Source organism: Hemicordylus capensis, chromosome 4 (assembly GCF_027244095.1).
Source record: "Hemicordylus capensis ecotype Gifberg chromosome 4, rHemCap1.1.pri, whole genome shotgun sequence".
NCBI classification, from domain to species: Eukaryota; Metazoa; Chordata; class Lepidosauria; order Squamata; family Cordylidae; genus Hemicordylus; species Hemicordylus capensis.
In genome coordinates, this window is record NC_069660.1 from 223,417,415 (window position 1) to 223,489,503 (window position 72,089).

Here is a 72,089-nt window from a genome sequence, read left to right on the forward strand (position 1 = left end):
ACTCCTGCCATCTGCTGTATGCACCTGGTGTTTCCTGTCATGTACCTATAGTGTAGCATGACCACTGAGAAGAGGAGTATCTTTGGATGAATATGACATATAAGTGCAAATTGTTATTCTCTAATGATGACTGTTCATTGTTATTACTATTATACAAACAATGGAATTGTACCTGTACAGTTGTCTTCATTGAGCCACACTGAAGTTAAAGCTGTGGAATTTGCTCTGATTTTGACAAAGCAAAATCATTACCTCTTTTGAGACATGTTGAAAATGATGTATTCAGAGAAAGATTTATGGCTGAATAAGATTTATTCTATGACACAAAATCACCTTTGGGACATTAAGAACTGGTCTTTTTGGATGCTTGTGATCATATTGCCCAGCCTTTGAGTCACTGCAGACAAACAGTTCATCACACACTAGCAGCCAAAACATGGATAAATTGACCATATGGTGGCTGTGGTGTGTAACCAGGTCCTGAAATGGAGACTGTAGCTGAATTCAGACAAATTCCAGACATTCCATTGGTGTGTCTGGTTCTGTAACTGAGCCTGGGACATCAAGCATATTCTACAACTGTGATGTCCATCTTTGGCCATCCAGCTTTTCTTGGACTTCGACTCCCATCATCCCTAGCCACTGTGACCAATAGTTAGGGATGATGGGAGTTGTAGCTTAAGAACATCTGGTGGGCAAACAACAGCTTGGGCACCCTTGCCCTACGAAATCCACTCTGTGTAGATGCCATAACTCTGGAGTGGATTGGTATGTGCTGGTCCACAGGTGTTCTGGATTAATCTTTAGAAGCTTGTGCGGGCTCATATTCTGAAAGGAGTTACTCTTGTGGAGCATATTACATTGCTATTGAATAGTCCGTATTTACCCGTCATGCCCTTCTAAGCAAAACTAAAAGTGTTATTTGGACCAGTAACACCCCAAAAGTGAGGGTGTTCTACCTTTGGGAAACTATCTGTGTTTCAATTTAATATAAACCAGCTTTATCTTGATAGATTATGTGACAGGACCATGCAATAAATACGTATAGGGAGGTGTTTTCAATATCCTGCTCTTGGAGGCTCACCAGAATTTTAGTTTGAGCATCTTCCAGAAGTAGATTTCAGTGATCAGCCAGTACTTAATAAATGTAGTCTTTAATATTCCACACATTACCAGGGTTGGTCCTTACTGAATCTGGCAAGAGGCCCCACCAACAAATCTGGAATTCTTGGTAACATAAAACGGGCATATTTGAAGTCAGGGGAGTAGCAAAATTGAAGTGGGCCCTGGGACAAGAAATGAAGATAGGCCCCCAGGCTCCCTGCTTTCTTCTCCCCGGCCCCTACTCACCTCCCCACCCCACCCCCGGTGTATTTGTTGCAGAATAACTGTATGGACATAATGGAAAACAAAACATTCATGGCATGCCCTTTTGCTCACTCTTGTGCAAATAGTATCTATCACACGTTCCCCACATGATGATCAGGAGCCAGCAGCTTGCCAACCAATCAGGGAGATGGAAGAGTAGAGTTTAGAGTGGATTGTTTGGTAGTCAGCAGATCCCTGTCCATCATGGGCTCAGGGACATTTTCTGTCTCCCCATCCAGTTTGATTACTGTTCGGATGGTAATTTCCCCCTACTTGTGGATTTTAAAAGATATGATATGCTGAAGAGTTTTGAAAAGTAGATGAAGGCTTTACACCTTTCAAGAATATATACAGTTCTGGAAAGGACCTTGTGAAACTGTCTCCATCTAAAACATGCTTTATGACCAGTAGTGGCATTACAAAGAAGGAATATAAAGGGCCAATAAAATCAATTTCTTGGTGTCAAGCATTTCATTGAAATGGAAGTGAAATGCAGGCAAAAGATGACATTTCTGTCCCATGCAACTGGAGATGCATCTTACTGTTACGATGACTGCTCTTCTGACAGGAATTCCCATAAGCTGGATAAACTGGGACATTCTAAGCTTCAAGTGACTGTTAAAAGATCCTGCTCCAGTGTATGTTCTTATATTGTGCAATCCACTGGAAAGATAAACATATCACTATCGCTAGAGAGTTGTCAAAGTAGAAAAATATACATTTTCTTTTAAAAGAGATTAAGCACAATGTCTATGCTTGAAAAAGATTAATCTTGAGCAAAGCCACTGTGCTTTTGAAGGATAGATATGCTGGGTAGAAAGTATATGATAAAATCCATTGGGAACATTTCCATTGCAAGTTGTGCTTTACATGCTAGTTTTGTATGTATAAGGATTTTTAAAAAAGGAAAAGCATTAAAAATTGATTTATTATTATTTTATTTTATTTTATTTTATTTTATTTTAAGTTTTCTATCTTGCCTTTCAGGCCACGTGACTTCCCCAAGGGGGAAAAGACAATGCAAAAAACAAACAAGGATAGATAATAAAGATAAACGCCAATTTAAAACAGCAGCTTAAAGCATCATTATAACAGCAACCAACAAAGATTTAAAAGAGCATAAGCCACTAATAGGGGTGTGCATAAACTGTTTGATTCCATACCATTTGCCTCAAACGGGGATGGTTCGACAGTTCAGTCATGAACAGGACCAGAGACAGTCCAGTCCGTGACAGAACTGAAGCAAGCCCGGTCCATGGTGGACTGGTTCAGGATCAAAGGGCAATGCTTATAAACAGGAATCCGATGGAGTGCACATAGGCCACACAAATGCCCTCCATGCATCTGCGGAGGCTGAAAATGTACCGCCACCATGTGGGTGGGTTGCTGGAGGCAGTGCCGTGCACTTGGGCTGCACCAGAGGGCTTCGAGAAGAGGTAGTGGTGGCCGCTGGGCAAGTAAGAAACTTAATCTACGATTAAAGGTGCCCTCTTGCTGCCCCCTGCCAGCAACCCTTTAGAAGACTTTTAAAGGATTCCCCCACCTGGTTGCTTGTAAAGCCTCACCAGATTCCCATTTACAAACATAGCCCCTCGAACTGCCAAACTGGTTCAGTTGACTGGACCAGACTGGCTGGTTGGTTCGACCAAAGTGGTTCATGGACCAGTGGCTCCTCTGTTGATCTAAACAGGCTGGCAAGTTCATATGGGAGAAGGCAGTCCTTTGGCTATCCTGGCCCAAGGAGCTTGTTTAGGCTCCTTAGGATAAGAAAGAGCAGTCCCAATGAATAAACTGGGACTTTATTCATTTATTCAGTTTGCAACAAGCTCTTAAGAAGACAAGGCTCAGACCAAGGGAGGCAAGAAACTTTTTTTATTTCCTAAAGAAGACAGCAAGCAAGCAAGCAAATTAATAAATCAACAAGAAAACAAGGGGGAAATGACAAGCTAAGTTTGTTAGGACTAGTCTTTTTGGGGGGTTGATTTCAGTCTGGCTAGAGGTTTTTTTTAAACAGGTCAGTTTATTTCAATTGTCACTTGAGAGATGGTGGGACACTAGCAGGTGAGTCACACAGCTTGTGGGTGGACCCACATTCCTGAGGTGGCTCAGTTTCAAATGAGCTCTTGAGAAGACAAGGCTCAGCTACTTGGAGCTCTGTGAACAGAAGATTGCAAACCAATATCAAAGGCATTTTGCGTGGAGTTTAGCGAGAAAGTGTGCAGGGTAGAGGTGTGCACAGAACTGTCTGGCATGGTACGGTTCGGCAGGTCCGCAAACTTTTTTTTTTAAAAAAACAACAACACTTTTTAATGAAAAGTAGCTACCTGTAGCCCTTTTGGGGGGCTTGCTGTAGCCGTGTGGGGGGGACACAGGGGTCCCCCCCGCCGGCCTCCCTCATCTTCTCCACAGAAACAACAAAACCCACTACCCCATGTGTTAGCAACCCATGGGGGTGATTAGCACCCTTGCTCTGGGCCACCCCAGCACCCCCCAAGTGCAATTATGGGGCTGCTGAAACTGCCATTCTTCCCTATGGAGAAAAACCTTAAAGCCACTTGTGGGGTGCTGGGGTGGCCTGGAGTAAGTGGTGGTGTAGTGCACAGAGGGTGCCAACCACCCCCATGGGTTGCTAACCCATGGGGTACTGGGTTTTGTTGTTTCTGAGGTGTTCTGAGTGTAGATTCTTTGGTAGCATATAAGATTTTCAATGACAAACCATGAATCCACTCTCATCTGCTAACCTTAAAGACACATAAACTTCAAAAATCACTTAAAAATCAGCCCTTTGCCCAATTCCTTTCAAATAATTATGATAGCTTCCTTGCTCCCCTTGGGCACTACCACCCACCACACTCTGCTCTAGGCCACCCATTTGCCCCTGACGTGAAGTTATACATTTGCTGACAACTCCATGCTTCTTTATGGAGAAAAACCTTAAAGACGCGTAAACTTCAAAAATCACTTAAAAACCAGCCTTTTGCCCAATTCCTTTCAAATAATTCTGGTAGCTTCCTTGCCCACCTTGGGAACTACCACCCACCACACTCTGCTCTAGGACACTCCTTTCCCCCCTGACGTGAAGCTATACATTTGCTGCAATCCTCATTATTCCCTATGAGGAATTCAAAAATACTTTAAAAATTCACCAATAATCGGAGGAGTGTCCGATTGCCTTGGGGTTTTTTGGGTGGTAGGCACCCCTGAGTGCCTACTATCCACCCCACTTTTTTGCCCCTAGGTGCTCCACAATAGGGGATAATGGGCTGGTTTGGGTCCCATTATACCCAATGAGAAAAATAATTAAAAATATTTCAAATATTCATTAAAAAATTGTAGGGGTGTCCGATTGCTTTGGGGTTTGGGTGGTTGTTGGCACCCATGGGTGATCCACAATAGGGAATAATGGGCTGGTTAAAGTCCCATTATACCCTATCAGAAAAAAATAAATATATATTTCAAAACATCATTAAAAAATCATACGAGTATCCAATTGCTTTAGGGTTTGGGTGCCATGGGTGCCCATGGGTGCCAGCTAACACCCCACCCACTTTTTGAGGTTCAAACCGGTTCAAAGCAAGTTTGAATTCGAACCGAACCAGAGGGTGGTTCGAGCAAAACCAAAACCAAACCACCCCCTCCTGGTTCGAACCCAGTTCGCATTCGAACCAAACCGGGCAAACTGGTTTTATGCACATCCCTATCCTTCAGTCTTCATATCATCACCCATAATGATTCTGTAGAAGACTCCGTTCCTCCTAGTTATTCTAGCTTGTTGGATTCTATACCTTCTTTAATATACAGTGCTACTCCACTCCCAATCTGCCCCTCCTTGTCCTTTCTGTAGAGTTGGTACCCAGGAATAACAGTGTATCACCGGTTCTCTCCCTCTTTCTTTCTTTCTTTCTTTCTTTCTTTCTTTCTTTCTTTCTTTATCTATCACATTTATATACCACTCAAACCTTCGTCTCCACCAGGTTTCTATTATGCCCACTATATCTATGTTTTTATTACCACCTTGCCCATCTTGACTTGAAGGCTTCTGTCACTGGTATATAAACACCTATATGGTGTGTGCTATCCCCCTTACTGTCATTTGAACTTGTCATTTTGGACTAGCTGTTGTGTGTTTCCATCTGCTGTACTCCTGGTTCTGCTCTGCCCCCTTCTAGTTTATCTGAAATATTTTCACCTTCACACCTTAGGGGATTTTGCTTGCTAAACCAGATACCACCCAGTTTCTGTCTGCAACCCCCCAGGCTTCATTTTAAAAGTTGCTCTGAGACCGTTTTTAAGCACCACAATCTGGTTCCATCTTAGCTTTGTACTGGCTTGGTTTGCCCCAAAATGTATTCTAGTGCCTAACAAATCTAAACCCCGCCTCCCAGCACCACCATGCATTGAGACCACTCAGATCTGCCTTTCTCACTGGCCCTGCACATGGAACAGGTAGCACTTCAGAAAATGCTACTCTGGTGGTTCTGGCCTCAGTATACTACCTAGCAGCCTAAATTTGGCTTCCAGGACTTCCTTCCTGCATTTCCCAACATTGGTGCTGACATTCACCATCCTCCCCTGCACTGCCTAACAGTCTATCTAGACACTGCGTAATGTCTGCAACCTTTCCACGAGGCTTGCAAGTCACCATACGATCTACACATGGGTAACAAACCCATCTCCCTATGCCCCTAATGACTGAATCACCCACTACTAGGCGGCCCTGAACCACTGGAGGAGAATCTGTGCAAGAGGATATGGGTGCATAACCCAAGAAAGGGGTCCTTCTAAGGGAGCATTCCCCTCTTCCTCAGACTGATGTCCTCCTTCCTTGAGACTTCCATGATGGCAGAGGAGCTCTCAGCCTGGGAGTGGGATGCCTCTATCACATCCCTGAGGGTCTCACACACACACACCTCTGCCTAGCTGAGCTTCTCCAGGACAGCCACCTTAGCTTTGAAGGAACTAACTTGTTCCCTGAGCCAGGAGCTCTTTGCACCGAGTACACACCCACAACTTCTGCCCCTCAGGAAGATATTCATACATGCCAACACTTTGTGCAATACACTGGGGAGCACACCCTTCTCTGCCGGCATTCTACCTTCCTAATTGGTTTTATTGGCTATTAAGAATATATAGAGTAGGGCTGCTCAGTTTCAGCCCTACTGCACATGTTGGCCTACAACTCCCATAATCCCTGGCTATTGACATAGTGGCTGGGGATTATACGAGTTGTAGTCCAAAAACAGCTGGGGAGCAGGCCTTATACAGAGCTTCTTTACTACTAGGTTTTAGCTGCAGTTATCAGCTAATTAAAGGTTTTAAGCTCTGTCTTCCAAAAAGAATTACAAAAGTGGTGTAGTACTCACTTTCTACTTGCGCTGTATTTCAAACCAGTTTGAATCGAACCACCCCTTGTTTGGTTCGAATTTGAACCTGCAGCTCAAACCTGATGGCTGGTTTGGTTTGAATTCGAACCTTCAAACCACCCCAGTTCGAATTCGAACTGGTTCGAATTCAAACCGGTTCACACATCCCTACTGAAGGGTGTGCTATTGCCCTTTGAATCAAATGCTGAGAGTGGCCTGGAGCTGGAGAAGCAAATCAAATAGGTGTCAAAAAGAGACAGAGCTGTAATAATGGGAGACTTCAATTACCCTCACATAGACTGGACAAATTCATGTGCAAATTCAAAGAGAGGCCAGATTTCTAGACATGCTAAATGACAATGCTTTAGAACAGTTGGTTGCAAAACCAACCAGAGAGAAGGCGACCATGGACTTAATCCTGAGTGGTGCCCAGATATCAGAGTTATAGAACTATTGGGGAATAATGACCATAGTGTGATCCAATACAGCTTATATGCAAATGGAGCACTGCCAAGGGAGACCAACACAGATGTGTTGGATTTTTGAAGAGGAAACTTCTGAATTGGGACTGGTAAAAAGGAAGCAGAAAGGGAAAGTCAGGATGGTCAAATCACTCCAGAAAGCATGGAGCTTATTTAAACCACAATAATAGAGGCTCAGTTGGAATGTATACTAAGTAGGAGGAAAGGTACTACCAAGTTCAGGGGGACACCAGTGTGGCTATTAAGTAGAGTCAGGGAAGTGATAAAAGAGAAGAAGACTTCTTTCAGAAAATGGAAGTCCTGCCCAAATGAAGAGAACAGAAAGGAACATAAAGCCTGGCAAAAGAAATGCAAGGGGAGAATAAGAGATGCAGAAAGAGTTGGAGGAGCACATCGCGAGAAATGACAAGGTTTAATATCTTTAAACATATCAGAAGCAGAAAACCTGCCATGGAGACAGATGACGAGGGCATGAAAAGGATGGTTACATCTGGCTTCATGGCAGAGGATACTGACCATATACCCACTCCAGAACTGAGCTTCTCAGGTTTGGATGCTGAAGAACTGGGCCAATTTGAGGTGAGGAGAGTCTCGGAAGCCAGGAAGCCAGTTTGAGATGGGACTAGATAATCAGTTTCCTCCAAGACTGCCTGGAGCTGGGAGGTCCCCACCCTCTCAATTAGCTTGCCCAGCCACAGAAGGTTGGAGGCAGCCCTATAGTTGCTTAATTCCAAGGTATCCAATGCAGGCTTCTTCAGTCAAGGTCTTATAATTGCCTCTTTATGAGAAGCATTTATAATATCTACCACGCCTTCTACAACAACCCCCCTGCCTGATAGTATAAGCCATGTTGGACAAAGGTCATGAGAATAGAGTAGGTAGGCCACACCATTCCAAGCAGCTTGTTCACATCCTCAGGAGTCAGAAACTGAAACTGATCCAGTCTAAGCACAAAAGAGGAGTCGTTGGACATCTCCATATCAGACACTGCAGTAATTCTGGGATCTGAATCCAAGTTGGCACAAATATGAGAGATTTTATCAGAAAAAAACCTCATTAAAAACGTCCCAGCAGGTAACTGATGCTTCCAAATACTGATTCAAGGGAGGAGAGACATGTACTAGCCCCCTCTCACAACCCTGAACAACTCTGCTGGGCGTGAGCTTGCAGACACAATATGGGCAGAAAATAGTTGCTTCTTTGCCGCACATATTGCCTGAATATAGATCTTCAAATGCATTCTATGTTGTAATCCGTCAGATTTGAGTAGAGTCTTTCTCCATTAGTGCTCCAGGCGTCCACCTCACTGCTTCAGTCCCCGTAGTGCTTCCATATACCAAAGGACTAGTTTTGAAGTGGGTTGAAGAGGACACTTAGGAGTGATCATGTCTACCGCCCTGATGAGTTTACTGTTCCAATTCTCCACCTGGGCATCAATAGGACCACTGGCAGAGCCAACACTAAATCCTTCCAAGGCTTCTTGGAATCCTATTGGGTCCAATAGTCTTCTTGGGTAGACCATCGTAATAGGCCCCTTACCCCTGAGGATTTGGGACGTGATTGTGAGTTCAACCTTAACCAGATGGTAGTCTGTCCCTGGAGACATCTCATTATCCGTGGTGGTCTATTTTCTTTCATTTCACATTCAATCTGCCCTTCCTCCAAGGAGATCAGGGCAATGTACCAGGTTCTCTCCCTCCTATGTTATTCTCACAACAACCCTATGAGGTAGGTTAGGCTGAGAGTGACTCACATGCAGCTGTGAACTGGCCAAATAATTGAGTTGCATCAAGAGAACTAGTGCTTTCTTGATTGATTGATTGATTGATTATGTGCCATTAGGTTGGTGTTGACTCTTAGAGACCACATAGATAGATTCTCTCCAGGATGATCTGTATGCAACTTGGCCTTTAAGGTCTCTCAGTGGTGCATTCATTGCTGTTGTAATAGAATCTGCCCACCTTGCTGCTGGTTGTCCTCTTTTTCTCTTTTCTTCAACTTTCCCCAGCATTATAGACTTCTCAAGGGAGCTGGATCTTCGCATAATGTGTCCAAAGTATGATAGTTTGAGCCAGATCATTTGTGCTTCGAGTAAAATTCTGGATTGATTGGCTCTATGATCCATTCGTTTGTTTTCCTGGCTGTCCATGGTATCCTCAAAAGTCTTCTCCAACACCAAAGTTCAAAAGCATCAATGCTTTTTTAAAATCTTGCTTCTTCAAAGTCCAGCTTTCACATCCATAAAGTGTCACGGGAAAAACCATTGTCTGAACTATTCTAATCCTTGTAGGTGTAGACACGTCAGAGCATCTAAATATCCTTTCTAAGGCCTTCATTGCAACCCTATCAAGTCCTAATCTGCAGCGTATTTTTTGTCTGCTGGATCCTTTACTGTTGACGGCCTATCCTAAAAGGCAAAAACTATCCACCATTTCAATGTCTTCATTGTCAGTTCTGAGGCTGCTTGCTGTATCTGTTGTCATTAGTTTAGTCTTCTTTACATTTAATTGTAGTCCCATTTTTTCAAGCTTGCAGATCATCCGCATTCTCAGCGATCAGAGTGGTGTCATTAGTGTAGGACAGGTTATTGATGTTTCTCCCTCCAACTTTAAAACCACGTTCATCTTCATCCAATCCAACTTCTCTCAGTATATGTTCAGCATATAAATTGAATAAAGAAGGAGAAAGTATACGGCCTTGTCTTACTCCGTTGCTGATCTGGAAGCAGTCTGTTTCACCATGTTCTGTCTGGACTGTGGCTTCCTGTACTATGTATAGGTTTCTCATGAGAACAATGAGATGTTCTGGGATGCCCATTTTCCTAAGGATATTCCACAACTTGATATGGTTGATGCAATCAAAGGCTTTTCTGTAGTCAATAAAGCACATATTGACTTCTTTCTGGTATACTTTGGCTTTTTCAATTATCCAGCGTGCATCATCAATGATGTCTCTTGTTCCTCAGCCTTTTCTGAAACCAGCTTGAATATCCGGCAGTTCCCTTTCCATATAGAGCTCTAATCTGCATTGGATGATCCTGAGCATTATTTTGCTAGCATGTGAAATTAAGAATATTGTGCAATGGTTTGCGCAATCTGTTAAGTCTCCTTTTCTTTGTTATGGGTATGTAGACTGACCTGTTCCAATCTGTTGGCCACTGTGTTGTTCTCCAAATTTGCTGGCATAGTTTGGTTAGAGCCTTGACTGATTTTTCAGTTGCCTGCCATATTTCTGTAGCTATTCCATCAATTCCTGTAGCCTTCCAACTTGGTAATGACCAGAGTGCTGATCTAACTTCATCTTCCCGTACTAGAGGTTCTTGCAAGTAGGGAATATCTTCTAGAGTATTTTGGATGTTGACGTTCCTGCTGTACAGATTTTCAGTATACTCCTGCCATCTCTGTTTGATCTTCTTTGAATCAGTTATTATCTATCCTTTGGCATCCCTTAACATACCAATTTGAGGTTGGAACCTCCCTCTGAGTTCAGAGATCTTTTGGAAAACTTGCCTTGTTTTTCTGTGTCTATTTCCATTCTCAAGGTCTTTACAGATGTCATTGTAGTGCTGCTCCTTGACTTCTAACAGCTTTCTGAAATTCCCTATTAAGTTCCTTCCTGAGGTCTTTATCTTTCTTGACTTTGGCTTCTCTCATCTTCTGGGCAATTTCCACCATCTGTTCTGACATCCATTTTGTTTTCTTCTGTTTCTTGGTCTTTGGCAGTCTCTTTTCACATTCATCCTTTAACAACTTCTTTGATTTCATTCCAGAGTTCCTCTGGTTCCCAGTCAATGAGGTTCAGAACTTCAAAGCGGTTTCTGATGTTCTTCTTGGAAGTGGTGGGAACATTCTCAAGATCATATCATGGAAGCTGAATAGCTTTGTTTTCCCGCTTTAGCTTGACTTGGAACTTGCACATGAGCAGTTCGTGATCTGTTCCACAGTCGGGCCCTGCCATGTCTTTGCTGTTATAACTGAGCTCTTCCACCTCGTTGCACCAATAATGTAATCAATTTGATTTCTGTGTACTCCATCTGGTGATGTCCATGTGTATAAGTGCCACTTGGGTTGTTTGAAGAATGTGTTAGCAATGAAGAGGTCATTGGCTTGGCAGAAACTAATAAGCTATTTTCTTGCTTTGTTTCTGTTTCCTAGGCCATATAGGCCGACTGTGTTTTCCTCTTTACCTTTTCCAGCTTTGGCATTCCAGTCTCCAGCCACCAGCATCACATCTTGCTTGCATGTTCTATCAATTTCAGACTGAACTTGAGCATAAAACTCATCAACTTCCTCTTCTTCTGCATCAGTTGCTGGGGCATAGACTTGAAGAACTGTCATGTTAAAGGGTTGTCCACGAAATGTAATTGATATTAGCCGGTCACTGACGCATTGTACCCAAGTACTGTCATTGCTATATCCTTCCTGAATATAAAAGCAACACTGTTCCTCCTTTCGTTTTTATGTCCTGACTAGTAAACAGTATGATCTACTACTACTACTACTACTACTACTACTACTACTACTACTACTCAGGTTAGGCTGAGAGTGACTCATATGTAGCTGTGAACAGGCCCAATAATTGAGTTGCATCAAGAGAACTATTAGCCTCTCCCTGTCAGTCCCTATAGTCCCTTCTAACTTGGCAAAGAGGAACCTTTTAATTTGGTGATTCTCTTTATTTCGCAGGGGGAGAGTAACTGGCCCTATCCACCCCCAGCACAAGTACCTTCAGTGACTGTTGCTGGTGTCTATCTTATGTTTCTTTTTATATTGTGAGCCCTTTGGGGACAGGGATCCATCTTATTTATTAATTATTCTCTGTGTTAACCTCTGTGAGCCATTTTTGGAAAGGCAGTATAGACATCTAATAAATAATAAATAAATAATAACATCAGATATTTGATCTACAGTATTAAAGCCAGCATAGTGTAGTGGTTGTTGGATTAGGACTGGGAATACCCGAGTTCAAATCCCCATTCAACTATGAAACTCAATGGGTGATTCTGGGCCAGTCATGTATAATCAGTCAGCCTAACCTACATCACAGGGTTGTTGTGAGGATAAAAATAACCATGTTCACCGTTCTGAGATCCTCAGAGGAAGAGCAGGATATAAGTGTAAAACATTTCCAATGATTGTTCATGACTGAATTAGTGTCACAAAGCCATACCGGGCATTTCTAATCTCCATCTTCTAAGTATATTCTAAAGCTTCTATGAGACATCAGTCATGTTTTGGGCAGGACAAAAAAACTGAGACTCAGGGAGGTAAACCAGACTTTACTTTTGAATTTCATTCTTCTTTACCACTTGCTTAATGATAATTGGGATGGTATGTGTGATATTTTGGGTTGCTACTTTAGCTTGTTTTCATAACCTGCTAATGCTCAGACAAAGGAGGAGGAATAATATTATACTATTTATTCAAAGACAATATGCAATCATTGTTGGGCTGGAGGAAGTCATGCTATGTTTACCTTCATGGATTTAGTCAGCTGGGAGATTAATAAGAGTCTAACTTGAACAAGCAAACATTTGCCTTCTTTTCCACCATTGAAGTTATTTCGCATTGCATGGCTGAAGACATAAATCTTTCTCAAGCGGCAAGCAAACAGCTTCAGATACATGGCACCAGCTAGGCTTCACAGGGTATCAGCAGCATGCCTGTGACCTTGAATGCCCAAGAAAATAACTACAATACAACTTCAAACAAGAAATGGTAGCCGCCTTTCGTACGTCAGTGACAAACAATAAAGCTGTAATTCCTTCTGTGAACTGGCCTCAGAATAAACATCAGCTGTAAAAATGACAGCCTAGGTATTCTGCTCATTGATGGAATTGTAGCAGCCAGCCATTGTTGTGGAAACAGAGTCCAGGAATTGGACTTTTGAGGATGTTTTTAGCAGATCACATTTTAGCAAGGAGAGGGAATCCTCACTGCCACACACTAGCTCTAAGAAGCCTCTCTTTGGATTATGTTGACAGATATATTCTGGGTCTCCTCTATATCAATCTGCCTGATTTGGTGTTTGATTTCTGCACTATAGGAAAGACTTCACATGCAAATAGAGTGCTATGGAAACTGTCTGAAAGGCATAACATAACCAAGGGATTCTGGCAATGGTCCCCTGCACTTTGTAGACAGCTATCAGTTTAGCTTGCGGCATGCAGTCTGCATATGAGTGACATGCCCACAGTAAGATGAAATAGTAGAGGTCAACATGGTATATTGGAGCAGGTTTTGTGGGTCTTCTATTGGACCAGTTCACTCACTTGAAAAATGCCCCATGTCAGTGGACATAGTCACCACCCTACTACATGTCTCATGTGACATGTGATAGAAAGGATGAGCATGTATTCCCTTTTTTGGAAATAGAAGTATTGTGGGCCTCAGGCATTTGCTAACACATGCAGTCTGTGACATGAGAAGAATCTACATTAACTTTTTCAGAAATGAGAGACTAAACCACTGAGCAGCTTATTATCAGCAGGCATAATGTTTTCCATCAATTCAAAGGCCATCATCCAGGCTAAGGAAATACTAATGCTACATTAGAAGCAGCAACACTCCTGATGGCTTTGATTCAGTGGCAATCACACATGGAGGAAGGCATTTTGATGACTACCCCTTTCCCCTGATATACTCTGTCCCACGTGAAACTATGTTGTTGTATATTTATGTAATGATTATGCAGCCTTCAGGGACATATTTCTGTGTGGCACAGAGAACTTCTGGGGGAGGTGAAGTTTTCAGCCTTTATCTCCTTCCATGCCAGCATGGACCTCACCAGGAACATGGCCACTTCTCATGTAGCACCAATGATTCCTTAGTCTGGATGTTAGATATGATGTGTGGATGAGAGCCTGGCTGCCCTAGTGCTTCATTCAGCTAAAGTTTAAACAGAAAGGGTGCAGATAATATTTTTATATGTATTAGTATTGCTAATCACACACATATATTTATCTATGGAGACAAGGATGGGATATATGGAGATTTCTTATTTTATTCTCAAATGAAGGATAACTTATGAAGTAGATTAGACTGGGGAATATCCAGCCCAACATCATCCCAATGTCAAGGATGGCCCATGCACAGCCACAGCAGGATAATTCAGAAGCCAAAGTCTGGACTAGAAGAACCAAGCCAGGAGCCAGGAATGGAGAAGGCAGACCAGAAACCAGCATTAGGAAGCAAGCCTAGAGTCAAAGCCAAACCAAGGGGTTGAAGCTGAGCAAACCAGGAGTAGCAGGCAACAACATACCACAACCAAAAAGACCAAGACCCCTGTAGGGTCCTGTTTAGACCCTGCAGTAAGTCCAAACAGGAGGCATATATAGCTTTTCTGTTCTAGAAGGATCCAGTGGTCAGTCTTGCTTGGTGGGAGCAGTTCATGGCCTAAAAGCTCTATGGTGGCCAGCTTGAGGGTCTCCAGTTGTTGCTGTTGTGCTACAACTCCCATAATTCCTTGGTGCAACAAACTATAGCTGGAGATGATGGGAATTGTGGTCCAACAACAGTTGGAGAGATTGGCCACTCCTGCTAGATGTCCAGGCGGGACTGTTGCAGTTCAGCAGTCTGTCAGATGGGGCACCTGCATATAAAGTCTATGGCACCATTCTTACGTGATGCCAAACTGGAGTTGAATAGGGCAGAAGTTGGAATTCATGTACATCCAAATGTGTGAAACTTTTGTGGCAAAAGTGATCTGCAGTTTTCCTCGCCAAACTCCAATTTGAACCTTCTGTTTGTAGTGAGTTTTGCTGCTCTAACCCGAGGTTTGAAGGCAGCAGTGTTATGTCTATTATTACATCCAAATGTGTGAAACTTTTGTGGCAAAAGTGACCTGCAGTTTTCCTCGCCAAACTCCAATTTGAACCTTCTGTTTGTAGTGAGTTTTGCTGCTCTAACGCGAGGTTTGAAGGCAGCAGTGTTATGTCTATTATTATTATTATTATTATTATTATTATTATTATTATTATTTCAATTTCTATACCGCCCTTCCAAAAATGGCTCAGGGTGGTTTACACAGAGAAAAAACAAACAAATAAGATAGATCCCTGTCCCCAAAGGGCTCACAAACTAAAAGAAACATAAGATAGACACCAGCAACAGTCACTGGAGGTACTGTGCTGGGGGTGAATAGGGCCAGTTACTCCCCCTCCTGCTAAATAAAGAGAATCACCACATTAAAAGGTGCCTCTTTGCCAAGTTAGCAGGCGTCTAAAAGCAGATGCTGCCATAACCATGGCTTTGTATAGTTTCTGGAACCAAAATCATAGAGAGAGCAGCCCAGCTCACCCAGGAATGTGCCCACTCCATGCCTGCCATGTGTATCGCTGGTGGCCTCTCCAAGCACTTGCCTTGCACCCTGTCACCACGCTCCTTATGTCATTGCCTGGCAACAGGGACACCGCATAGTCCCATCCCAAGCTTCTCAGCCTGTCAAATTGGGGGATGCCTGCTTTCCATTGTGTCTCTTGTTCCTGCTTCTGGCAATCAGAAGAGAAAGGGGATGGCATGGCAAGCACTATGTGGTTTGGTCTCAAAGAATGAACCAAAGAAGTATGTTTACAAGCGCATGCAGTCTCAGTGGTACCATAAGCTGGGCAACCTGATTAGATTGCTGCAAATATAACATATGGCAGGACAGCGATACCTGGGGTTGGGTTTAAAAGACAGCACCACCCAGGAATTCTTGAATGGTTCTGCTCTGTTTTTTGTACAGTGAAGTTGGGGAAGGGGGCCCTGTCCCCTTCCCCTTGGGTAAAAGCATGCAGTTTCTGGTGTTACTCATGAGAAGAACCATCCAGCAGTAGCAATATTGCCTCCAGGCAATGGAGAGATTCTTCTGGTGTGATGACTATAGGGGCTGCTCTGGAGCAGACCATTCTCATGAGATTGAAAGGCCATGGGTACCTGCATGGGGGCCAGACAGCTGCTGCTGCCCAGCCTGGTTGTTCAACACAAGCAAGCCATGGGTAAAGGTATCCCAGCAACACCTTTCCATCTCTTGGTGACTCCTGCGAAGAAACAGTCCAAGCAGTCCCTCTGCTAGTCCAGTCATTCATTGGCACATATCCATGTTTGCTTTTGCCTGTTATGGCCCCCCTACTTTCCTGGGATCACTGATAATCGGGGCTCCCCTCTCCCATGATTCCCCGCAGCGGCAGATCAGCATACACCATAATGACAGTCCAAATCCGGTAAATTTGAATGAGAGTAAAGTTCTATCCCTGGTCCCCATGTTTCCCTAGTCTGCTCACCTAGTACCACTGGGACACATGGAGTAGCCACTACACCTTAGGAGTATGAAAGGATTGCCTAGAGAAGAGGGGATCAAGTTTTACAAATTCTGTTATTTACCAGAGAGAACAGGGGCCCTACACAAGCAGAGGGCCCTGATTTGGATGGCCTACCTCATGAGAGTGCAGTCTGACAGAGGCCTGAAGCTCATTGAACCTCTGGTCCTCCCCAGTGGACTGGCCCTCTCATGACAGGGCTAATCCCTGGGCAGCAAGCCAACACGGGGTCAGGGGTGTGCTTGGGTGTTTCTGGACTGCTTTGCCGGATTCTACCATTGCAAGACCACAGTGGGCGAGACCCCAGGATCCTTTGCCCTCCCTCATATACATATTCCTATATAGGAAATCATCACTATCCCTTCCTGGAGTAACAGAAAAAATAGTGCCCCTATGAATCCCCCTGGAGCCAGTAATTGTGCTTGTGTGAGACTGTTTTGCTGCGGGGCTCTTACAAAGGTGGCAGTTCAATTGCTGTCAGGAGAAGGGCATAAATGTCATTTAAAGGGGCTTAAATGCCCCGTCCCAGCCAATGGCAGGCAGGCGGACCATTCTGGAAAGGCACAGTCATGCTTGGCACACCCATTTGAAGATCATGGACAATGGCTGCCACAGTCTGGCGAAGCGAATGCGATGGAGTTTGCCGAGATGTGGCCTCGGCAGACCAGAAAGAGGGAGTGGCTCTCCTGCCCTGACACCGGAAGTTGCCAGGCGAATGTCTGAGATGCGATTCATGGTTACCTAGCCAATCAGCAGCACTGATGCCAGAGAAAGGGTAAGAATAAGGGCCTTTTAAATATTGACACCGTGTGGGTACATTGGCTGGAGAGAAGCACCAGAAAAATGCGTAGAATTCATTAAAGCAATCTTCCCACTCAAATTCCTGGACATTTTGTATCCTTCTCTTGGATGACAAGACAAGATTTTCTTACATCCTGAACAGAGCATCTGATTCCTGGAATATCCAGGCCAACTCTGGACATGTGGCAACCCTACCTGCAGATCTTTCTGGTTAAGCAAAGTCCAGTGTAGTGTAGTGACCAGAGTCACTAGGAAGACTAGGAAGACTAAGAAACTTCACTAGGAAGACCCAAGTCCTTGCTGAGCCCTGAAGCTCACTAGGTCACACTTTGTCAGCCTAACCTAACTCACAGGGTTGTTGTAAGGATAAAAAAAGGTGGAAAAACCAGGTGTGCTGCTGTGTGCTCCATGGAGGAAAGGTGGGATCAATATTTGAATGCTAATAAACAAGAATTTGAACCCATGTCTCTCATGCCTAACCACATGGACTTCTGGGACTGTGGAGAAAATAAAGCTAGTCAGACCTTCTTCAAGACAAATTGTGTGGGACAATATGTAGCAGTCAGCATTTCTCAAACTGTTTGTGAATGGCAAAAGATCCAACCCAGTGGGAAATTTGCAGGCCAACACACTGGGAAATTCTCCTGAAAAGGTGCCATTGAAGTGAATGGGAACTGAGAGAGTGCTTCGTCTTGGTAGAGGGTGCCCTTTGTATTCAGGGGCTCTGTACCACTTTAAGTATGAAAAGGGCTTTACAAGCCTTAATGCAGTCAATCAAGCTTTCTGACCTTCCTGTATCTAAACTTTAGGCAGACATCCCCTGGTAACCAGATCTTCTTGCTTCTTGTGGTCACTCAACTGCCAAAATGCTTTTTATTTAGGAACTAAGTGGGTTTCTTTTATGCTGACAGTGATTTTTATGCACAAATGCATGCAAATTTCCCACATCTTCCTTTTACAAAACCATGCACAACCTCTCCAGTTTCAGCAGAAAACTCAGGCGTATACAGGATACAGTAAAGAGACAGAGTTAATGAGAGAGAGGTATTCCTGGTAATTTAAACACAGCACTTTTGAGAAGGAAGTGAAAGGCAATCGCATCAATATACCTTTGCTTATTTTGTTCTTTTTAAAAAAGTCATTACGATGTTTCAAAAAGGGACACAATAGGAAATTGTGCCTCTTCAAAGACTTTTATGTTTCAGATCTGTTTAGCATAAAATTAAGACAGGCAAGAATGTAAGAACTGCATTGCTGGAAGACCCAAGTCCATTGCTAGTAAATGGGCCCCATTGGCCTTTGATAGGGGAATAGAGTTTAGCCAGTTGGTAATCTGGCTATGATTAAAACAACAACAACAACTAAGACAATTTCCGAGTCAGCAAAGAAGAGGGGAGGCTGTGTGTATGTCTGTGTCTATATCTGAACTTTAAGGGAAGGAGCATTCTCAACCCCCAAATGAGCCTTCACAAACATTTGCAGAAACGTCGATTTTGAGGACTCAAAAGGCTGATTTAAAAGTTTCATAAAATATAGTAACAAGTGGGGAACTTATTATGATATAGGACTGGTTAAAACATTACGGCCCAGCAGCATATGTGAACAGAAAGGGTGTGTGCCAGGAGTGCACATGTTGGGACATCCTCCACGGACATCCCAATGCCTCCCTGGCACATCCCTTGATTGTGTATAGGGGCTGTTCATCTGAATGGGGGGCTTTTTAGGGGCTGTGTAAATGAACAGCCCCCACATGCAATCCTAGGGCATTCCGGGACATCATTGGCACATCTGCGGAGGAGTGCTCTTGGTGCGCACCTTTCCTGTCCACATGTGCTAACTGGCCATATTGTTTGAACTGGCCCCAAACTATAGATGCAGTTTAGGGGATAAGTAGTTCACCATATTGCTCTGTTTTGCAGTATGCACTCTTGTTCCATGCAATGCATTTCCACACAAGCCTCAACCATGTGAATGTTCTTGACAGTAGGCATGACACATGTTGTTAACTCTCCCAGGGTCAAGAAGCAATAATTAGCATTGGTTATAACTAGGGATGGTGTGAAGTTCTCCGCCTTCCTGCCCTTATACACACGTTTGCAGGATGCTTTGGGTTGTTTTCCCCCCAGGGGACAGCAAACTTTTTAAAAAAATTGGGACTTCTTCACTTACCATTATTGGCATAGCAGGGGCAGCAGCAGGAAGTTCTCTAAATATATTTCCCTTTAAAAGTAATCCCCCCCCCCACTGCATAGGCAGACACCATGCTTTATGCTCCATGCATATTTTGGTCCTCCTATGCAGTACTGGAGTTGCAGCTTTAAGCCTCAAAAATCATGGAAGTGCTTGGTTTGCAAGGGTTTTTTGTTTGTTTGTTTCATTTTGTGTAAATAAAGCTATTTTTATTACTGCACTTTGCATCCTATGATAAAACGTTAGTTAAGTTGTCGTCCTATGACAGAATGTTATTTAAATGTTGTGTGGTTCCATAAAATAGCAATAGCATTGGGGGGGGGACCCAAAGAAACCTTTTTATGCTGTGGAATGTACTTTCTCCATGGAAAGTGGCTGACTCAGATGGTCACACATTGGTATGAACTGTCTCTTAGGATACCAGTGAAATGACATCAAAAGCAAATGAGTCCAACGTTTTCAGCAGCAGACTCATGTCTTCATTCAGAATGCTCTAAAATACTCTATGTGGAATGTTTCTGTGGTTGCAGCAGGATGAAGATATATCAGATATATCAGATATATCAGATATATCTGACCCTGCACAACCACACTGACAAGTGGGACTTTCCAGTCATGATTAATTTGAGTACAGTGGCATTTTTTTTTTACATTGCACTCAAACAGATTGCTGCCAGGAAGTGGCACTTGTCAATATGACTGTGCAGGCCAGGGAAAATTTGTTGCACAGTTTCCATCCCCAGTGGCACTTGAAGGATTTTGGTGTATCTTTCCTGTATCTCATATCGTGAGAGAAAACACCCCATGTAGGTTCCTTTTTGTAGTTATTAGTTTTCATTGTAGATATGGGAGGATCAGCACAACGTTCTAAAATATTTGTGGTGGAACAGATAGATTCCTGGCCGAGACTAATTTACTATATTTCAGAATATTTGATAGTGCAGAAATTTCTTGTAAAAAAAAGTCCCATCATTCTTTTAAGAGCAATACCATTCAAACTGAAAAGTAGAGTTCATGAGTGAAGAAAACATAATCCAACCCAAAAACTAAGAGGAAGTAAATCTCCGCATCCTAAAGGCCTATAAATTTGGAGGTGGACGGCAGTTCTGAGTAAAGAATACCGACATTTTAAGTGAAACATTTGCTGGCAAAGTGGCCGTCGAAAGTGGTTATTGAACATCTTGCCAGAGAGCAAATTGTGGACTAGAGGTCTTTCTTATATTTTGTAGCAAAGCCAACTTCCATTGATACCACCGTCTTCTCAGCCCCTTTCTGCAGCCATTTGTAAAAAGGCTTGTGATGCGAGATTGACGACTTAAATACTTCATCAATCAATGCTTTAGCCAATGTGTTATTCAGTGATTGGTGGAAAATTCAAGTAATCCATCTTACCCCATCACCCTGTTCTCTTTTCAGGTATTTTCAATCCCTCCTCCCGTTATTTGTCCTCTTTCACTACAATCTGAGGGAGCCGCTGAGTTAGGAGGCAACAGCCTATGGCTATTTTTGAAAATTATGGTAAGAATTATAAACCATGAAGTATTACTGAACTAAGTGCTGTTTTAATTATTCTAGAGGTGGTTCTTGGTGCATTCAGAAGAAAAGTGTAAGAAAAGGTCACTGGCACTGGCTCTTGAAAGTACACATTTCTTGACAAATGTTGGAAAAATCTCTGAAATGAATTGAGGTTCAGTGCCTATTATTTATTATTATTTAAACACTTGCATACTGCTTTTCAATTAAAAAAAGTTCTCAGTGCAGTTTGCACAGCAATAGAAATAAAATAATGATTCCCTGTACCAAAGGGGCTCAAAAACTAAGACAAACAAACAAAAAAGATAGAAGAGAGAGAGACACCAGCAAACAGTCACTGGAAAGACACTGGGCTGGAATGAACAAGGATAATTGCTCTTCCCCTGCAAAATAGAAGAGAGCCACCAGTTAATGGTGCCTATTTACTCAATTAATTCTCTAGTTACCTCTTCCTTGCAACTCGATGGACACCCCCTGCCACCGCCCTTTGCCACTTTGTTCTCATAATAAACTTGTGAGATAGATTCCTGTAGAAGATTGCAGTGGTCCAAGGTCACAAAAGGAGTGTCATAGCTGAATGGGGATTGGAGCCCATGTTTCTGCAGTCTACGTTCACCAGTCAATATGCCAAACTACACTGGCTTTCTGCAGAATATCTGCACCTGCAGGCATATTCTTCTCTATTTACATCATTACTGCCTTTGCACACCCATAAAGTGCTGAGAAAAAGTTGTGAACCCTCTAGGATGGTCTGTATGTTAGCACAGTTCTTATTCAAAACATGATTAGATCCTAAGCTAAATCCTCATAAGAGAGAAGGGCAACCTCGATGAATAAATAACTTGGGCAAAAAGGATATATATTTGAATATTTTTGCAACAGAAAGATTCAACAACAAACATCCTTATGTGAAAAAATATTCAAGTAATCCATCTTGAGTGAACCCTTCATTCAGTAACTGGTGGCACCTCCTTAAGCAGCAATAACTGCAACTGAATGTGTCCTGTAACTAGTAATCAGTCTCTCACATTAGCTTGGAGGAATATTCGTCCACTCTTTCATACAAAACTGTTTCAGCTCTGTGACATTTGAGGGCTTTCTTGCATGAACAGATCTTGTCACATTCCAATAATGTTCCATTCAGGACCTTCACTTGGCTACTGCAAAACAAACAATGAGGCTCTTCTCACGATCATTGAGAAGACCCTCTAGGGGGTTTGCGGGGAGAGCGGGCTTAGCCCACTATCCCTGCAGATGAGCAGCAGTCTGCTCTGGCCAACCGCCCACACGACTGCCGGCTCCATCATGAAGCTGGCCGGGGCTGAGGAGTTCAGGGGCTGCGCGCCCCCCAGAAGCATGCCCTGTGCAAGCTGCTGGAGAGACCTCCAAGCTCAGAGGCTGCTTTTCAGCTGCCCAGTTGGGGGTCTACTCATGAGTAGCCATGGTGCGGAGCCATGCTGCGGCAACTCACGAGCAAATAAAAATGGGTTTGCGGAGTGCTCGCTCCACAAAACTGGTTTAAGGGGATGGTTACTTTGGCGGGTTAACTGCCTGGAGGCCACCAGGCTCGCCTGCTAGGCTCTCCTAGCCCAATTTTGCCTGATCGTCGGAATAGCCTTAATCTCTTCTTCAACCATTCTTTTGTAGTTTTACTTTAATATTTCAGGTTCTTGTATTGCTGCACGACCCACTTCCAGCTCAGCTTCAGCTCATGGACAAATAGCCTGATATTGTCCTCTAGAATTTTCTGATATGCAGCTGAATTCATGGTTCCTTCAATGATGGCAAACCATTCGGGTGCTGATGCTGCAAAGCAGCCCCAAACCATGATGCCTCCACCACCATGTTTGACAGTTGGGATAAAGTTCTTACTTTGGAAGGCAGTATTTGGTTTTTGCCAAACAAAACACTTGTGATTGTGTCTGAAAAGCTCCATTTTTAATTCTGGATTATTATGGTCATCTGGATGACCCACAAGGCTTCTGGTATAATGTTCTCTGAACAGATTAATCAAAATGTTAGAATTCAAAAAAGAATCCTAAATTAGGTCTATTCTTCCTTATGGTTTTCTAGAGCTCCTGCACACAAAGAATTAGACCAGAACTACTTCAGGGGCACCTAGGAGCCTGGGCATGGACCATTGTGTTGATATGTGGAATTGAGATATGGCTATCTAGTCATTTTATTTCTTTTTCTCATGGATCCTCTACTCTTACTCCAAGGAACTCAAGGTGGCATAAATAGGATGGAGTTACCCTCATAGCAGCTCTTTGTAGAAGGTGAGAAAAAGCATTTGTGACAGGCACAAGCTCACACAGCTGAGTGAGGATTCAATCCCAGATCTTCCTGGGCAAAGTCCAGTGAGCCAGCCACCACCTCACAGTTCCAGCTGATGCCATCCTAAAATGAATAGATTGGACTCTTTATTTTTTATCATATTTTTATACCACCTGATATGTACATCTCTAGGTGGTGTACAAAATTTAAAAGACACTATAAAACAGAGTAAAAATAGTTAAAGTTCCACAAAACAAAAACAAAAACAATCTCATAAGATAAAAACAAATGAAACAGGTTTTTTAAAAAAAATAGATATAGGATTGTTCAGTTTGTTATTCCTAGTCTCTGCAAGCAATCATTAGAGGTAGAGCTTTAAAAAAACAACCCACGAATTTCACTTAGTAGCATCCCACACAGTTTATGATGGACAAAACAGACAGATTAGATTACCAAGCTAATTTAAATCAATTGCCAAGTATTGAATTATAAAGTGCGGTTGGTGTTATATTACCTTGATCTCTGAATTGCTTAACTTCTGCATTCACCTTTTACCAAAAACCCAGGATAAGTGTAATCAGCAGTTTTGCATACAAATGATCTTAAATGAAGTGGCCCTTAGAAGATTTGTTTATAGGGACACCAATCTTGTTAATTTGTCAAATAATTATGCATTCCTCTAGAAACTATGCTGTGTACTCATTTTGCTCAGCATAATAAAGGGGTAGTACAAACAATAGCTTAACTGATTGCCATCTTCCAAAACTGTGACAAGAATGTGACTGGCAAGAGCAACCATTCAGGACATAGGACATGACATAGGACACTGCCATATACTGAGTCAGACCACGGGTCTATCTAGCTCAGTATGGTCTACAGAGACTGGCAGCAGCTTCTCCCAGATCGCAGGCAGGAGTCTCTCTCAGCCTGATCTGTAGATGCTGTCAGGGAGGGAACTTGGAACCTTCAGTATGAAAGATGCTCTTCCCAGAGCGGCCCCATCCCCAAAGGGGAATTATTATTATTATTATTATTATTATTATTATTATTATTATTATTAAATTTATATCCCGCTCTTCCTCCAAGGAGCCCAGAGCGGTGTACTACATACTTGAGTTTCTCTTTCACAACAACCCTGCGAAGTAGGTTAGGCTGAGAGAGAAGTGACTGGCCCAGAGTCACCCAGCTAGTTTCATGACTGAATGAGGATTTGAACTCGGGTCTCCCCGGTCCTAGTCCAGCACTCTAACCACTACACCACGCTGGCTCTCTTACTGTGCTCATTCAGTGTAAGTGGAGAACATTATGCATGGTAAACATGTGGTGTGTGTTAATTCTCATGAATGGATCATATTCTTATTTGAATCATTCTATATTTTTCTTAACATTTTATGTTATGTATCTACAGAAATATGGGTTACAACTAAGCTTATACAGTAGCTGCACACGTGTAAGTTCTATTGGTTTTAATGAGACTTAAGAATGGTCGCTGGACTGTAGAATGTAGGCACAGACCATGCCAAGAACTCATCTTTTTATAACCAGAATATTTATGGATCAGCAGGTACATACAAAAACGCTTTCAGGAAGAACTGAAACATGGCATTGCATAGGCTTAGAACAAAATGAAGAACAGCAATTGAAAGAGGAGTATTTTTCAGAAATGTATTTTTCACATTTGCTCTAATTTTGTCACAAGACCTTTTTTATTGTTATTGTTTTGGGTTTTAAGAAAAGAAAACTATATAGTCCATCACCTGCCTGGAAGAGGAAGATCAAAAGCCCAGCTCCATCAGTGTATGTGTGTTCATAAATGAGCTGTTTGTTGGTGAATCTGTCCCTTCATTAGAAGGTAGATAAACTGCAGAGAGGAAACACAGTCATCATTTCTAGCTTTGTGAAAATGATGGGGAGGTTTTAATTATTAAAATGCAATTATTTCCATTATTGATGAGTGTGATACTCAGGACAGCATCAATACAAACTGTCCAGGACACACATACACAGTTGGATCACAGTCCAGGCTGGCTGCAATAGAGTATTGATGCCAGTTGTTTGTTTCACTTCTAATTCACATAATGGATGAGGACTTAAATACAATCCATGGCAAATTAGTACCTAGGAGAATGCATTTATTTATTTATTTATTTATTTATTTATTTATTTATTTATTTATTTATTTTTCTGTTTGGTTTTGTTGCAACACACATATCCTTTCCTGTAACACCATTATGTGCTGTGCTGTACTAAAGCAATTAAAGAGCTCTAGATTCAAAATGCGAGAGTTGACAAATATTTGACACAGTTGATTCTGGCAGTACTACATTTTTTGTCTATTCAAAGATCAAATTAAATTTGTTAAAAATTAAAAATGGGCTTGACTGCCGTCTATTGGTTTTTAATGTATGTTTTAATGGGTGAAATGAATAATTTGTACTTTTTGAAAAGCACACCTTGATAAACAAAACATACAGTTTTCATTTTCCAATCACGGAACACAGATGCCTGCAGTTCTGTGAAATTTAGTGACTGGATGCTTTACTTCGAGAATGGAGATTGAAAAATGGTTTCTGATTTGAGATATTGTAAGGAGGAGTGAGTTTCAGAAAGAAGAACACATATCTTATTTGAATGGAAATATTTGAAGAGGTCTTATTTGAGCATTCAAAATAAGGCAGCCAAAATCTCTAGCCACTTTAAAATGAGCATGTTTCCAGTGATCTTACCAAAAGCTATTAAATTAAGAGCTGAAACAAAAGTTCCATGTGTTGTTATCTGTTGCTGGGTTGTTCCATTTCAGATGGCAAGTGTGGAATCAAATGTTTCAATGCTCCCCCTCATAAAAACTTCTCATACAAATTAGCATATCAGGGAGAAGGTTCTAAGCATGTCACAAACATAGCCTTTTGCATGTATGCCTAGGAAGTATTTTACAAGTATGTAACCTGTATGCCTAGGGAGTATTTTACACATTTTATCGCCCATCTGCTATATGAAATCATACAATCCAGCAAGTGTAGGGGTCTAATGCTCATCTGTTTCAGGTCTGTCATTTCCCCCCTAATGATGTCATGAAACAAATGTGCTGTGCTGTGCTGTGCTGTGCTGTGCTGTGATGCGATGTACTGTAACTCAGTACAGTAGAACTTCAGTTATCTGAGGCTGTAGGCTGATTCATACAGTCTTAAGGGTGGAAATCTGTATGTGTAGTGTAGTGTTGCGGAACAAGGGTACTGAGATGGGGGATAGGGGTGTGGAAGGGTGTATCTGGGGAAGGATCCAACAGAATCCGGCAGCAGGAGTGAGGCAAGACTGCGACTGAGCCACAGGCAATGATGAGCCCAATGGCAGAAGCATTGCCAGGGCAACAGAAATGCTGCCACTCCTTCCAGAGTGGTGAGAGCACAAAATATTTCCAGGAGCCCACACACACTTGGGACTGTTAGCGATAATGCTGCTAGATGGTGCTGGTAGATAGTTAGACCTTATATGTATACATTAGCAAAGGGTTTGTCTACTTGGCTGGCTAGTTCTGTCTATATACAGACAGTAAGGCAGCTGACAATTGGAAATTGGGTAGGACAAGTGTCCTACCCAGATTTGGAAGCTATGCGCACTATGGTTTTCGCTTGTGCAAACTAGGTAGGAGGCAGGAGCTGGGTAGGACAGCGTTTCCTCATACCTTGGTGAACTTCTGGATATGAAAGCTGTGTAGGATGGCAGCATCCTACTCAGCCCCTGCCTCACACACAATCACTCCCCCTCCTGTCTACTTGTTTCCTCACACACAATCAAAAACCAGAAGCACACACAGCTTTCAATGCCAGGTAGGATACTTGCCCTACCCAGTTTTTGATTGTGTGAACTGCCTTTGTATCTCTTAAAAACCTATGGTTTGGTGACATCCTGAGCAGCACAGACCAATTGGAAGAGCTCCTCAGGGAGAGTCCTGGCAATCCATTTGAGGAGTTATAACTGAGCTATGATTGGCTAGCTCTGGCTGAAGATTCCAAGGAGATGGGACTGTCTGCTACAGTTCCTCAGAGTAAGTCTGAGGAGGCTCAGATTTGAAACTGTGAAGAGTGGAGGGGAAAAGGCAGCTCAGCGAGGAGATTAGAATGGGAGACATATTGGAGCCGAACTCACGCGGCTCCTTTCAAGACACCTTCAGAAAGCTGGCAGTCAGGCACAGATCCCTTGCATAAGCAGTTAGGCTTCAGCAACTGAAGACCTGCCACAAAATCTCAAGTGATCAGCAATTACCCACCATTGTAACCAACAGATTACTGGAAGAAGAAGAAAACAAGGTCACTTTTTTATTGGGCTTGAGTTACAGTTACTCCAGGGAAGAAAGGGAATCTGGTTTGTGGGTTTGAAAGGGAATATAACTAAGATTTGCCATTTAGCCAATCCTTTCAACATCTTTAGTAGATTATTTATGCTTCCCTTTTTCCTCTGTTCTTTAACACTTGACTGAAAAATTGTGGATTTATTGAATACAAGTTATTTTAAATATATAATAAAAATCTTATATTTCACCAGTGATTAAAATCATGTCCATACCTTATTACCACATACTACAGGAAGGGTGATTTCATGTTTAGGACAACTAAAGACTGGTGGTAGCAGAGTTGTACTATGTAGATAGTGGTGATAGGAGGGTTTTAAGACAAAAAAAATCATTTACAGGCTCTCTTTAAGGTGGGCAACAGTGCAGAGGAGGCGAACGAAGCCAATGGACAGTCTGGTTTCTGAGGGCAGAATAGGTTACAGAAAGCAAGCTTCTACTTAACCCCCTCCTCTTCCCCTCTGCAACTGAGGTACAGTTCAGGATTGAGGATGCAGGACTTAACTCCCTTCTCCAAACACAACCAAGCTGATGTCACAATAGGACAGGTGTGATCCACTCCATGTGGCAGCAAGCCAGTGCATACATATTATTCATCATTAGTATACATATGCCCATGTGCAGACAAGGCAGACATTAGGAGTAATGGGCATATGATACTCTACACACAGGGGAGCCATAGGCCTATGCATGTCCCTGCACCAAAGAATGATATAATTATTTATTTATCATATTTTTTGATTAATGTGGTATAATGTGGTATAGGGGTATGCATGGAACTGCGCTGGGTAGTTCTGTCCAAACTCAAACTGAATTTGATCTGAACTGTCAGGCCGCAAGCGGCAGTTCAGTTCGGGCCCTAGAACCTGGTCAAACCACTTCGGCCTAGTTTGGCATGCTTGCAAAGGGGAATCTGGTAAGGATTTTCCCTATATAAACAAGGGGGGGAACCCTATGGGGTTGAAAAGGGCAGGTGGGGGTGGCGGCGGGAGATCACCTTATACATGGCGGCAGTGGTGGTGGCTTTGCAGTGGCAGTGGGCTTGCAGCGGCTCCCCTAGACCCTGCTGGCAATCCCCCCATCAGTTTGGGCTGGAGGGGCATTAGAGTGACCTCTGTGCATGCACGGAGGACTGAACCATGCCCCCATCAGTCTGTGCTCTTGGGTGCAGCACCAAGGAAAGCTGCCAAGGAAAGTTGCCGCTGGCCTTCTGCCCCGCCACCACTGCCACAGTGCACCTGCCCTTTTCAAACCCATAGGGTTCCCCCCCTTGTTTATATAGGGAAAATCCTTACTGGATTTCCCGCAACCACCAAAAGTAGGTTGCGGGATTGGGCACCATAGGCGCTGCCTACCACCCAGCCCACAAGGCGTTAAGGCAAACAGGTTATTTTAAAGGAATTGTAAAGGTTTTTTCCACCATAGGGAATAATGGGAATAATAATCACAGTTGGCAACCATGGCGCCCTACCCCTGAACCCAATTTTGAGCACCTAGGTACTACCCACAGGGAATAATGGCATCACTTCGAATCCCCATTGTCCCCTTTGGCAGAAAAAAACAATAACCAGGAAAAACAAACAAAAATCCTTAAAAATAACCCATTTGCCCAATTGTTTTGCAAATTGGGTGGTAGCCAGCACCCATGATTCCTTGCCACCCAACCTGCTTGGTGCCCCCTAGCCCTTTAAAATGAAGCCAAAACAATTTGAATTTTAATCAAATTTGTATTGTATCTAGTCAAATTCAAGGGAAGCAGATTTGAGTTTGAATCAAATCAGGTTGATTCAATTTGAACTCGAATCGAATTGCAAAAATTGATTCATGTACATCCCTAGTGGCTTCTTCTATAACCTTTTGTCTCCAATTTTTCTAAACCCCTGAGTACAACTTTCTCAAAGTTGCTGATCTGTGGATTTTGTGAAGGAGGAATAACAGTTGACTTTTTTCTAAATCTGCAATATAAAGAACTTTTAGAGTTCCCAAAATGATCTTTAATTATTCTAATCAATTTAAACAAATCAACTCTAGTTTGAAATACATTATACTAAGGAGTTAGTACAAAAGAGAAACCTTTATTTAGAATTAATTATTCTGCATAATTCAAAATATGAGATGAGATATTAAATTTTAACTGCATTTCTTTCTGACTGCTTAAGATCTCCCTTCTTCTTTCTGACATTCTGATCGTCTCAGAATGGGATGGCATGTTTAAAAAAATGATCTTGTGATATATCATTCCCATCGGATGCACTTGCAGATTCTTTCTGATCATCCAAACTTTCATTGTCTGAGGAAATGCTAGAGAAAGTCTGAAAAGTGACTTTTTTATGAGGACCCCATTCCTGGCATAATCAACAGTAGATCTCTCATGTTTATAATCCATCTCATTGGAATTTCTTAATCTTAACTTATTTTAGAGCATTGCAACACATATCCAATTCCCTCTGAAAAGTATTAATTTTCAGGGACTGTTACTCAAAGGTTGAATTTTTTTTCAATTCTTCAGTTTTGTTATCAATAACTAAAATATCTTTGTTACAATGTTCTATAATCACTAACATGAGATCCATAGAACATTTATTTAATATTGAAGTCCATTGATATTTAAAATCTTGATCTGAAAAAAATAAACCAGGAGTTTTGTTCATTCTTAGTCCTCACAGAATCATGGGAACCTTGCAATATTCTGTTAAAGTAGAGACATGTAAATCCAAACTACTAGTTTTTTCTTCAAAAATTCCTTCAAAAATTCCCATTAACGCAAATCAAACCCTTCTGAATTTTCAGACTCAGAATCAAATAGAGATCTAGTACCTAAAAATGTGACCTTATCTGCAGAATTATAAGTAAACATGTGTTTCTATGTCGCCATATTGGAAAACAAACACAATGCATACAGAGATCTCCACTAGAGAATTAAAAACCACAACAAAAAAGACCCCTACTATGAACACATATCACCCTTAATGTACCACGAACGAGGTACAAGCAATTGTTACAGTGATTGTAACACACATAAATGACAAAAGGCTATAAAAGGCTATAAAAGCACATATGAAGAATAAAGAATCACATGTACAAATGTGATATAAATATGTGAGAGCCAATAAAAATTCACAACGGTTGACTTCAGTTTCAAAAGTAATACTTTGATGTACTTGATCATAATTTTTCATTACTTTTCCACTAATGTTTTGTGATGGATTGGATCATAATTATTCATTAATAATTATGATCAACTCTGCTCTTTCAGATTTCAGTTTCCCCCAGTACCCATTCACATTTCAATACCAGAGCAAACTTTCCTGATGGGTAAAGTTTATTGATGTACTAGACCATGATTGGTCACTACTCTGTCAAATTTCAGTATTTTCCAGCAATGTTTTTGATGGACTGGGCCATAATTTTCCATTGCTTTGTCAGGGTAAGGGTACTGACTACAAAGAGAGAGATGGAGCACGCTCTTTTCTTGCCAGTGCTCCAGGCATTTCAGAACACTTCAGATTTGCTTTAATAAACACCATTATAGTCTGTTTCTCTTTGTATTTCAGGGTTATTTGGGTGAGAAATAACACAAGGAACAAAATCTAATGATTTTCTGTAGAATTTGTATTTGTTTTGTTCCAATTTTGAAGAAGGTAATAAAAACTGTCAGGAATTATGGGCAGAAAAAGAAAGAAAGTGGCTTCCTTTAATCATACTGAGAATGCTCCACAAGCAAAAAAACACAAAATTTCGCCATGCCTGCCTTGCAACAGCCACCTTCATGAGAAGAAGTACAGCAGTTGAGGTACCTGTCCAGGCAAGGCGAAAGAACTCCTAGCTTCACCTAGCTCTTTGTTGCTTCCACCTTCATAGGTGCAGTAGTATTATAATATTAGAGACTTGGAAAAAAGCATGTGTAATTATTCTTGAGAGAAATAATTTAAATAGTTTAAATTATAGTTTTCAAAAGGTGGACCGTGGGCCAGGGAATAGTTTAAAAAAGGGAGACTGTGGGCCCAGGCCCCACATCTTTTAAGTACCTTGCAATGCCCCTGTTTCCTGGTTTTCATGGGAGTGGTGATTTTCAGCTGTTTCCCCTTCCCTCTGCAGTTTCTTGTGCCTCCCAAATCTGTCCATGATGGCTGTGTGACCCTCAGGGACAATTTCACGAGGCACAGGTGGCTTCAGATGGAAAGAAAGATTGTCGAAAATTGCCCCTCCGGTTAGAGTGCTGGACTAGGACCGGGGAGACCCGAGTTCAAATCCCCATTCAGCCATGATACTAGCTGGGTGACTCTGGGCCAGTCACGCATCTCTCAGCCTAACCTACTTCACAGGGTTGTTGTGAAAGAGAAACTTAAGTATGTAGTACACCGCTCTGGGCTCCATGGAGGAAGAGCGGGATATAAATGTAAAAATAACAATAAATAACAATAACAATTAGTCTGGATGCCAGCCAGTCATGATATATTCTGCATCCAAGTCAATAATAGACCTAATGGAACTACTCAATTTTATATACTCTAAATTGCTGTTGAATATTGTACTGTACAGAAACAGTAACAGAAAAGATTTTTGTCCAAAAGCCTCATGTAGACAAGTTTGGATCCAAACAGGAAATTTCCCCAAAGGTCATTTTCTGCACAAAATAACAAGTACAATAATGTGTATCAGGGCAATTAAGAGCCTTCATTAAAAATGTGACATCCAGATCATTTTATATTAACAGAGAAACACATATTGACATCTTGGAAAGAGTGAATAAACAGAAAGCCAATGTGCTCACACTTGGAGTTTGAATGTTGATATATGTACCATGGCCCAATGTTTCCTGCTGAGCACAGGGTAGAGTTGAATGGACATTTTGTGTATATATATGGAGTACTGGACTGGCCCACCAAAGGAAATGTATGAGTCAATTGTGTTACATGCATGTCCATTATTCTCATAGAAAGTGTGTCAAAATGGCAATCAAATGGAGAATATGTGTAGAAAGTCATTTCACAAAAATCTGGCGTAATTTACATATACATCCATCACCGCCATTTGGACCTTTGTTTGCCTTGTGTTAAAATCTCTCTTCAAAGTGGCACATGCCATTTTGTCGCCTGATGACTGAAGAATGCATAACACAAAACTGGCTCCAGACTGAGGTTTTCTTTGTCTAAACACTTTGACAGCCCAATACAATTCTCCAGCTAGCTGTTGTGGTGCAAACAAACATCCTAGGCAAGACAAGCAGGACAGTGGGATCCAGCTCTGTCCCAATTGCCTTCTCAAACAACTCCTCCAATGCAACACGTGTGTGTGTGTTTGTGCAGTCTAGGGTTGCCAAGTCCAGATGGTGAAAAAAGCTGTATCCATCACCAAAAAATTAGAAATATAGGATGCTTTTCACACAGAAAAGGTCCCCAAAAAGTCTCCACCTTGCAGAAAATTTGCAGAAGTCTATTGCATATTTTGATAAAAGTTGGATAATATGAGAATAAACACAGCTCAGCATGTGAAGCTGATGGCCAGGTGACTGATGTCTGCTTGGCCTGCTGTCTAGGTGCAGAGTTCTCAAGGCCCCTGCCTCTTAACTGTACATTCATCTCCTGGCTAGGTTTACCACACACACACAGTCCTCTCTCTTCCCTCCCCAGCCAGGCCAGCAACTTCACTTCTTGGCTTGAGTCAGGGCAGCCAGCTAGCTACCAGGCTATTTGCATGCTAGCACAGTGGTGTGTACACGGTTTCCCACTCACTTGCTGTTCTCTATGACTGCAAACATTTCTATGCCACTTTTCAACAGAAGGGTTCATAGTGCTTTTCAAAGAAATATGAATAATAAGATGTTTTCCGGTCTCCAAAGGGCTCACAATATAAAAAGAAATGCAAGGTAACACCAGCATCAGCCACTGAAGGACTGCTGTGATGGGGTTGGATAGGATCAGTTGCTCTCCCCACGAAAAATAGAAGAGATTCACCACTTTAAAAGATGCCTTTTTACTCAGCAGGAATAACTGCTGAGTAAAGTTAATTCACTAACTGCTAGCTTCTCACAGTCACCACCACAAGAAGGAAGCAAGATGCACCTGCTGGGCCCACCGATCCGTGCTTTTGCATCACATGGCGTTGCAACCTGCCACTGAAGCAGAACCTTCCCTCTGGCTTCCCCATTGGATAGATGATAACCAGTAGGATGGTGGCAGGGGAAGGAGACAAAGAAAGAAAAGCTGCTCATGAGAGCAAAGAGTTCTGAGTGAACAAAATGTTCCAGCTGCTCCTGGAACTTTGGACACCACAACACATGGAAAAAAAGTTGTCCAGTCCCCAAAATATTCTCTATTCCTCCAAATGTCAAAAAAGTCATTTGGTTCCCCAAATAGTCTCATGTCCTCTATAAAAGACCCTAGTTGGTAACCCTAGTGCTCTGCAAAGCCCTCCCTTAAGTGAAGGTAGCAGAATGAGCTAACCCCATTTTGGTGACCATGTGTTGCAACGGTGTGGCTCACGCCGTGTTGACTTGTGAGTGTACCCCTGCCGGGAGCCGAAAAAGAGCCTCCTGGTCTCGGGGGTCTCCTCAGGATGCCCCACGCACTCACGTGGGGTCATCCTGGAACTTCTGGGGGCCGGGCAGCCACTGATCCCTGCAGGCTCTACTGGCTCTGTGACGGAGCCGGTAATGGTGTGGGCGGCCAATCTGGCCACCCAGGGCTGAAGGTGCTTGTGTGCAGGGAGAGCGGGCTTGGCCCGCTCTCCCTGCCTAACCCCATCCGGCTCATGTGGAGAGCCTCACAGTATTTTTAACATATGAGTTCTTGAGGGCACAAACAGCACATGAACTCACAAGAAGGTAAGAATAAAAAACAGATATACTTATGTAAATACGCAGAGGGGCGTAACTACCATTAGGCAAGGGGAGGCAGTCATCTTGGGGCCCCACTGCCTCAAGGGGCCCCCCAGAGGCACATCACATGACTTGCCACCTGCCCATGTTGCACCCCCTATGAAATATGTTGAGTCTCTTGGAGATTGGCAGGAGCAGAGAGTAAAAAAACTCAAATCAATGTGAACTAGATATTCACCGTATTCATAATGGGGATGTGAGTGTGAGTGCACTATATATTGTATGAAGTGTGTTTGTATCAGCAAGGGGCCCATTTTAAAATCTTGTCTCTGGGCCCCCTCCAACCTTGCTACGCCCCTGAATACGCATTAACTGAAACATTTCAACACACAACTTAACATATCCCCATCCCACATATTTCTTTTCCCACTGTCTCTAAAGCACCTGCCACAGGTCACAATCACACTCGGCTGCCTGGCGCAGTGTGTGCCCGCAGCAACCACACCACCCAGGACAGACTAAAGAGGATTTGTGGGCCCCCAGAGGATGTGGAGGCCCTGGACTTTGGCCCCGAAGTCCAGGGGAAAGACTGCTACTGCATAAAGCTACCCATGCACACAGAAGTTGTATCACTGAGGAAGTATAAACAAGATCCTTGTGAAAGAGACATTTTCGTTTCATGGACCTACAAGCTAAACACTAGCAATACTGACAGTTCTAAACAATTTCTTCATTTTCTAGGGTTTTTTTTTTTTAACCAGTCAGATGTTAACTACTGCCAGCATTGCTGCTAATTTTAACAGTTTCATTTACAGTTTTAAGTAGTTTTTATGATAACCAGATACAAAAAGGGGATGGGCTTACTTGTAAAATAATATTTTAAAGCATTCTTTCTCCTAAGTCAACAAATGTTTATTGTACCTTAGTGTTCACAAAACAAAACAAACCAGTTATGTAAAAATGTGTAGCCACAGTTCTGTTAGCTGCTTCATTTGTATATTGAAATACTATTTTATAAAACTTTACTTAGCATTAACAAGAAAAAAGTAATACCCAATTACATTTACAGTGTAAGCCATTAAAATGAGTTATAGCATGTCAGTTAATTTACTGCATCTGACATTGCATCCAGCTGCCTGTAATTTAAGTTTTATGGTAGAAGTTCCTGTATTCTGTTCCTTTCACTGAAATTTTCAGTTCTAGAATGTTTACAAACATTGTGTATTCAGAGTTATTACTGGTTTTTTAATGTTATGAATTTCTTCGCAATAAAGCCATTGTCAGAAGCGTTTTTCCCTGGCACAATAACAAATCGTTTGATCATATGCAGCGTTAGGCTCACCTAAACCCACTGAAATCAATGGGCTGAGGCATGCCAGACACTTCATGGGATTGAGCTGCCGATCTGTAAAATGCCTGTTTTAGGACCACACATGATAAAGCCTTAATTAGATGAGAGTTAGATAGAATTCATTATATGGCAATCATAAATATTTAGATCTCTCTTAGTTTAAGTTAAGTTATTTCTCTTAGCTTTAAGTTATGAGAAGGTTATTCTTCAAAGGACTGAAGAATAATATTTGCGGGAAATGTTATTTAATATGAATTCATCTGACCACATGGAAATCAGAATTCCCCATAAGTGTGCGTATGAATCGGGAATGTAATCTGTGCTTACTGCCGCCGTCCTGTCCACAACCTCCTCTGTCTCATGGATTGGGAATATGAAAGGGCTTTAAAACAACAACAACCAACATATCTTAAAACCCTTGTACTAGGGTATTTCTCATTTAAATGTATGTTTCTTTTGATGATGAAAGCATGATATATGCAGCATCATGATATATGCAAAATCTCTCTGTATATATTTCTCTTAGACATACCCGTCACTAATCCCAGGCGTGGCAGCTCTCGCGAGAGTTAGCGGGCAAGCTGCTGGCAGGGGGAAAGGAAAGTGGCGCCGCCGGAGGCAAGGCAGGAAGCAAAACAGCAGTTGTGCGGGACAAAACAGCAGTGGTGGTGGGTGGGAGAACTGGCAGTGGGGGTGGGGGTGGGGGTGGGTGGGGGAGAAAATGGTGGCAGGGGCGGGGGAAGAAAATGGCAATGGCAGCGGGGAGGGGGGACGGCCAGGTGGGCATAGGGAATTAGAGGCACAGATGCTTTGCGCCCGGCCCAGCTAGTTTGTATTTAATTTTTTTTTAAGTTAAATTCCACAAGGATAGAAATAATGCCTTGAAAATAATGTCTGTAGTGTTGCACAAGTGCAGTTGAGCAATTTTATGTATTGGCACAAGAGCCCTCATACACAAGAGCAACTGGTCCCACCAGTCTTTGGCTACAGGTAGCTTGTATTTTTTGCAGATGTCCCAGTGTATCATCCCTGCTACCTTGTCATGCCTTTGTTTGTAGTCAGTCTGTGCAATCTTTTTACAACAGCTGATTACGTGGTCCACTGTTTCATCTGCTTCTTTACAGCCTGCGACGATATCTATAATAATAACAGCAACAAAATTAATAATTAAATTCAGCCATCCCAGATCCTTGGGAAGGACTCATTGTCTAGATAAAACAAACCAGTCAATAACACCTGTCTGACTGTGTAAATAATAATAATAATAATAATAATAATAATAATAATAATAGAAAATGAAGATGCAAAAATATTATGGGACTTTCAACTACAAACAGCCAAATTTCTGCCACACAATACACCAGATATAACTTTAGTCAAGAAGAAAGAAAAACAAGTAAAAATAATCAACATAGCAATACCAGGTGATAGCAGAATAGAAGAAATAGAAAAAAATAACAAAAGACAAAGATCTACAAACTGAAATTGAGAGGCTGTGGCAGAAGAAGACCAAAATAATCCCAGAATAATTGGTACCCTAGGTGCAATTCCAAAAAAACTTAAAGAGCACCTCAACATAAGGGGGCCACAGAAATCACCATCAGCCAATTACAAAAAGCAACTTTACTTGGAACAGCCTATATGTTGTGACGATATCTGTAATAATAACAACAATATTGATAATAAAATTCAGCCATCTCAGGTCCTTGGGAATGACTCGATGTCTGGATAAAACAAACCAGTCAATAACGCCTGTCCGACGGTGTAAACAAGGAATACTACTACTACTACTACTACTAATAATAATAATAATAATAATATGATGATGATGATAACATGATACCAACTCACATTAAGCATATACCTTTATCAATATTATTATTATTATTATTATTACATTTATATCCAGCTCTTCCTCCAAGAAGCTAAGAGTGGTGTACTACATACTTGAGTTTCTCTTTCACAACAACCCTGTGAAGTAGGTTAGGCTGAGAGAGAAGTGACTGGCCCAGAGTCACCGAGCTAGTTTCATGGCTGAATGGGGATTTGAACTCGGGTCTCCCCGGTCCTAGTCTAGCACTCTAACCACTACACCACGCTGTTGCTTGATGTATTGAAACCACTTTGGGTGGTTCACCTGAAAAGTGATATATAAATGCCAATGATATAAACAAACAGACAAACAATCTGTTCTTGCATATTTACAGTGTTATCCTGAGAAGTTATAATCATATCTACTTGGAAGTAATTCCTACTGGGCTCGATGGGCCTTACTCCTTGGTAAATGTGTATAAGAACATCTTGCTCACTATTGTCCTGTGTAGCTCCTAGGAAAGGAACCAGATGGTATGAGTTTCTATCATAAACATGGGAATTAGCTATCACTCTTTCATATCACAGGCATAGGCAAAACAGTTTGATCATCAGATCATCCAAATGAACTAGCCACATTTCTGGGGATTATCACATGATTTTTAAATGGCCATCTTTCATGGTGTGTCATGGTGAAACCGTATATACTAGGGTTTTAAAAAGTGCGTTAAGACAAAAAGTCACATTTAGGATTACTTGTGAAAGTGATGATGGATAATAATCTAGGACCAATTATTACAGTGAACTGGGGAGAGCTTTATATTTACATATTTTCTACTGATCAATAAGTATACGAATATTTGTATTCTGTTTCATAGGATTTTAGGATTTTATTGTTTCATGATAAAGGCTACTTTGCTAACTACGCCACAAAAAATTTGCTTAATATTTAGCTTTATCCACCTGTGTATAATGGTTCACCAGATGAGACTGTGAGGAGGGGAAAAAAACCCTGCCTGTTTCCCCCCCATCTTTTTTGTCAGTGCTGCGTACTATTATTCCTGTTTAACAATAGCTTCAAGTTAATAAAATCCAATTAAAGACCAGAGGAAGCAGATTGTAATGGTTCACATACAATGTCTGTTTGTGAATGATTAGCATAAAGGACATTAATGTGCAGGAAGGATTTCCAAAGAATGTGTCCTAGGTTGCTAATATACATAATGAACAATCAACCCTAACTCTTAGACATCTTGAAGGCTATTATCTCTTTTTAGATTGTTGCCGCATAGCTTGTCCATTATATGAGAACATTGGCTGCTGGCCCACAGAAAATCTGAAATAAAAATGAGTACTTTATTTGGAATATAGGCACTTCCCAAAGCCACCCTGACCCATTGAGCTAAGTGAGGTCATTACTGTTGACTATTTGGCAGCAGTCTGCCCATTGGGTAGATATAGCTGGTAACATTGTTGGTATGTTACACTTTTCTTTGGAAAACTCCAGCTAGTAACTAGTGCAGCATTGCCTGAGCTTGGTGTTGTCTCCCTGCTTCATTGCCAGAAGTGGGAGAGGAGAGAGCAGAATTGAAAGCATGGCATGGCATGGAACAGCACGGCACAATTGTAGACAGGAACAGCTGGTTTCTTAATAATGGAAGATGTGATGACTCTCAGGTTCAGCACACAATATGCAAACTTTGCTAATGAGAACATAGGAGCCTTATACCGAGTCAGATCATTAGACCATCTAGCTCAGATTTGTCCACACTGACAGGCAGAGGCACTCCACGATTTCAGGCAAGAGTCTCTCCCAGCTGTATCTGGGGATACCAGAAATCTGGGACCTTCCGCATTCAGCAGATGCTCGAGCACTGAGCTATGTGGATATTCCATCGGCTAAGTGGAATATCTTATAGCAGACAGGACTCCCATGTTGCCATCCATCCCAATGCAAACCTACTTCGCAAAGGGGACAATTCATGCTCACTACTGCCAAACCAGCTCTCCTCCAATAATAAACCGTGTTTGTGTTCTGATAACTACACAAAGTTGTTAGACCTTAACTTTGCTGATTTAACCAACAAGGATAGTTCCTAGGAACAAAATAGGTCTTTAATGGTCTTAGGCTCATTAAAGACCTTTTTTGTTCCTACAAACGATCCTTGCTGATGGTTAAATGTCAGTAAAGGTTGGGCTTCTTATATCCTTGCCAATGTATAATAGTGTTATTAAACTGTTAGTGTTAAATAACAGCATACAAGCTAGGCCTTGAGTTTAAGCATTAAGTACAGGACTGGCCCTACCATGCAGCAGGGTGAAGTAGACTGCTTCAGGTGGCAGATTTGTGGGCTAGTTCTCAGGGGTAGCACAGCATCCTACCCAGTGGCAGCCACTCCCATGGATGACCAGCAGAGGGAGGGAGATAAAACAGCAGCACACCACTTTTCTCTTCCTAATAATTCCTTTTCTCTTTGTTGTAAACCGCCCAGAGATGTGAGTTTGGGGCGGTATAAAAATATGTTAAATAAATAAAATAAAATAAATAATGCAAAAAGAAGAAAGGGGGTGACATTTGAGAGAAGGAAGGAATTGGGAGGGGATGTTTTTAATAGGGGGAAAAGAGAAAGGTAACAAGAGAGGGCAGAATTTGGTGAACTACTTCAGACAGCAAAATGTCATGAACTAGCAGTGATTAAATGAGGTTGCAGAACATCGTTCTTGATTGGATCTTGTATGTGTGCTATAGAGTGCTGCACAGTGAAATAGTCACATCCAGCACCCCTTTATTCATATAATTTCTCTATTATGGTGTTGGAAGTAATACATTTGTTGCCCTTAAGCTTCAAGTCACCAGTATCATACCGTAGTTGTCTTCTAACCAAAGCAATGCAAAACTTTGATTTGGCATTTAGCATATGGAAACCCTGTTTCCACATTTTCCAGATGCAGATTCCAAACGGAGAAGTGGTTTTGACTGTTGGAATAAATTACACATTCTAAAATGCAGCAGTATGTGGATCTACCGTATCAAAAGAGTTATAAGTACGAATTATTTTGTGAACTGAGGATGAATCATTATAACTGGAAATGCTTGTGCACTAGATACATTAATGTTCCTTCTAGTAAAACTTGCAAGCATTCCTCCTGTCCCATAAACATGACCATGCACTCTCCCTTCACTCCTTCCTAGGTGAGGAGGTGCTTTGTTTGGGGGATGTAATAGTTTGCAATATTTCTCATGTTTTTCAGTTTCTTAAGCAATTTTCATGGAAATCCAGCATGATTTGAAACACAGAGAAAACACATAGTTTGTTTCTTCATAATTCTGAGAAAGTCTGGACTTCCTTTTTTTAAAAGTACCTGAGAAAACTTTTAGAGAAGGTTTTGTTGGAAAGTATCATTCCCCATGTGTTTCAAATGGGAAATTTTATTTCCACATTTCCCAAGAATTTAAGAACTTTTCCTGGGATTTTCAGTTTTTCTAGCAGTCTAGGTGAGGTCTGGAACCTACCTGTGAAAATGGTATGTTTCTTATCTTTTGTGGTTTAGTCTGGGAATTTCATGTTTGTGAGTGAGTGAGGCCCAAGCAGCTTTATATATATATTACATATATATATGTATATGTAATGTAAACATTTTGTATATATTATATGATACACACACATAATGTAGATATTATATAATTACATATACATGTATGTGTGTATATATATGTGTGTGTGTGTGTGTGTATATATATATATATATATATATATATATATATATATATATATATATGAAATTGTAATGGCAGTCTAATGACCTTGATATATATATGAAATTGTAATGGCAGTCTAATGACCTTGAGCTTAAACATTCAGCAAGGATACTCTTTAGGTCACAGCATGAATGAAAACAAATGAAGCCATTGATATACTTCCTCCACCGTAGTGTATACAGCCATCTCCATTCTATGGCTCTGTGAGTGTTTGCTGGTCTTTGGCAGTGGAAGACACTTCTTTGCATTCTTAGACTCAGTGGTTGTCACCTATAGTGAAGTGAATGGCTAATAAAGTGGGACAGCATTGAGGTCTTAATAGTTTCTCCATTTTTTTTAACTATATCTAGGTCTTGCCGACTTGTTAGATTCAAAAGCAGAGCAGTGTAAAGAATAATTGCCTCATTTCAAAGTGCTGCAAATCAGTGAGGCACTAGATGCTCTGCAACCTTAATGCCTGGAAATTCAAAACAATCTTTGCTGCCTTCTGGCCCCACTCTTTCATTGTGTTATGTTCTCCAAAATCCATTTGCTTCCCTTACTGCAAGTAGATGCATTGACTGTAATGGGCCTTCAAAGATCATAGTCACCTACTTATCCATATACCTTGTTAGTTTTTCTTGTAGTGGAAGCAGAAGTTTGGTTACTTCAGGATCTGAAAAGCAAATGGACAGCCGTGTTGCTGTGGTTGCACCCTAAGGTTAAAGGCAATATGGCTGTTATTATGAGCAGCCTAACCCAGGCTAAGGCAGGCTTAGGTGCCCGCCAGCACTTTTGAGCCTGACCTTTAGCCGAGGTTAAGGTTGCCAGCGCAATATGTTGATGACAACCAAATCTATTTCTCCATGTCAAAGAAATATTTCACTTCATCAGGAAATGGCCTAACTTCCCTAAATGCCTGCCTGGAGGTGGTAATAGAATAGGCTGGATGAGGGGGAACAAACGGAGGCTGCATCCAAGCAAGACAGAGGTACTCATTGTGGGAGGTCGAGACTTAGGAAGTGGTTTAGATCTGCCTGTTCTGGATGGGGTTGCAGTCTCCCAGAAAGAGCAGGTACGTAGGCTGGGAGTACTTCTGGGAGACTGCAGCCCCTGATTTCTCAGGTTGAGGCAGTGGCCAGAAGTGCTTTCTATCAGCTTTGGCTGATTTGCCATCTATGTCCATTTCTGGAGAAAAATGACCTTAAAACAGTGGTGCATATGCTGGTAACATCCAGACTTGAATACTGCAATGTGCTGTACATTGGGCTGCCTTTGTATACAGTTCAGAAACTGCCGTTAGTACAGAATGCAGAAGCCAGGTTGGTCTCCGGGGTTGCCCAAAGAGCTCATATTACACCCATTTTAAAAGAACTACATTGGCTGCCAATATGTTTCTGGGCTAAATACAAAGTGCTGGTTATTACCTATAAAGCCCTGAACGGCTTGGGTCCGAGATATTTAAGAGAATGCCTTCTTCTTCATCAACCCCAACAACTATTAAGATCATCTGGGGAAGTCTGGTTGCAATTGCCACAGGCTCAGTTGGTGGAGACTCGAAATTGGGCCTTTTCTAGAATTGCCCCAGGACTCTAGAACACGCTTCCTAATAAATTAGAGTTTCGCCTTCTCTGAATGTTTTTAAGAAGGACCTATAAATATGTGTGTTTAGTCAGGTTTTTAGTTTATAGTTTTTAAGTTAAAGTTTTAGAGTTTTTATTGTATTTTAAATTGTTTTAATTACGTGAATATTTTGATGGTTTTATATTGTGAGCTGCCCAGGGACTTTTTTGTATGTATATACATGTAGTAAATAAATGTATATTTTTTTGCAGTATATACATGTACTAAATAAAATAATAATTTTTTTAAAAGGGAGAATCAGCTATTGCAGGCATGAAGGTTATATACAATGCAACGTATCTAAGTTCAGTCTAAAACATGCATACATCTTCTTGCTTAGCTCTAGAAGAAAGCAAAGGGAAATTATGAGAGCAGTAAGAAGATTGAAAATGGAATGTCTGTTGGGGCAAAGACAAAGAGGGAAGGTTGTTATTGGTAAGCATGGTCAGTGTTTGGGTTTTCATCACCTGAGGCAAATGCAACATGCCACCTCATTGCCTTTAGTGTCCCCACTCCCCTGAGCCTGAGTCCAATGCTAATGCTGCCCTACTGCCCTCATCAGCCCCACCTCACTGACCCAGATGCCACCCCTCTTCCCCCTCACAATCTCATCTTATGAACACGTTCTTCTCTCCAGCTCAACTTGCCCAATAAGTTCATGGTCCACGATCGAAAACTGGATTGGCAAGTGAAATTCCTCAGATTGTATTCTGTCTGATTTTTAAAATGCTATATCTTGATCATTTCTTCAACAGGTCTGCACTACATTTGGAGCGGTAGTGACATTTTTAACCTAGTTGATGTGTACAACATTTCAGAGGGCTGGAGAGATATGATAGAATGTTGTGGGCTGTTTTTTACTCCTCACCTTAACTAGACATGTACTATCATACCTACAGTACATAATTTGTCGACTGTTGCAGCAAATAGCTGCTTGAGGGGCTGGGATGTTTAATAAGAAAACTGCATGGGGGGGGGAGGAGTAAAACTCCTCCCCCAGTCTCAATCTTTATCAGGGACCTTTATGTAAAGAAAACTATGTGGGAAATCCTAAGCATGGAATTCAGGTATGCCATTAAAGTAAGATCTGGTTGGCCCTGAAATTCTGTTCTGATGTTAGGAAGAGTTGGGAAATCTCAAGCGCAAGATTTAAACACACAATTAAACACACAATTAAAGTAACATCTAGACTGGAAAATGTTAACATGTGCATTTTCAAAACCCCCCACAAATTTGGTGATATTGTGCATAGTTGTCTGAGGGGCAGTATTTATTTATTTATTTATTTATTTATTTATTACATTTGTACACCACCCCAAACTTTCATCTCTGGGCGGTATCTTGAAGGCTTACTTGTTAAAGTTTTATTTCAATATGAAACACATTCATTGTACATGTTTATGATGTACAGTGTTTATAACATGACAATGGAAAGGAGGACGGAAAGCAAAAAGAATTTTTAAAAGGCATTTTTGAAATGATGAAAAACAAGAGATATAAGGACAGCTTCCAAAATTAGATATGGTCTTTTACACATTGTTGTTGCCTAATGTTGGGTTCTTTAAAGTTTTATTTTTAAAAAATGCTAAAAAATGAAAAATAGAAAACCATTATTAATTTTTGTGATATGCTTCCAAAATTTGAAATGATATTTTGCTGTTGCCAATTTTTTTTGTTTTCTTTTTTAATAAAATGCTAAAAAATGAAAAATATAAAACCATACTTATTTTTTGACCAATGCTACCTCCTTGGACTATTTGTTCTGTTGCCACTTCAAGCAGAGCCCTGACCCTTTTATCCCGGAAAGCCTGTGCAAGCTTCATAGCTGGAACAGATGTATAGAATCCTGGCTTTCTGAGAAGCTCTGGTGCACAATGGTTAACCCATCTTGAATGAACAAGACTACTTTGGGTCGCTTTGCACTGGCTTTAAAAGTCTAGTTCAGTAGCTTGCAATTCAGGACATTCCTTTTCTTCCTGCTCTCCAGCTCATTATAACCTAGTAACTTCTTTTTTGCTTCCTTCAAATTGGCTAGGAAGGCATGCAAGTTTTACAACCAAAACAATCAATTTCGAACTGCCGATCCCAATCAGACTAGGTTGAGAGTGAACCTTTTAAATTGAGTGTGAAATTGTGAGATGCAGCTCCCCTTTTCCTTCTTTAGAAGGTGCAGGAGAGACCTTCACTTCCTCCTTTCGTAAGTAGGCATGGTTAATAGTTGTTCTGTTCTTGCAGACATTATGTGCTAACAAAACTATGTACGCCTGGTTCTGTGAGCAGGTTACGGGCTGGTGGGGGGATGGGGAAAAACAAAGCATAGGCCATCTGGCTGTACTATTTTGTATGTATAATGTCCAGATACTAATGCTTAATGCACTTGTAAATGTAAGTTGTCTCTCTCCAAGGGTCTGATTTTAATTTGGGTAATATTCCCGTTAATAATAACATCTAATTACAACATCCATTAAAAGTTAGTAACATTAATTTAACAGGGGGGAAATCTAATAGAGTTCTTCGAGTGGTATTGGCATCTTTCCATTAAATTAATGTTACAAACTTTTAAAAGGATGTTTTAAATAGACATCATTAGTAGTGGGAATATTAAAGAAATTAAATCAGGCCTTTAATATGAGGTGGAAGTCTATTTATGAATCTGAGCTAAGGTGTCTGCTGTGCTTTTCAACCCATTTAAAACCTTCAACAGGAAGCCTAAGGCCGTGCAAATTTTGCAGTATTCGACGTTTCCTGCCAATAAAGGTCTAGCTAGCATTGAAGTTCTTGTGTATACAGTATCTTTTGCTGAGGGTTGGCTTCGAGTGTTACTTAGGACTGAATAGAAATAGAGTTGTGGCTAAAGATCAGAGGTGTCATCATTTCCCCACAGTCTCCGGTCTTCATTTATATACAATAGTAATGTAGGACAATCCTGGCAAAGGAAGTAGCATAGGTTTAAACATTCCCATTGAAATTAATGGAAGATCCCACTGTCTGCTCCATCTCCTTTTTCCAACCCTCCTTTTTTCCATCCCACTCATAGCACAATACCAAGAGGGATGTCTGTTACAACAGCCCAATGGGACAATCATTTGCATTTTCTCCTTGGTCCTGCCATTTGAACACTATAGACCCTTATTGGCTCGCACCTTGCCTCCTCTCAGGGGGCAATCCTCCCAGATTTTTCTCTTGGCAAACCATTGCCAACGATCAAACCACTTCTGTGTTTGTAATCTATTCTGTGGAGCTTCAACCCTTGTCTTTACAGGGGTGGCTATGTGAGGCTGGGTAAGGAGGGAAACGGTAATTCATAGGCAGGCTCCAGGGGAGCTGCTGCAAGGGCCAAGCACGAGTCTTTCTTATGGTCTGATCTTGTGGCTGTGTGGTCAGGATGCAACTCTCTGTATAGGGGAATGCTGGGTTCAGGTTCCACAGCCTTTCCCTTTTCCATTTATTTATTTCATTTTATTATTTATTGTTAAATGTATACCCTGCCTTTCATTAAGAAAATCTCAAGGCGGCTCACAATAAAATTTAAAAACATGATTATAAAAAAAAAGACACATTGAAATATTGACCTAAAAAGTATAAAAACAAATCTGATTTTTAAAAAAATAAATTAAAACACAAGCATAAAAATAAAAGCACAAAAAGCATAAAAAGCATGTTCCATCCAATTTGAGTGTTGGACGAAAAGAGTCCCTTACCCTGTGGAGGTCACTTTACCATATCTGAGGAATCCTGTCAACATGCTATATTAATGCAAATGTGCTATAGCCCTATTTGGACATGTGCCTTAAGATATGTGTACACATGCACACATTTTTGGGTGAATGATTGTATATGGGCTCATTTTAAAAATGAACAACTGTACATGCATACAGATTTGTATGTACATATACTGTACACAAATTGTACATGCATTGAACATAACGTGTGAGTATGGCTTCTGTGTAACTTGTACGCATGTATGAACCTGAATGCATGTACAATTATTCATACGCTATGTTCAGCATATATACATGTGTACACTTCCTAATTGTACCCTGCATTTGAGGGGCCCTGTACTCATGTTTGCATTCAAAGTGAATGCACATATACTTCTTCATTAAAGGAGAAAACATGTACATGTGTGCAGGCATCTGTAAGCACATGCAGTGTAATGTCTGAATAGGTCTAGGTTTGGGATTCAACACACATCTCCTGTTTCCTATTGCCCTGCTCTTTTCCATAACATTATCAAACACAGTGTTGTCTCCTGCCTTTTACTACTGTAATACATGTTCTTCCTTGTCTGCATGGCGCCTTGTAAAACGCTGGTGCCCTTCACACAGACAAACGTGTGCAGAATTCTGAAGACATCCTCTATGTAGATTCTTTAGCACCTAAAGCCCTATTTGGACATTATGTTGTACAAGTGTACAGCTATCTGTACACTCGTACATGTGCTTGTCTGGAAGACTGTACCTGCATTAATTTTAAAACTGAACCTGGGTACAGAAGAACATAAGAACAGTCCTGCTGGATCAGGCCCAAGGCCTATCTAGTCCAGCATCCTGTTTCGCACAGTTGACCACCAAATGCCTCTGGGGAGCCCACAGGCAAGAGGTATATGCATGCCATCTTTCCTGCTGTTGCTCCCGTGCAACTGGTATTGAGAGGCATCGTGCCTCTGAGGCTGGAGGTGGCCCACAGCCACCAGACTAGTAGTAATTGATAGACCTGTTCTCCATGAATTTGTCTAAGCCCCATTTAAAGCCATCCAAGCTAGTGGCCATCATCACATCCCATGGCAAAGAATTCCACAGATTAATTGTGCATTGTGTGAAAAAGTACTTCTATAGGAACATAGAAAGCTACTATATACTGAGTCAGACCATTGGTCTATCTAGCTCAATATTGTCTTCACAGACTGGCAGCTGCTTCTCCAAGGTTGCAGGCAGGAATCTCAATTATGGAAATGGACGTTGGACGTAACCTCCCTGATTGCCTGATGTGCCTTGTAATCCCCCATCCCCGAGTTACAATACTGCCTGCATATACTTCATAACCTTGTGGGTTTCCAAATCCTTGTGTGTAAATCTTTGTAGATATATGATGTACAAACAACCACTTTGTATATAATTGTGCTTTGGCAATGTACTGTATGCTTTGGTAGTTTGTTGGTTCAATAAAAAAAATCTTGTCCTAAATAAAACTTTTTTTTGTCCTATCTAGATGCCAGGGAGGGAACTTGGAAACTTCTGCTGTCCCCAGAGCAGCTCCATCCCCTGAGGGGAATCTCTTACAGTACTCACACTTCTAGTCTCCCATTCATATGCAACCAGGGTGGATGCTGCTTAGCTAAGGGGACAAGTCATGCTTGCTACCACAAAGCCAGCTCTCCTCTCTGCTACTTGTCGGTCCTAAATTTCCCAACCTTCAGTTTCATGGGATGACCCCTGGTTCTAGTGTTGTGTGTAGAGAGAAAAAATTCTCTGTCTACCCTCTCCACTACATGCATATTTTAATACACCTTAATCATGTCTGGTCTTAGTCACCTCTTTTCAAAGGTACAGAGCCCCAGATGCTGTAGCCTAGCCTCATAAAGGAAGGTGCTCCAGACTCCTGATAATTTTGGCTGCCCTCTTCTGCACCTTTTCAAGTTCTGCAATATCCTTCTTAAGACACAGTGACCAAAGCTGTACGAGGTACTCCAGATGTGGCTACACCTTAGATTTGTATAAGGGCATTATAATATTAGCACTTTTATTTTCAGTCCCCTTCCTAATGGCTCTTAACATGGAATTAGTCTTTTTCACAGCTGCCACACACTGTGTCAACACTTTCAATGAGCTGACCACCATGACCCCAAGATCTCTCTTCTGGTCATTCACTGACAGCTCAGATCCCATGAGTATATATGTGAAGTTGTGGGGGATTTTTTTGGCCTCAATATGCATCACCTTACACTTGCTTACATTGAAACAAAATTGCCATTTTGTTGCCCACTCCCCTGGTTTGGAGAGATCTTTTTGCAGCTCCTCACAATCTGTTTTGGGTTTCACTACCCTAAATAGTTTAGTATCATCCACAAATTTGGCCACTTTGCTGCTTACCCCAACTTCAAGATCATTTATGAATGGAGAATCCAGAGCAGTGCTCTCAGTACCAATCCCTGGGGGACCCCACTTCCTACTTCCCTCCATTGTGAAAACTTTCCATTTATTCCTACCCTCTGTTTCCTGTCCTTCAACCAGTTACTGATCCACAAATGAACCTATCCCCTTATCCCATGACTGCTAAGTTTACTCAAGAGCCCTCGCTGGGAAACTTTTTCAAAAGCTTTTTGGAAGTCCAAGTATACTATGTCAACCAGATCACCTTTATCGACATGCCTTTTGACACTATCAAATAACTCCAAAAGGCTAATGAGGCAAGACTTGCCCTTTCAGAAGCCATGCTGGTTTTCCAAGGCAAGGCCTTTTCTTCTATATGCTTAACCATTTTGTCCTTAAATATGCTTTCTATCAATTTACCCAGCGCTGAAGTTAAGCTGACCAGCCTATAATTTCCCAGATCCCCCCTGGATCCCTTTTTGAAAATTGGAGTTACATTGGCTACTTTCCAGTCCTCTGGTACAGAGCCTGATTGTAGGGACAAGTTACATATTTTTCCTAGGAGATCAGCAATTTCACATTTTAGTTCCTTCAAGAACTCTTAGATGGATGCCATCTGGCCCTGACAATTTGTTAATTTTTAGTTTTTCAAGACAGTTTAGAACATCTTCCCTTGTCATCTCAAATTGGCCCAGTTCTTCAGCTGCCAAACCTGAAAAGCTCAATTCTGGAAAAGGTATATGGTCAGTATCCTCCGCCGTGAAGACAGATGCAAAGAACTCATTCAGCTTCTCTGCAATCTCCTTATCCTCCTTAATAATCCCTTTCACACCCTCATCATCTAAAGGGCCAACTGCCTCCCTGGCAGATTTTCTACTTCTGATATATTTAAAGAAGTATTTGTTATTCCCCTTGACACTTCCAGCTATATGGTCCTCAAACTATTTAGGCTATTTAGGGTGCTGCCAGTGGCTTCAGGCCCCTAGAAGCTTGCAGGAGAGAAGAGGAAGAGGAACATCTGTCCCCAGGCAGACCCCAGGGTGATATCCTCCTGAACTTGGTGGTACCTTTCTTCCTTCTTGGTATACATTCCAACTGAGCTTCTAGGATTGTGGTTTTAAATAAGTTGCATGCTTTCTGGAATGATTGACACTCCTGACCTCCCCTTTCAGCTTCCTTTTTACTAGCCCCCTCATTTTTGAGACGTTTCCTCTTCTGAAGTTCATCACATCTATGTTGGACTTCCTTGGGGTACAGGCCCTTCAAATTCACGATACAGGTAGGAAGTGTATTGCTGTACCTGTGTTGTGTTCAACATAACATATGAATAATTGTACCTGTGTACACTCTACACTCTACACTCATTGAATGAGTGTTGAATATAACAAATGAATAGGGCTCAAGTGAGACTCGAACCCTTCTCATGGGCAATCTCTGGTTTCTCTATCCAAACCTCCTGACTGCTTAGCCATGGGAGGCTCTGATGTTTGGACAATTCTGTTTTTCTGTTTTCCTGGTACAATTGCATCCTCTTTTAAACTTTTTAAATAATATGACCAGAAGCAGACCATCGTTTAGCTGATTCCTTCTGGGTTGTCTAAAAGCAAAATGCAGTGGACTGAACAGCCTTTCCAGATAGTAAAACATTCTTGGGTGTATTTGAGTTGCACCTATTGTCTAATACAGAAGTGGAGAGCATTAAGGCTTTTGAAAGTCGTTGGGGGCTACCAGCACAGAATAGTGGCTTGAGGAGGTAGAGCCACTTGTAAAATGGCAGCTTGTACAAAAATTTAAATATCTGGATTTATAGATTTATTAATAACCCTCTGAATTCCAGGATAATTTTCCTCCAGGACAGGAGGAGAACAAGATAGTTTGCTATGTGGGAGAAGAAACTCGAGAGAAATAAATGGGGAAGTAAAAGCAACCCTGAGCATCGAGACAGAGATTGAGATCAAGAGATTTAAAATGGTACAGTCATATCCTTACTCAGTCCATCAGATTTACAGTACTGGATGTAGGGAAATGCCTGAAAGGTAATTCTGATAAGCCTGGAAGCTACCACTAGTTCCTGAACTACTTTACGCCGAATCCTGGTTTACAAAACTCTGTGGTAGGAAAACTGCTAAAACATTCTTATTTTTAAAGGGATTTGTTTGTTTATTTGATCCAGGAGCCAGTGACGGACAGACTACTGCAGAATATAGTTTACAGAAAAGTGCCATGTAAAATGTAATTGTGTGTAGGAAATACATTGCTATAGGTATACAAAAGTAAAGGTAAAGTGTCCTGTTGAGTAAATGTCAACTCCTGGCGCCCACAGAGCCCTGTGGTTGTCTTTGGTAGAATACAGGAAGGGTTTACCATTGCCTCCTCCCGCACAGTATGAGATGATGCCTTTCAGCACCTTCTTATATTGCTGCTGCCCAGTATAGGTGTTTCCCATAGTCTGGGAAACATACCAGCAGGGATTTGAACTGGCAACCCCTGGCTTGCTAATCAAGTCATTTCCCTGCTGTGCAATTAGGGGGGAGAAGTATACAAATGTGTCCTTGTTTTCATCTGTGGATTATTAGAGTGTATGGAAAAATAATTAAGGGCTGGTTTGGATGAAATGTTTAAGCTGATCCCTGCAGTCAGGGATGTGCCTAAGCCTACTTGGCTCTCCCTCCTAGCACATCCCTTCCCTCCTTCTAATTGTGGTGGGATTGTTGTCCAAACAGTCTCCTTACATGTGATCTAAATGCTAGTATTTAGACTTTGTGTGAGGAGGCAGTTCAGACAAATGACTCTGCCATGAGATGGAGAAGAGGTAGCACATGCTGGGAGGGGACACGGGCTGTACTCAAGCGTGTCTGTAATCATGGGTGGGTGGGACCAGTTCAGACGTATTCTCTGAACCAGCCCACAAACAGTAGTGACAGCATCCTGCCCCACCACTGCCCGCTCACCAACCTGCAAGTACACTCAGTTTTTAAAGGTAAATAAATAAATAAATAAATAAATAAATAAATAAATAAATAAATAAATAAATGTATGTTTTATTTAAGCAGCCTACCTTGATAGTTCAGATCATATAAGAAGGAAATGCAACATCTCATGTTCAGTGGAGTGGGAGCCCCAACCTTTTAGCCACAGAGACATGCCGTGGAGGGAATCTGGGTGGCCATTTTGTAGCTTAGGAAGTTGGCTTAGACCATTGGGGCATCTTGCTCAGTATTGTCTACACTGACAGGCAGCAGCTCTCAATCCCTGGAGATGCCAGGGATTGAATGTGGGAGTCTCTGTACTCTTCCACTGGGTAATAACCCAACCCATGGAACTTCTTTTCTTAAGAGGTTGCCCAAAGCCTAACTTGTACAAGGCAAACTCATTTAAAAAAAATTAAGTGGCTAGGCATGAACAGCAAATGATTTAATAGTACTGATTTAATCAATGTTTTGTTGTGTTTTGTTAGTTGGCTTTAGATTTTACCGATTCCAGTGTTTTAGGGACAACTTATATTGAAAATCTAAGTAAATAAAGCTCTACATGTGCACATGTGTTCCTCAAGCAGGCCTGGAGAATTACACAAATTCCCAGCTACATTTTTATCTCCTGTAACACATTCTTTAAATAGCAATGGAAAGGCATTTAGTACTTCCAAAATAAGGATTGGTTCAATCAATACGGATAAGCTACCATTAATTAGTTTGATCTATGTTAATAACTTTATTTTGAAGGGATTGTGAGGAGGGCTGTTGGGCAGGGGGAGCAAGGCAGAATGGAAAGTAAATATTTCCCTAATCATAATAATAATCTTGCAGGACACCCTCGTTTCAGCAGTTTAACACAAGAAAGGCACATGAAAAATTCATTATTATTTTCACATAAATTAATCTCATTTGAAAAAAAAAAGGTAGGCATTTCTACTAGGCTCTTTTCATAACTGTGCATTTTAAACTATGGGCTCAAAGTACTTAATTAAGTCAATTTACTTAAACTAAGTGAGAAAGGAACTGTACCTACCTACCAACCAGCCTATCTGTCATACTTTGGGTGAGTTAGCATGATATCCGCCTCCACCCTGAACCAGCCCACATGATTATAAAGGGGACATGCTGGGAGTGCGTACATCCTTATTTCTTTCTTGGACATCCTCATCTGCATTTATTTATTGCATGGGGGAAGGATGATGTAAGCACTTGGAGCCGAGTGCTCCAGGTAGTCATTTGGGTTGTCTGCCCTTAAGAGTAGACCTGGATGCCGGAATGTCCAGGAAAGAAGTTGGGACATGTATGCATGTGGTACATTCCCATTTAAAATTGTGCGGGCCAGTTTGGTGGTGGTGGTGCAAATATTATCTGAACTGGCCCCCACACACATACCTTTGAGATCTATGACTGCCTGTGACTTCATGAAAGAAAGGGGAATGCTGTCTTTGTTACTAGACCGGACTCAAAAATCTTTTGGTGCTTGGTATCCAAAAGGATAACATGATGAAGGTAACTAAAGAAAGAAATGATTCATAGAATCACTGAACTGGAAAAGCGAAACAATCCACATACACCTCCTGGCAGGCCTACTAGCAAGTCCTCAAAGATCAACTTATGCAATTAAGTGAATTATGTGCTACAAGCAAGGAACATGAGCATTGTGAAAATTGTGCTTTTAGAGTAGGTAACTAATCACATACTCGCACTATTGTGCATATGAAAGCTTCCCATTTGCACCCCCCCCATGAAGACCATGGACTGAATTGATCCTAGGGGATCAGCAGTGGACCCTTCTGGAGACCCTGGGCCCTTGGCGGCTGCCCAGTGATGCTGACCCCCTAATCAGAGTGAGTGGAGGGGCTGCTTAACCTTTTCACCAGCTGCAGTTTCTCCACTCCAACTTTCCCCCTCTGCTTTTCTTTTTTTAAAAAATTGGCTCTAATAATGTATGCTTGCATGTTCTGTACAGTTAGCTCCTAAGTGTAAACCAAGAGGTTATCAAAGCAGATGAAACCCCCAAACTCCATGAAGTTTTGCTTTATTTGAAGTGTGACATATACTTCAGGGAAGGTAAAGAATAAAACAAAACAAAACACCTTAGAAAACCATACCATCTGACCTGGGTAATTGATTCTAACCTCAAATTTGGCAATCAGTCAGACTCTGAGCAAGAGCCATTCACATAGCCTTCCTAAAGGAATTATGGCTTCAGAGAATTATTCCACATTGACTAATATTCTGTCTCTAACTGTGTCAGCCACTGAAACCCTGAAGAAGTGGTATCTCTTCAGCATCAAATAATTTTAGTTGGCTGGCAGGTGTGTCACTACCTTTCCTCTTGATTTCGTAGCGCCTTAATTGCCATCTTAGCCAGGTATCCAACACAAATTATTCTCAGCAATTGATTCAGAGTGACTGGGTATCATGATTGACAGATTCATACCCTTCATCCCTCCACAGTGAATGAGTCATCAGTTAGGTGACTTTTTCAGTCATTTTGTGTAATCCAGGGGTTCCCAACCTCTGGTACTCCAAATGTTGCTGAACTACAACTCCCATAATCCCCATCTACAATTTATCTGGAGTACCACAGGTTAGGAACCTCTGCAATTTACCTGTGTTCATCTTCTCTTCCAAGTAGTTCAAGTGAACAATCTCAATAATTGCCCAATCTTTTCAGATTTGAGACAACCACCTATTTGCTAGGCTCGATTTTTTTGAAACTTATTGAACTCATGTTGCCCTGCAAGCTGAACCCAGAGTAAATCATCCAGAAAGCCAAATGAGTGTGTGACGAAGGGCAGGTTTGGGCAATATTCTGACCAGTCCTTGCAAACTGATGGGGGAGAAGTGAGGGCATAAATATTTTCCCCTACCTGGTGTGAGTGTGTGGTGATTGTCTGAATGTCCCCTCCAACTAATACTTTAAAGTTGAATTTGAACCACACAAAAAGAGATGTGGTTTTGATTAATTGTCATCCGATGCAACTAGATGACAGCATGATGGTGTGTGTGGGGGTCTTGCATGCCCCCACAGTCCTTCCTCATATACAGGGGCGTAGCAAGGTTGGCGTGGGCCTTGGGACAAGATTTTTAAATGCTCCTCCATTACCTTTCTCTTCTTCTTCTGGCCCCATGTCTTTGATGCAGAAGAACTTTAAAGGACACATGTAAAAGAGTGTACTATGATTATGCCATTAAATCAACCCATCCCTATCCGAATGGATTTGTGCAATCTTAGGTGGAATCACATCTGTATAATTGTATGACACATTTTATTGGTCCTTTTAATTCTCATTTTCATTTCTTTATGTAGTTTATGCAGATTTAAAGGACCAATAAATGGCATAATACTATACAGTCAATAGTTTTGAAATGCAGACCAGTGAGTTAGCACAATATCAGATCACCAGGCAACTAGTGGGATCAGATCGGATATCTGGAAAGCCCTTGGGCAGGGATCCATCTTTATTTCTTATTTTTCTAGATCTCTTCTATGTACATTTAAGTGTATGTCTATCTACTACAGACGGGAAAGCCACCAATTTTATTTCAAACAGGGCAGCAGAATTTCATATATGGAATTAACCCCATTTTTTTTTAGCATTTGAAAACAAGTCAGCATTTAAAGGGCTTTTAAAATGGAGTTTCCTGTGGTGGAGCAAGTGCATATAAATAATACTTTTGGTGGGGGATGGGGAAATGCTTAATATTCATTTTAGCAATTTTTGAAGCCACTTTCAATAAGTTGAGGTATTCAGTCTATTACAAGCTTATATGAACTACAGTTACACGCACAAAGCTAAATAAAATAATATTTACTAGCTGACCCTGCACAGATCATCTGTGCGGTCGTGCACTGAGCCTGTGGCATCCCACCCCCCACAACTCTCTCGCTCGCTCTCACTGCCCCACAGCTCTCTCGCTTGCTCTTGCTGCTCCACAACTCTCTCGCTCACTCTCACCACCCCCACAATTCTCTTGCTTGCTCTCACCACCCCCACAATGCTTTCGCTCACTCTTGCTGCCCCCACAACAGTCTCACTCTCTCTCACTACCCCCACAATGCTCTCGCTCACTCTCGCCACCCCCACATCGCTCTCACTCACTCTCGGCATTCCCACAATGCTCTCACTCGCTCTCAGCATCCCCACAACGCTCTCGCTTGCTCTTGGCACCCCCACAATGCTCTCACTCTCGCCACCCCCACAATGCTCTCGCTCGCTCTCGCCACCCCCAATGCTCTCACTCGCTCTCGCCACCCCCCCACAACGCTCATGCTCACTCTCGCCACCCCCACAATGCTCTCTCTCTCTCTCTCCACCCCCACAATGCTTTAGCTCTCTCTCGCCACCCCCCACAATGCTCTCGCTTGCTCACTCCCCCCCACAAGTCTCTCTCTTGCACTCTGTCCTCCATTTTTCTATGCCTTGCAGTTCTTGCTTCCCCCTGCCACTGCCAGGGACTGTTGCCCGCTCTCCTGACAACCTCTGAGCTCACTGCTCCCTGCCGCTTCACGGTACAGCACAGCCAACCGCCTGCAGCCCCCAGGGCCAACTGTCCAGCTCCCAAAGCCGCCCCCAGCCTCCAAGCTCCCTGCTGCTTCATGGCATCCCCAAGCCAACTGTCAAACTGCTTTCCAGCCGCAAAACTCCCTGCTGCTCTGGAACTCTCTCCCCCTCTGTCAGCCAATCGCCTCCTTTCTGCCACATCCCCACGCATGGCCCATCTTGGAGAATTAATAATATAGAATATAAGAAACATATTGTGAAGTAACTATTTCCTCATATATTTTGCTATTTAAGCCATTTTGAGAACCACTTTGTTGCTAAAAAAGCAGCACACAGCATAAATGCTACAGCATTTATATTATATACCAAACAACCTATTTGTTTGGCCTGGCCTTCCAAGGCTTGTAAAGTGCTGTTGTTGTTTTTTTAAGTATTTTAATTGGTTTTAAATGGTTTTAATCATTTTTGAATTGTTTTTATATTGTTTTTATCATTATGTTTGAATTGTGGGTTTTATGTGTTTTAAAAAGTTGTTGTACACCATCCAGAGCCTCTGGATGGCCCCATATTAATGTAATAAATAAATAAAATAAATAATACAGCACATGCTAAACCAAAAGGCAGGAACAACAACAGATCTGTTTTGTTAGAGCATCCCTCCCTTATTCTTTTAAAAACCTTTAAAACCTTTACTAACTAATTTCCTCACAAGCAGGTTGTGCTGTGGGGAGGGTTTCTGTTGGGCTGTGGGGAGGATTTTTATTACAAGTTTGTAATGGAGAGAGAGACAGAGGGAGAGACGGAAGGAGTGGGGGGGAGAGAGAGAGTTTCAAACCAGGGAGGGAAGCAGGGGAGGGGAAAATACAAGCAGACTGGCTTTTCAAATGCAGGCACATACAAATTTTTTATATTGGGAGGGAAGAAACACATACATGTGCACACACACATACCATTTTCAACAGGGTGGGGGAAAAGAGAAACACCGTGGCTTAATCAAGGGGAACAAATAAAAGAAACAGATATAGGTTGGGGAATGGAGTTCTTGTTTTATTGTCCTTGAGGAGAGATGAAGTTCACAGTCCCTCCACTTCCCATCTGGATCCCTCCTTGCCTCCTGAGATATTCTGAGCAGCCAGGAAGCAGCTCAAGGATGAGAATGCAGCAGGACTAATTAGGCTGCTGGGGAGAGGGGTGGGACTCCCAGGGTTAGCCCTTTGCTCACAGTCTACTGCTGATGATCTTGCTGCTGCTGCTGGATCCACGTGTGCTTTGCTCACTGGCTGGGTGCGGGAGAGGGCAAGGGGGACTGGCTGAGGAGCCTTGGGGACCCTGTGGGCCTGGGCCAAATTGTCCTCCCTTGCCCAACGGATGCTAAGCCCCTGTCCATGTATTGAACTTGGTTGATCATAATATTGTCCTAACCAGCCCTTTGTTACAACAAGGAACATGTATAAAATCTTTTCATGAGAACTGATCCTGTGTGAATTCATAGGATCTAGTTGATCAGTTTTTACCTGCAGGTTTCATAAGCATTAGTGAGGCGTAAGATACATGAAAACTGGGAGAAATAAAAATATATATTGTGTGGTTTGTCACACTTCCCTTGAATTCTGTATCAAGATTATGAACAATGGAAACCTTGCTTTGTCTATAACTCAGTTGTATCAATTATTGTTTGTAAAATCTTGTATTTTGACTGTACCCCTTAGCAAAAACAAAGAGAACCTTTTAGAGCTTATATTAAGACTCTAAAAAATATGCATCATGCAATCACTTTATCATTGTTAAGCATTCATTTTTGACAGCAGTTTCTTGTGTTGGAATTTTGGAAGGTAAATAATACCTTTAGAGGAAAATGACACTTTTAGGAAATAATGAGGATGTGTATTGTAAAATACCCATGATGTTTTATGTCATATTAATACTATGTTTGTGCTTCTGAGAATGAATAGCACATTTCAAACAATTGTTTTCATTCTTGTCAAAAATCCAAAAGGGTTCTACATTATTTAGGTTTTTAAATACAGACATGACATTTGAGAAAATAACTAACCACCCAGACTTAAGAGTCACTGCACTAGCATGTAATAAGTATAGGTGCATTTATTTCTGCACCACTGCAGCAGCCGCATCTGTGATGACGGTGCACCAGACTTCTAGGTGACATTACAAGCAGAATGTTTAGGGCCAGAGTGCTAGGTCTACTTTTGGAAGTATGTAATTTTCCAGCAAGATCTGGTTCTAACCTCATTCTGTTCTGTTTTTTGAAAATTTGGTATATTTTCATTTATTTAATTGCATACCAAAAATCCCAAAAGAAATAACAGCATATTTGCTCCATATCTAGCAAATTAAGGACATGATCCAGCCAAAATGAAGCATGCTTATTGATTTCAATGGGAGAGCTAAGCATGTGTATTGAATCAATGGGACTTAAAAGAGCTTAACTATGCCTGGATCTTATGTTGTTCTAAGGCATTACAATTCAATTTCATTAGGAAAAGTGTACTTTTATGGAAATCTGAATTCCTACTTGTACCTGGATTTTTATTTTTTATTTTTGCTTCAGATTTGCTAAGATGCTTATAATACCCCCCCCCCTTTTGAAATCTTGGAGATATTTTTAATGGTCTTAGAAAGGTCATGGGGGACACATTGGTGGTAAGGGAAGATATAAACAGTCATCTCAGAGCATTGCAAATCAATCATAATTAACACTCAAGAGTTACTTCCTGCATACAAAACCTCTGGAGGAAAAGATTATTGGAAGAAAAAAAGAAGATCAGTGGACAGTGTGCAGATAGAGAAGAAAAATAAAACCTTTTCAGTTTTCTTTTGGACATCTAAACATGCTTTCCAGAAGGCATCATAGATGCTGTTGGTTTAAGTAGGAAATACAGAAAGAATTCAATCAAAGTTCCCTCCTCGAAATGTCCAGTCATCCATAGTTTTTTTCAATTAAATGGACTTGATTGAGCACAGCATGCATGCATTCTCTTTTCCAAACAAGTTGCAGTGCCATCAGTCAGGTAAATCCAGCCCCCCACTCCCCACCCCCAAACCCCAGATCAGCAAGATTTCAGATTCTTGAAGTGCTAGGCACATGTAACATCCAGAGTTGGGTTGGTTGGGAATCATAGCGTGTATTTGTGTACCCAGTTCTCCAAGCAGCTAGGGATGGAAGCCTACATATGTACAAGTACAATCCCTTGCTGTGACTATGCACAAACATGCGATGATGTCTAATATTTGTTTCACAATGTTTGACATAGAACATTAAATGGAAGCTGCTATATACAACTGCTGTAAATGCTTGAGAGGTGGTTTACTAGTTCAAAGGACATACACTTGCAGTTATCCATATCTGAGACTAACAACGGAGAAGCTGCACACAAAAGACATATGTGACCACTGCTCGAGCTGATTATATCCTCCTTATCATAAATCTTAGGCCATCTTCATTGCAAGTGACACCACTCATTGTTTTATATTTTCAGAGATGTCCTGATTTCTCTCTGCGACTCAGCAATTGTCAGCCAGCTCATACTATTCAGCTCCATTATTCTTTCTTCATTAACAGAGCCAGAGGAACTTTAGCAAATGCGGGATATCCTTCACAATGAGGAATATTTCCATGCTGTGCTTCTCTCGCTGGCCTGTGCACTTCAGCAACTGAATGGGCATTCTGCATGCATTCATGTGACCAGCTGAAGTGTCTCTATAGTCCAAATTTATGCATGAGCATAAAGGACCAAACAGAAAAGCATTCATGGCCTGCTTCAATCTTGCAACCTTCCACGAAGTGCACAAATGCTGTGCATCCAGCTCCCTTTGCAGCTCCAAAATAGTGAGAATAGTTCACATTCTGATCATCAAAAGCCAGTGTTTCACTTTCAGATAAGCATTAGTCACCAGGTCTTAGCAGGAGATGATGGGCAGCTTCATATGACCACCTGCAGATCAGTATGCAGGGAAGATGTTGAGAAAATTTTGGGAACTAAGAGTGCACACTCTTGACAGGTGTTTAATCTGAGCTTACCTAAGTCTGGTTCCCATGCTCTCCACCTGACTTTCTTCCGACATTCTCCACCTTACTTCAAAACTTGGTTACAGAAGTCAGGAGAATGGCGGGAAAAAGCAGAGACGGTGCGAACTGGGCGAGGTCAGATGACATATCTGCTCGTAGTGCACATTCTCAGCTGCCAGCATTTTCCCAATATGTTCCCTGCTTACTGACATGCTAGTGGTTATGCAAAGCAACCTTGCAGCATGTACTTCCCATGCTGCCAATGACTTCCCATGTGCCCCCACAGGTCAATCATTCCAGGGAGAAAAGTTTTTGTTGTTTCACTGGGCTTTATATCACCTACCCCTACAATACTTTGAAACTCATTCAAGTAGAGGATTTAGATTGATGTACTTGACAGAAACTTGCATGCCGAAGGTTCCAAGTCCCCGCCCTGGCATCTCCAAGATAGGGCTGAGAGAGACTCCTGCCTGCAACCTTGGAGAAGCTGCTGCCAGTCTGTGTAGACAATACTGAGCAAGATGGACCAATGGTCTGACTTGGTGTAAGGCAGCTTCCTATGTTTCTATATCCCTATGATATTATATTTATGTACAACTTATCTTGGATTCTTCCATCACCAAATTACTTTTAGCTAGGGATTTTTATTGGAGTTCGTTGTCCAGTTATTTCATTTTTATGCAATTAGAAAGGTGACTTTCCCTTTCTAAAAAAACTTGATTAGTGAAACATAAATTGAATGTAAGATTGTTTAGTACCTTGCAGAAAAAATAGTTAAGTATTGTTTGATATCAGCAATGGAATTAATGTTCCTTTTAGAATAGATATCAGGCTATACTCTTGATATTCTACTGCCAAGTCTTTTTCATGAGTTACACAGAACTCTGCGATCATACTGTGGACTGTTTTCACAAACTGGCCTGGTTCATCATGAATTCCACAGAAAACTACATTTACTATGTAACAAAGCCAATACGTGATAGCCAATTTAAATGCAATTTAAACACTATTATGGGGGTGAAGCATAATTAATTTTAAAATCATATTTAAGTGGTTTTTAGTTTGTGATCTCCTGCCTCATTTAACGTAAAAAGAACATCACTAAATCATTTACTTTGCTCAAAGGGGAGGCTCACTTTCTGTTCCAATGTTTAGCATTTTTATTTCCCTCCTGTTTTTTTAACCAGGAGATTTTCCACTCTTTCTGTGATTATATCATAAAGTGTTTAAAAAGCCTTGCTCACAAAAGAATCCTGCAGCAGCTCTGACTCAGTTCCATTTAGTAGGTGTGTCAAATGTCTTCAGATATAGACATGACTACAAATAATTGACAGAAGTGGAATACCATTTATCAGTCTTTACTTTTTGTGGGGAAAGCATCCATAAACATTGTGCTGTCAAGGATTGCAGTTCTATGTATGTATGTATGTATGCATGCTTGCATGCATGTATTTATTTTTATTGTATTAACATATTTTTAAACCACCCAAAACGTATGTCTCTGGGTGGTTTACAACAAAATAAAAACAAAGTAAAACATTAGTTAAAACAAAAATGAAAAGTTTAAAACATTACAACAATTTAAAATTTTTTAAAGAATATTATAAAACAGCATTAAAACCATTAAAACAATATTAATTAAAAGCCTGGGTGAACAAATGCGCCTTTAAAGACTTTTAAAAAGCTGTCAGAGATGGGGAGGCTCTTATTTCACTAGGGAGTGCATTGCAAAGCCTCGGGGCAGCAACGGAGAAGGCCTGTCCATGAGTGGCCACCAGATGAGCTGGTGGCAACTGCTGATGGACCTCTCTAGCGGATCTCAGTGGGCGGTGGGGTTCATAACGAAGAAAACATTCTCTTAAATACCCAAGGCCCAAGCTGTTTAGGGCTTTATAGGTTATGACCAGCACCTTGTATTTTGCCCAGAAACGTATCGGCAGCCTGTGTAGCTCCTTCAATACAGGAGATATATGGTCTCTCCGAGATGACCCAGAGACCAACCTGGCTGCCGCATTCTGGACCAGCTGTAGTTTCTGGACTACATACAAGGGCAGCGCCACATAGAGTGCATTGCAGTAATCCAGTCTGGAGGTTACCAGCAGATGTACCACTGTTTTGAGGTCATTCACCTCAAGAAATGGACACAGCTGGCGTATCAGCTGAAGCTGATAGAAGGCACTTCTGGCCACCGCCTCAACCTGGGAGACCAGGGAGAGGCTCAGATCCAGAAGCACCCATAGACTGCGTACCTGTCCCTTCCAGGGAAGTGTGACGCCATCCAGAACAGGCAGATCAAAATCGCCTCTCGAGTTCCGACCCCACACAATGAGTACCTCAGTCTTATCTGGATTCAGTCTCAGTTTGTTATCCCTCATCCAGCCCATTACTGACTCCAGGAAGGCATTTAGGGAGGTTATTCCCTCTCCTGATGATGCTGACATGGAGAAATATATTTGGGTGTCATCAGCATACTGATAGCACCCTGCACCAGATCTCCTGATGATCTCTCCCAGCGGTTTCGTTTAGATGTTAAACAACATTGGAGACAATATGGAGCCCTGAGGCACACCATACAAGACTTCAGATTTTGAAGAACAGCAGTCTCCAAGGGACACCATCTGGAACCTGCCCGAGTGGTAGGTGAGGAACCACCGCAAAGCAGTGCCTCCAACTCCCAACCTTCTCAGCTGCTCCAGAAGGATACTATGGTCGAAAGTGTTGAAAGCCACTGAGAGGTCCAGAAGGACCAACAGAGTCACACTTCCTCTGTCAATTCCCAATTGGAGATCATCCATCAGGCTGACCAAGGCAGTCTCCACCCCATAGCCAGCCTGAAAGCCAGTTTGAAATGGGTCAAGATAATCAGTTTCCTCCAAGACTGTCTGGAGCTGGGAGGCCACCACCCTCTCAATTACCTTGCCCAGCAACAGAAGGTTGGAGACAGGTCAGTAGTTGCTCAAGTCTGAGGGATCCAAGGTAGGCTTCTTCAGAAGCAGTCTAATAATTGCCTCCTTAAGACAAGGAGGCATCCTACCTTCCCTCAGAGATGCATTTATAATCTCTACCAGGCCTTCTACAACAACCCCCCTGCCAGATAATATAAGCCATGTCGGGCAAGGGTCAAGAGAACAGGTTTTAGGCTGCACCGTTCCAATCAGCTTGTCCACATCCTCAGGAGTCACAAACTAGAACTGATCCAACCTAATCACACAAGAGTTGTTGCTGGACACCTCCACATCAGACACTGAAGTAATTGTGGAGACAGAGTCGCCTGAATACGAGAGATTTCCCCCACAAAGAATTCATTAAACACATCCCAGTGGGTAATTGATGGCTCCAGATTCTGATTCAAGGGAGGAGGGGCACATACTAGCCCTCTCACAACCCTGAACAACTCCACCGGACATGAACTCACAGATGCAATATGGGCAGAAAAGAATCGCTTCTTTGCTGCATGTATCGCCTGAGCATAGGTCTTCAAATGAGCTCTATGTTGCAATTTCTTGGATTCAAGCTGTGTGTTTCTCCACTTGCGCTCCAGTCTACCTTGCCACTTCAGTCCCCGTAGTTCTTCCGTATACCAAGGGGCCAAGTTCATGCTTGCCTGGAAGTATGTCCTATTGAATTCAGTAGGACTTACTTCTGATAAGTTTAAAATTGCACTACATAAGTATCAATGAAACTCTTCAGAATTAAGTTGCAACATGGCAAGTTAAGATAATAAATACAGTGATCTTGGAAACATAGGATGCTTATAATTCTGAAATTCATGATTTGGAAAGCTCCCTTTCAAACCTACCCTTCCTCCTTCCACATAGCATACATGATATCACCATCCTGTTTCCAGTACATGTGTCCGTGCATACCTTACTCACATCCACACTCTACCCACAACTCATTAATGTCTCAGACCACCCCTCCACAAAGAATCATTACAGCTAAATGAAACAACTGGAAAACATCTCCTCATAAGCCCTGTTCAGGAGTTACGGCCACCTAATGGTGCACCTAATAGTCTGCTTCCCATACTATGGGAAACACCTATATCGGGCAGCAGTGATACAGGAAATGCTGAACGGCCTTATCTTGTACTGCATGGGAGCAGGCAGTGGTAAACCCCACCTGTATTCTACCAAAGTCAGTGACAGGGCCCTGTGGCCACCAGGAGTCGACACCGACTTGACGGCACACTTTACCTTTACCTTACAGCATTCTCACATACAGCACTCCCAAGATACAGCATTCCCAAGTATGCATACTTGTATATTCGCATAGAGCATCCCCAAGAGCATGCCTGCAAGCCCCGCCTCCATTGAAACACCACCCCCACTCTTAAAGAGTTACCCTGTTTTCAGAGATAAACACTGTGCTCATGGGGAGATCTTCCCCACAATCAGAACACAGGGGTGGCCCAGTCTTCCAATCAGAACAATAATCTCTCCACAAGTTCAGAGCTTTTCTCTGAAGACAAACCCAGTAACCATGGAGAGTGGGAGCAGGGGTTTCAGAGTATGGAGGCAGGTGCTCTCTTGGGGCTGCTGTATGTGAGGACAGTGCCCCCAGATACAAGGACTGAATGAACAGGGCTATGATCTCCCTACTTCTCTCTCTGCAGCACACCAAGGCTGATGTCAGAGCTGCATTTGATTGACTACTAACGACCTTTTAACACATAATGCAAAGGTGAACCTGGGTTTGCCAGCAAGTACACATTTGGCAGGTGCAACTGATCATGGCTCCCTGACAAATGTACTTATATGATACACATGCTTGCAAACATATTTGTCATACAGGTTTATGTGTTTGCCCAAGAATAGCAGTGTATGAAGTGACTCTTGGCTTATACCTGTGGTTTTCTATCAGGATCTAGGCTACAGGAAAAATTTTTCCACCAATGATTTCTTTTTGTGGAGGGGCGGGGGTGGAGAGAGAGAGAGAGAGAGAGAGAGAGAGAGAAATGTACAGTACATATGCTCCAAGTCAAACCCCAAGACACAACATGGCAAGGCTATTCATGACAACTCTGGGAAGCCAAAACCAGCACCTCTAAATATGTGCAGGAAAACATCAAAGGCCACCGAATTGTCTGTCAACATGAAGTCAGGGAACATGGGGATGATGTCATTTGTCCTAATGCAATACAGCAGACACAACAGCAGCTGGCACTTAAGCTGTGGTGAGTCATCAAACCACTTAAGTATGTGCTTAACTTGAATTTATGATGAACATTTGACTTGAGTGGAAGTTGCACAGGGCTACATGAATATTAACAGGCTCGTCCAACAGCTTTTGTGGGTAGGGGCTATGATGTAGATTGTGAAAAACAGCACTGAAAAGTATAGAGTTGCAGAGAGAATTATATTTTATCTCATGATGTGAGTCAAAATTAGTACAGTGATAAAAATAATTATAACTCTATATCTGCGTAGAGGGAAACAAGGAGAAATAATGGATACGTTGGTATATGTAATTAACTTTTCAGTTCCAGAATCATATACACTGAAGTTAAATGCCAGGGCATAACCAAATGGGAATTGCAATGCAATTGAATTAGGGGCCTGTCCTCATGGCCACTCTGGTGTGATAGCTGCAGAGTGTTCATCCAGCTGTGGGTGTCACATGCAAAGGTGGTTGTGTGAAAATTGATAGCATGAATGCTGCTGTGAGAATAACTGAGCACTTACAGCCCCAGAACACTTTAGCTGCCTGTCAAGAGCAGTGCATTAGCTGCCACTTCAAAAGGGGTTTGGGAAACAGTCTCTATGATGGCTGTGATTCATATTCCAAAGCTGTGCTATACAGCAAGCCAGCAAGCAAAACCCCCACTGAAGATCCATTTCCAAAACAGTCCCCCGCAGAGGTGGTCCCTAATATTTGTCATAACATAATGATACCATGATGCATAGTAGGAGTTGGGAGTCAAGAAACAGTCTTATGGGACAAATCTATGGGTTGCTGAACAACTCAGCTGAGCTGTCCGTAGGATTCAATCCGAGGTACCAGTGGTGCAGGAGCAATCACTGGCACATTTGCAAGAAGGCAGAGCAGCAGTCTAGCTCCCACTGAAGCAACAGAACAAACATTTCCAAAATGAACAGTTGCTGATGAAGTAAATATGTTGCTTGTGAAGGCAGATGTTTACATCATTTGGCCTTCATGTATGTGATATGACCAACTAGCACAGGAACACAGGAAGTTATCTTAAACCAAGTCAGACTGCCTTATACCAAACCATGATAGTACCTGTACAATTAAGGTGAGGAGTAAAAACAGCCCTCTACATTCATTAATAAAATCTATCATATCTAAACGAATGACAATGGGTACAGCAGCCAGCCCCAGAATTGACAATGAAGACACTGAAGTGGGGGATTGCTTCTGCCTTTTAGGATCGACCATCAACAATAAAGGATCCAGCAGTCAAGAAATACGCTGCAGACTCGCACTTGGTAGGGTTGCAATGAAAGCCTTGGAAAGGATATTTAGATGCTGTGACGTGTCTGTACCTACAAAGATTATAATTGTTCAGACCATGGTTTCCCCCATGACACTCTATGGATGAGAAAGCTGGAATCTGAAGAAGCAAGATAGAAAAAGTATTGATGCTTTTGAAGTTTGGTGCTGGAGAAGACTTTTGAGGATACCATCGACAGCCAGGAAAACAAACAAATGGATCATAGAACAAATCAATCCAGAATTTCCACTCGAGGCACAAATGACCAGGCTCAAACCATCATACTTCAGACACATTATGCAAAAACCCAGCTCCCTTGTGAAGTCCATAATGCTGGGAAAAGTTGAAGGAAATAGAAGAAGAGGATGACCAGCAGTAAGGTGGATGGGCTTGATTAAGACAGCAATGAATGCACCACTGAGAGACCTTAAAGGCCAAGTTGAAGACAGATCATCCTGGAGAGAATCTATCTATGTGGTCACTAAGAGTTGACACCGACTTGACGACACCTAATCAATCAATCAATCAATCAATCAATCAATCAATCAATCAATCCAACCCTTTGAATCACTGTACGCATAAACTAGGCTAACTGAACCACCACCCTTCCAAATGTGGTACAAACCAAATCAGATGTAATTCGAGCAGAGGAATTTCATTTGGAGTTACATGTGGTGGGGGGGAGGCAGTTTCCATTTCCATGAATCAGAACCTTGGTCTATCTAGCTCAGTATCCACACTGACCAGCAGGGGCTTTCCAAAGTTTCAGGCTGAAATCTTTCCCTGCTTACTTGGAGATGCTAGCCAGAGATTGAACTTGGGACCTTCTGCAGTCAAAGCAGATGGGCCACCACTGAGCTGTGGTCCCACATTATTGTGTGTGGTATTGGGGGGCTGAATTGGGATTTTTGTGAGTATATTACTATGACTGTTACAGGCTTTTCTAACCCTACACAAACCATAGAGGCAGTCATCAAGTTGGAGCTTGGAAACAGTTGTTTTCTGAAGAATGCCCAACATATTTTGGACAAAGGTTTTTCTCTGGGGCAAAGGTCTTCATGATTTGAACTGCAGTATACGAAAACAACTCACTGCATGAATGTGCCCTGGAAGTGTTGGCTGCTTTTTTGCCATCATCAGATAACACTTTTGGGGGAAGAACAGTGCCTTGTACAGATGTATCAGATAGAAATCCTTCAGGTGCTTCTGTAGGCTGGATTGTGGGCATGTTGCATTTCTGGCTGGACATTTATTATATATGTGGTAATTTGGGAAAACACTATGCCTTTTAGAGATGCATCAAGCAGAAATTCATCAGGAACATCTCCAGCAAGTGATTGGGGAAGTTGCACCTGTTGAATTTCTGCCTGAATGCATTCCATATCAGTCCATAGTCCAGCTGAAAGACCAAGGCAAAGTGTGGGTTCATGCAGCCTCATTTCTAATGATAGAAATATCATTATAATATTTCTATATTATAAAAAAATTATAGAAACAACAATATGCAAGACTGTACAAAGTTTTTACAGTTTATTCTTTATTTTATTAATTTAATTTATTTAATTTATATACTGCCTGACTCCAAAGGAAGTTAAGATGGGCACCTCAGCTTTCAATTTCTGTGCTTTTTGATGCATGGGTGCAGAGATGCACCTAGGTAATTTTGGAGCCTGAACCTAAAGGCCTTTGGAGAGCCCTCCCTCACCCCTTCCACCCCACTGCAAGTTAAGCATCATCCCCCTACACACACAAACACACACAGCACAAACAGCAACTGAACTCACAAGAATGTAAGAATATAAAACATGTATATTTATGCAAATACAAATATGCACTAGCAGAACCATTTCAACACGCAACTTAACATATTCCCATCCCACATATTTCTTTCCTCACTCCCCCCCGCCCCCGTATCCAAAGCAGAGGTTGCGCTCAACGCAGGTCACAGTCACGCTTGGCTGCCCAGCACAGTGCAGGCCAGTGGTGTGGCACGGTGACCACACCACCCAGGAGAGAGTAAAGAGGTTTTGGGGTCCCCCAAGGAGTGTGAAGGCCCTGAACTTTGGCCCCAAAGTCCAGAGCTAAGAGCACCTCTGCATGGGTGAAAATTTAAAGCATCTTAACCCATAACTTAATCCAAAGGGTTTTGGATTTCTGAATAAATTTTTGCATCCAAGTAGATCAGATCTGCTGATATATTGTATGATCCTTGGAATCTTTGAATCTGTTTCTACTGCTTTGAAAATAAGTTCTTCTTTTTTCTATTCTGCTTCATTCTGTGAACCCTGAGTAACTGAGTAGCTCTTGAGAATGCTGGTGTACACAAATTGCAGTGTTATGCCTCTGTAATGTTCTGCCCTGGGGGTGCTGCAGACTCCTACACAGCCCTGACGCTGCTCTGAACAAACTGTTGTGCAAGCAGTGTGTTTACTAGTTTCTCCATTATTGTGAATGGGGAAAACTACAATGGCACGGCTTGTGCAATTGCTCATTTCAGAGCAGCACTGGGGCTGCTTAGGAGTCTACAGCAACCTGGGGTACAGCACTATGACATAATGCTGTGTACCCACATGGGACATTGTCCTCATCATTTCCCTCTATCAGCTGTTTCTTATGGATCTGTGAGATTTCCATCTCTGTCTTGTGCACATATTCTCCCTGGTTAGTAACCCTTTGTGAAATGCCTCTTCCCCTTTAATGAATTCCCTTGTATTAGGTAACTGAAGGGATTCAATCATAAAAAATCAAAGCACACAAGTCATGTTGTAAGCATAAACTGGAACACACAAACCATGAAATAAGCATGAACTGGAATGATAAAACAGGCTAGGCATTTTTAAAAAGCGAATCTCTATGATGCAACAAAACTAACTGTTTCTCTTCTCAGTAACAAAGACTAAGATGTCTCCTCAGATATATTTACCTGCTTTTTACATTATTGTTTTTCTTGCATCATGAGCATAAACATTTAAAAAAATATCCTTGAATATTTATGGAATAGTAACTAATGAACTTTGGCTAATTTATTTCCAGTTTACCGTGCAGATTGTAAATTGTATTCAACTATGTTACAGTGAGGCATGGTCATTTTTAGAATAGCTTTCCTCCTTTCTCTGAAAAGAGGCCCTTGCTGAAAATCCGGTCTGAGACTCTTATAAAAGCTTTTCCTCTATTCTTCTTGAGAAGAATATATATTTTAGCTTCCCTAAGATGAAAAGCCAGAGAAGCTCAAGAACTAAGAAAAGTTGACCAGAAGGCCAGTGACAGCAGTCACTTAAGATCCTTTCAAAGATGCTCTCAAGCATAAATATTTAATCTCCTCCATTCCCCCCACCAGTGTGAATGATTTCTTTCCTCCTTCAGGTATCAAAACAAAGTTATTGAAATGCATATAAATTTGATCTGTGGCCTCTAAGGGTCAAATATACACTGACCACCCTTCAGAGAGTTCAGGTGGTCATTTTCCACACACTAGCTCATCAATCAAGGCAATAAGCACCAAGACAAACGGGGAAAGACAGTGGTACAGATTGTTTAAAAGGCCTGGACAGCTGGCCCTCTTTGGGAGTCTTCTTTATAAGATTTCGGCTTTTGGCCTTCCATATTAAAAAGGAATTAAATTCAGTTGTTAGACACCATAACATACCCATGTGTCTATTCGCTTTAGCAGACAATACAGGCATACTGCACCCTATATGCCTACCCCCTGCTCTGACACTTAAGGTCACATCTCCTCAATTATAAAGGACCCCTGAAAGATACCTAACATTTGTGGTTTTTCATTTCAGACCATTTCCCCCCCTGATCTTGATCTGTCAATAATTGATTTTTGTGTGTGTGGTAGAAAAGGACAAAGAGGATACGGAACACAGAAAGAGAATAGCTAAGATCAACATTACAAAGGGTGGTTTCCAAATACAGAAAAGGATTACAGAGGGGAGGTGGAAAAAGAGATCCCCCCAGTACTAATGATGGTGTGTGTGTATGTATATGTATATGTATATGTATATAATATATTCCAAACAAATCTATGAGGAATAGTTATAGATGTTTAAACAATATTTTTGAATGAATTAGTTATTGTATTCATTATACTTAGTTTTCAAGTAGCAGTGAGTGACTGTAGTTAGCTTCACAGCAGAATACAACAATGTGGTTGGCAGTAAAAAAGAGTTAAATCATTCCATCTCTCACCAAGACACATGCAAAACTGACAACCTCCTCCATTCTCAGTAAGTCATAATTAGAAATTAGTGCTAAATCAAACTGTTCACTACAGCTGTAAACTTTGGCAAAATGCAAAAGTCCTCAAAAATCTGACATTTACTCAATAGTCTTCCTTTTGACAGTGAGAATGTGAACACGCTGGAAGCAGGAAAAGGATTTTGGAGACTTCAAAGGCTTGCTCATCAAGAGCTTTTCTGCTGTTTTCAAAAGAGGTTTAAAATGTGTCAACATTTTGAAACATAAATAAATGGAATATGGAATTTGAATGCATTAAAAGTCCTAATTCATTCAGGACCAGAAACATGGTAGCTGCTTCTGTGTATTTGGGTCCCACACTGATCTCATGGTGTTTTGATGGAGTAATCACATGGGATGGGGCAAATTAAATGTTCTCTTTCCACACTATCTTCTCCCTGAAAAGAACCAAGTCATTTTTCTAGCACATTTTTCCTTCCTCCATTGAGATTTTACTAGACTGGCACGGGCCTTGCACCTTGAGAAACAGGTAACATCTCAATCAGGTCTCAGTCATAAGAACATCCAGCCCTGCTGGATCTTATGAAAAATTGCCACATTTTGACTGGCAATAGCTCTCTTCAGGCAAGAGTCTCTTCCAGCCCTATCTGTAGATGCCGGGCAGTCTGGGACCTTCTGCATGCAGGGCAGATGCTCTAGCTATAAGAACATAACAACTGCCCTGCTGGATCAGGCCCATCTAGTCCAGCATCCTGTTTCACACACTGGCCCAGATGCCTCTGAGAAGCCCACAGGCAATTGGTAAGGGCATGCTTGTCTGCT